The sequence below is a fragment of the Cheilinus undulatus genome, linkage group 7 (genome assembly GCF_018320785.1).
Source record: "Cheilinus undulatus linkage group 7, ASM1832078v1, whole genome shotgun sequence".
NCBI lineage: Eukaryota > Metazoa > Chordata > Actinopteri > Labriformes > Labridae > Cheilinus > Cheilinus undulatus.
This window is the reverse complement of record NC_054871.1, coordinates 51,449,158-51,521,246: the sequence shown is the minus strand read 5'-3', so window position 1 is coordinate 51,521,246 and position 72,089 is coordinate 51,449,158. Positions and strand designations below refer to the sequence as shown.

At 44.3% G+C, this 72,089-nt stretch overlaps 1 pseudogene; it reads left to right on the top strand.

The window, feature by feature from the left end:
• Positions 1–58,282: 58,282 nt before the first annotated feature.
• LOC121511731 lies at positions 58,283–61,228 on the top strand (annotated as a pseudogene).
• The last annotated feature ends 10,861 nt before the right edge of the window (positions 61,229–72,089 follow it).

Genomic DNA, 72,089 nt, shown 5'->3' with positions numbered 1-72,089 from the left:
AAGTAAGCACTGACTTTTTCTCGCTCTTGTTTATGGCCAAAGATTATTATTTCTGTTTTTTCTTTCTTTTACTGTAAGAAATTTTGACACGTCCACTTACTGATATGCTCAATGCAGCTTACCAGAGTATCGATGCGGCTGAGATCTTGTGGTGATACTGTAATATAAAGTTGTGTGTCATCTGCATATGAGTGATGAGATATGTTATAAAATTGTATGATCTGGGCCAGGGGAAGCATGTAAAAATTAAAAAGAAGAGGTCCGAGAATGGACCCTTGGGGAACCCCATACAAGATGTTATCTGGTTCAGAAGTGTGGTTGCCTATAGAAACAAAATATTCTCTGCCCTGGAAATAGGATTAAACCCATGACAGTGCTGTGCCAGACAGCCCTACCCACGTTTCATGTTAGCCATGATGTCAGTCGTGATGTCAGAAGTGATGCTCTTATCTAACCTTGACTTCTGAATTCTCTCTGTTTGATTTTTAGCTGCTGTGCATGCTCTGACATGATTCATATAGATAGATTTCAATCTTAACCTCAGAGCCTAATCAAAGATACAATGAATCAAAGATACAATGAATCATGGATGTTATGACGAACATCTGCAAACAGGACGTCTCCTCTTTTGTATCATTATCCTTCTGCTGCATTCATCTACCTGACACGCAAGATGGATTTGTTTCACACATCCATCTGCGAAAGCTTCAATAGGAAACGTTTGATAATGCAGAGGCTTTGAAAAAAACTGGATGAACGTTCTGTCTGTCACATCTCTACTGGCCAATCAGAGCAAAAAAACACGTGACGAAGACGTTATCGAGCTGCGCGTGCGCAACTACGGAGGAATAACGTCAACCATGACGACTATAGACATGTCAGTACACAACTTTTGTTGTTTTTGAAAAGAAAACAACTCACTGGTGTTCTTTGTTCTTCTTTAGACAAAGAAATGTCGCCAAGTTCTGATAAAACCAGCGCTTTAGCAGCATCCATGCTAATCTCTTCTGCCATAATTTCACCGGCCTCTTGTCGCTGCTTGTTTATGTCACGACCCTGCCGCGCCTGAAAGTACTGCCCCTCGTCTATGATTGGTCCTGTTACTTTCTAACCGGGCCCAAACAGTTCAGACGGGAGCTTTGCAAGATGGATTCACCAGGAAACAGGCGATTCCATCTGCTTTGCAAGGTTATGGATGCCACTGGTGCATGTTTTCCTCTGTTCTTTCATTTATAGTTTAACTATCTGTCTAAAATAAGGCTGTGATAAACTGTCCATTAAAGGGAATTTTTGCAATGAAAACTGAACAAGATATCTTGTCAATCTTAGTATGCCCCGCCTTAATTCCTCTCCTTTTTTCTTGACTCTTTGATTCTGAATGTGACCCAGTTTTACTAAAGCACACCACGCTATTTTGAAGAGACTCAGATCATCACCCTTTCTAGGGACATGAAAACTAAAGGAGTAAATCCAGAGAGAACTGGAGCAAGAGTTCAGACTTGCCTGTGTTTGGGCTGCAGGCCGTACAGTCGGTGGTCGTATTTTGGGTTCAGAGATCTCTCCGCTGCCCAGTTGGTGAGAGTCTTAGGAAGAAGCTTCATGAGGACGTTATTCACCCGGGTGATGGAGGTCATGTCGAGGGGTAGACCGTTACTGGACATCCTGCCGATGACCCAGGCGCCCTGCCGAGTACTCAGGAACGTCTGACAGAGGCGAGAACAGATGGGAGCTTCGCAAGATGGATTCACCAGGGAAAAACAAGGAAACGGGCAATTCATTCTGCTTTGCATTGTTAGCATTCATCAACTTTTTATCAAATTTTAAACCCCAGAAGTTGAATTTTCCCACTGAAATGTCTTTAATATGACAGCTCCTTTGCCACAGCTGCCCTAAATTAACAGCACTGGTAATTACCAAAATCATTTTTTATGTTTCTGCAATGGTTAATACACCAATATGCAGAAGCTCTTTAACCCAAATGATATCTTAATGCTAAAATAGAATTACTATTGTTATCCATGAATTTTCAAATTTACTGATTTCCAAAAAACTCATAAAATAGTAAGAGTCCGTATTAAAGCACTTTATGATGCTGGATGGTCTCTGAGACAAACAGGGAAAGACATAGAGTGTTCTCACAGTGTGGTCAAGTGCTTTGGAGTCAATTGCTGAGACTGGTACTTACAAAATGCGCCAAGGAAGAGGCAGGAGACCAAAGTTAACTGAAGCAGATTTCAGACACCTCAAGATTTGAAGTACTAGAGACAGAAGGAAGATCACTGCTGATCTTCAGGCAGAGATGAATGCTTCTAGATCAGAGTCTGAGAAAGTCTCCAGAATGACCAGACGACTGACAGAACAAGGCTTAAAGGGAAGAATAGCTGCTAAGAAGCCATTATTGAGGCCTGCAAACATCCAGAAACGCCTCAGATTTGCCAGGGAGCACAAACACTGGACTGTTGCTGACTGGAAGAAGGTACTCTGGACGGACGGGTCCAAGTTTGAACTCTCGGGTCAGCATCGTCGTGTTTATGTTTTATGGAGAACCTTTTAAAGCCAGATGCATTGCAGCCACAGTTAAACACGGTGGAGATTCCATTATGGTATGGGGGTCCATTTGTGGATACGGCGTGGGCAAATGAGTGAAAATCAACAGTATCATGAACAAGAACGTCTACCACAACATCTTAGTGCATCATGGAATCTCTTCTGGACTGAATCTGATTGGTTGTGGGTTCATATACCAACAAGACAATGACCCCAAGCAGACTTCAAAGCTGTGCAGAGACTATTTGACCAAGAAAAAGGAATCTGGAGTACTGGAACTGATGGACTGGCTGAGTCAAAGTCTGGATTTGAATCCTATTGAACACCTTTAGGATTTAGTAGACTCAAAGATTGATGGCACAAAAGTTTCATCTAAAGCAAGTCTGTGGGAACAGCTAGAAACTATTTGGAACTCAATAACAAAAGCGACTGTGGAAAAGTCCATAAAAACAATGGCAGCAAGAATGCAAGCTGTTATCAAGGCCAAAGGAGGCCATACAAAACATGAAGCTTTTTGGTCATTATGTGTGAAAAAGGACTATTTAGTTGTTTCAGTTAAGGGCTGGGCGATATGGCCTAAAACTGATATCCCCATATATTTTTGCTATATCCCGATACACGATGTATATTGCCATATTTTGAAATGGCCTCTCAGCAGCTGTATAACGTTTAATTCAGCCCCAAATGACACTAGTTTGGTGATTAAAATAGACTGTTCTATTGGATTTTTAATAAAATTGTTTGCAGAAAGTAAAAATCAATATAAAGTCAAATTTAGCAGTTTTACGTTGAAAAGGACTTCATTCAGTCTTTTACTAATGAATCAAAAATAAATCAATCATGAAAAACTCGGTCTTTTACAGTGTATGGAAAGTCCTGAAATGTTTTCTATGTTATGTTTACTATTGATGATTATTAAATGATTATTTTCCTCATTAAGGGAGAAGAAAACATTCACAAAACTCACCAATCCTGCATGCAGTAAAAGGCCAAACCCTGCAGTCTAGTCCACCATTCAGGCCAAAACCCTGCAGTCTAGTCCACCATTCAGGCTAAAATCCTGCAGTCTAGTCCACCATTCAGGCCAAACCCTGCAGTCTAGTCCACCATTCAGGCTAAAATCCTCCAGTCTAGTCCACCATTCAGGCTCAAACCCTGCAGTCTAGTCCACCATTCAGGCCAAAACCCTGCAGTCTAGTCCACCATTCAGACCAAACCCTGCAGTCTAGTCCACCGTTCAGGCCAAACCCTGCAGTCTAGTCCACCATTCAGGCCAAAACCCTGCAGTCTAGTCCACCATTCAGGCCAAAACCCTGCAGTCTAGTCCACCATTCAGGCCAAAACCCTGCAGTCTAGTCCACCATTCAGGCCAAAACCCTGCAGTCTAGTCCACCATTCAGGCTAAAATCCTGCAGTCTAGTCCACCATTCAGGCTAAAATCCTCCAGTCTAGTCCACCATTCTGGCTCACAGCTGTGATTATATTAGTCCTTTGTCTGTGCTGATGAACGCTGGACCAGTTTCTGACAAGTTCATAACATAAGAGCATCTTTAGGCCTCAATTCAATGAACTCTCCTGTGTGATCATGGGGGAAAAGCTTGTCTGGAGGCAGGAACATGTTAACTTCACATCAATTACTCGTTGTCGGTGCTTTGAACTGTAAGGCTGAGATAAGTCTCCGTTGTTGTGGAGAAGTGGATCACATTTTTCCGTTACTTGGCCGTCTTCTCTCTGACCTGTACGACTCTGGCAGGGAGTTTTCAGCAAAACTTTCGCGCCCAGGCAAATCTCATATTCTGGGTTAAGTCAGGGTTGCCAACTCTCACGCTTCTGGCGTGTGACACAAACTTTCACCTCCTGTCTCATGCTCACACGCCAATCAAACTATTCTCACGCTAGAATCAAATGCTTTGGCGCTCTCAAATTACTCTCTGATTGGTGGGCAATGTTTATCCCGGTGTTGACGGGAGGGCTGCTCAAGGTAACGGTGCTAAGCCTGTGAATAATTAACCAATCACAGCACAGTGGGTCGGGAGTTGACATCCAGCCACTTCAGAACAGCGGCAGATTGCAGCAGCAATTGTACCAAGGTAAACAATTAGTCAGCGTCTTATGTCATGGTTTAATAATACAACGGAACCCAGGGCTTAACAAACTATAAAATTTTTGTTAATAAATCAGTGATACTCAACCCGCGGCTCTCACGCCGCATGTGGCTCTTTAGTGACCAGTTGCAGCTCTTTTAAGGCTTCTTTTAAGAAAATCCTCCTGAAATCCTCTATAAATATGAAAAATATCAGCGGTAAAGACTCATTGCAATAGGTCATATCAATAAATCTAAGTCCACAGAAAGAAGACGGACGTCAACTTCCAAATTCAAATGAAAACTTGTCAGTCGTGATGTCAGACATCACGACTGACATCACGACTGTCAGTCGTGATGTCTGTGCATTATTAGTTTAAGCAGACTGTGTTTGTCTATTGTTGTGAATTAGAAGAAGATCAGAACATATTTGATGACCAGTTTATGCAAAAATCCAAGAAATCTCAAAGGGTTCACATACTTTTTCTAGCGACTGTATATTCAGTCGTGATGTCAGTGATGATGTCAATCGTGGTGTCAGTCGTGATGTCGGTCGAGATGTCAGAATAATGTCAGACGTCATGTCAATTGTAATGGCAGACGGTCGTGATTTCATTAGTGATGTCAGTCATGATGTCAAAAGGGATGTCCGATGTGATGTCAGTCATGATGTCGGTCGTGATGTCAGACGTGATGTTAGTCGTGATGTCAGATGTGATGGCATCTGGCATCAAGACTGACATCACGACTGTCATCATTTCTAACATCACGTCTGACATGACATCTGACAAGACATCTGGCATCAAGACTGACATCATGACTGATATTTCGTCTGACATCATGGCTGACATTACGTCCGTCTGACATCACATTTGGCATCACGTCTTACATCATGACTAATATCATGACTGACATCACGAATGACATCACAAATGACATCACAACTGTCTGACATCACTTCAGGCATCACGTCTGACACCACTTCTGACTTCACAACTGACATCGCGTCTGACATCATGCCCATCTGACATCACTTCTGACATCATGACTGACTTAATGTCTGACATCACACCTAGTGCCCCGCATGGGCCTATAATTTGGGCCCGAGTCCGGTCCTGGCCCGAGGGGGTGGAGCCCTAGCCCGGCCTGGCCCAACAGGTTTTCAGAATTTTCAGGCCCGAACCTGTATCAAGCCCGACTTTGTTTTGTTTCTTTTTGTTGCGCGCGTGATGCAGCAGCTCACAGCAACAGCTGACCTGTATATCTCAGCAATTGTAGGCCTATTAACAAATAAACACTTCTATTCTATTCCATAGTAGAACTATTCATCAATTCTGAACATGGCGACGTCCAATTCAACAACAGTGAGCTGCTTAACATGGCAAACTCTGTTCTTTAAACACCACAAGAAGAACAGTCTGTTTACTTGGCATCATGCAGAAAAAGAATAGCATCCACAGTTTCAGAGGCAAGTCTAGTCCTTCTTTCTTCCAGCTGCACGGAAAGCACACTCGCTGCTGCTACTGCTGGCTGGGACACGTAGAGCGGGAAGGGAGGGGGCAGAGCCGCTGCTGCGTTCAAGTGTTGCCATTTAAATTGGTTAAACACAAACACGACATGTTGCTCTAATTGGCAGGTTTAAAACAAAAGAGCCCGAGCCCTGCACGTGTCCGAGGTAATGATATGATCATTGGCCCGAAGCCCGGCCCTCGGCCTGTCGGGCTGTCGGGCCCCCTCAGCCCTAGGGCTCCAGTGCAAGGCTCTAATCACGGCAGACATCACGTCTGACATCACGACCGTCTGAAGTTACGACTGACATGATATCTGACATCACGTCTGACATCCCGATTGGCATCATGACTGACATAACATCTGACATCACGACTAAGACATCACGTCTGGCATCTTGACTGACAACACGACTGTCTGAAATCACTTCTGACATCACATTTGACCTCATGTCAGACATCACGACTGACATCACGTCTGCCATCACTTCTGACATCATGAGTGACATCTCGACCGTCCGACATCACGTCTGACATCACGTCTCACATCACGACTGACATCTCGACTGAAATCACGTCTGGTATCATGACTGCCTTCACGACTGACATCACGTCTGAAATCTTGACTGACATCACCTATGACCTCATGACCGTCTGATTCACGTCTGACATCACATCCAACATCCCTTCTGACATAAGGACTGAAATCATGACTAACATCACGTTTGACATCACGGCTGACATCCCTTCTGACATCACGACTGACATCACGACTGACATCACGTCTGACATCACATCTGACCTCATGACCGTCTGCCATCACGTCTGCCATCACGATTGACATAACATCTGGCATCACGATAGATATCACGACAGTCTGACATCACGTCTGCCATCACTTCTGACATCATGAGTGACATCTCGACCGTCCGACATCACGTCTGACATCACGTCTGACATCACGACTGACATCTCGACTGAAATCACGTCTGGCATCATGACTGCCTTCACGACTGACATCACGTCTGAAATCTTGACTGACATCACCTATGACCTCATGACCGTCTGACATCATGTCTGACATCACGACTGACAAAACGTCTTGCATCACGACAGACATCACATCTGACATCATGACCGTCTGACATCACGACTGACTTGACATCTGACATTACGTCTAGCATCACGAATGACACCAGGACGGCCTGACATCAAGTCTGACATCCCGTCTGACATCACGAGTGACATCATTACTGACATGATATCCGACATCATGTCTGACATCATTTCTGACATCTCGACCGACTGACATCATGACTGACATCACAAGTGACATCATTACTGACATGACATCTGACATCACGTCTGGCATCACGACTGACATCATGACTGACATGACATCTGACATCACGACTAAGATCACATCTGACATCTTGACTGACATAATGTCTGACAACACAACTGACATCACGTCTGACACAAAGACTGAAATCACGACTGACTTGAGATCTGACATCACGTCTGACATCACGACCGTCTGACATCACGTCTGGCATCACGTCTGACATCACGTCTGACATCACGACTTACATCCTGACTAAGATCACATATGACATCACAACTGACATCACGTCTGGCATCACAACTGACATCATCACTGACATCACGACTGACATCCCGACTGACATCAGGACTGACATCACGTCTGATATCTCAACCGACATCACGTCTGACATCATGACCGTCTGACATCACATCTGACATTTCGACCAACATCACGACCATCTGACATCACATCTGGCATCACTTCGGACATCACATCTGACATCACGAATGACTTCACGTCTGCCATCACTTCTGACATCAGGACTGACATCATGAGTGACATCTCGATCGTCTGACATCATGTCTGACATCCCGTCTGACATCACGACTGAAATCACGTTCGTCATCATGAGTGACATAATGAATGCCTTCACGACTGACATCACGTCTGACATCATGACCACCATCACGTCTGACATCACCACCGTATGACATCCCGACTGACATCATGACTGACATCACATCTGACATCACGTCTGATTCACGTCTGACATCACATCCAACATCCCTTCTGACATAAGGACTGAAATCATGACTAACATCACGTTTGACATCACGGCTGACATCCCTTCTGACATCACGACTGACATCACGACTGACATCACGTCTGACATCACATCTGACCTCATGACCGTCTGCCATCACGTCTGCCATCACGATTGACATAACATCTGGCATCACGATAGATATCACGACAGTCTGACATCACTTATGCCTTCCCATCTGACATCATGACTTACATCATTACTGACATGACATCTGACATCACGTCTGGCATCATGACTGACATCATGACTGGCTTCCCAACTGACATCACAACTGACATCATGACTGAAATCACATCTGGCATCACTACAAAGATCACATCTGACATCAGGTCTGATTCACGTCTGACATCACATCCAACATCCCTTCTGACATCAGGATTGACATCTCGACTGACATCACGACTGACATCTTGACCGACATCACGTTTGACTTCACGACGATCTGACATCACGTCTGACATCCGACTGACTTCACGTTTGATATCACAACTTACATTACATCTGACATCATGACCGACATCACAACTGACATCACGACTGACATCACGTCTGACATCATGACTGACATCACGAACATCTGACATCTTATCTGACATTAGACAAGAGACAACCACAGTTTGCTTAAACTAATACTGCACAAGAAATGATATGTTTTCATGTTTTTATTGAACAAAACATGTAAACATTCACAGTGCAGGGTGGAGAAAGTATGTGAACCCCTAGGCTAATGACTGGTTGACCCTCCATTGGCAGCAATAACCTCAACCAGACATTTCCTGTGGTTGCAGATCAGACCTGCACAACGGTCAGGAGGAATTTTGGACCATTCCTCTTTTCCTCTTTTTCTTTACTTTACTTCTGAACACTGAAGCATTACAGCAGCACTGCATGGCGTATTTTTTCTTGTTTTTCCTCATTCATTTCTGTTACATTCTCAGATATATTTACGTCACTTTTCGACACTGCTTTACGGCAGATAGAACTGTAGTTTCAAAAGATTAACAGATGCGTACTGCCACCTAGTGGTCAGTAGAAGTAACTGTCCAAATAGTTTGAATCACATTAACTTAAATGCTTTTACCTGAGAAAACCCATTTTAGCCTTTTAACTAAAAGTAAACAACATAAATCACTGTATCAATGAATTAAAGATATAATAAAAACTGTTTCAGTTCAGCAATATTATTCGGATGTCTGGTGTGCATCACTCTCTTGAGGTCATGCCACAGCATCTCAATTGAGTTGAGGTCAGGACTCTGACTGGGCCACTCCAGAAGGCGTATTTTCTTCTGTTGAAGCCATTCTGTTGTTGATTTACTTCTATGCTTTGGGTCGTTGTCCTGTTGCATCACCCATCCTCTGTTGAGCTTCAGATGGTGGACAGATGGTCTTAAGTTTTCCTGTAAAATTGGGAATGAATTTTTCTGTCAATGACAACAAATCCGTCCAGGCCCTGAGGCAGCAAAGCAGCCCCAAACCATGATGGCCCCTCCACCATATTTCACAGTTGGGATGAGGTTTTGATGTTGGTGTGCTGTGCCTTTTTTTCTCCACACATAGCGTTGTGTGTTCCTTCCAAACAACTCAATTTTGGTTTCATCTATGGACAGAATATTTTGCCAGTAGTGCTGTGGAACATCCAGGTGCTCTTTTGTAAACTTCAAATGTGCAGCAATGTGTTTTTTGGACAGCAGTGGCTTCCTCCGTGGTGTCCTCCCATGAACTCCATTCTTGTTTAATGTTTTACTTCTTGTAGATTTGTCAACACAAATGTTAGCATGTGCCAGAGACTTCTGTAAGTCTTTATCTGACACTCTAGGAGTTTCCTTCACCTCACTGAGCATTCTGCACTGTGCTCTTGCAGTCATCTTTACAGGACGACCACGCCTAGGGAGAGTAGCAACAGTGCTGTATGGGGAGAGATTTGTCTCAAAATTATGCACAAATATATATCCACGATTTACACGTGTTTTTCAGCTCCACAAATATATCCACAAGATCCACAGATATATCCACGATTTACTAAAATGTTTTTCAGATCCACAGATATATCCACAATTTACACATGTGTTTTTTAACTTTGTGTGTGCATTTATCATTCTCAAATCTTCAATTCTACTTGTGAATTGTCGAAAGTGCATTTTTGGATCAACTGGCGCGCGCATTTATTTTTGAGACAAACATCACGCAGTTTCGAAGAGATTCACACACACAAGTGGAGCATAGATATTCACGTGTGTGGTACAGCGCCACTGGGCGGCAGTGTTGCTGTCTCCGTAGAGAGCATAGACGGGTTTGGTGACCCGGAAGCGGTCCGCGTTGTGTTGGACGACTTCCGGCTAGCGAGCTCACAAACGAACAATGGCTCAAGCTAAGTCAAAGTGTCACTGCAGTGTGCCTTTCTGCACATCTAACAAACAGCGCCAGCATTATTTAAGTTTTCGCGGCTTCCCCAGTGATTTGGCTGAAAGAAGAAAGTGGATTCAGCTTATTCGCCATGACAGAGGTCCGGACTTCAATGTTCTTCACGGAGTACCTTCGTATGAAGCCGGAACTACATTGAGGAAGACGACACCGCGGCTAGCATCGGTGGTGAGAGAAAGCGGCTGAAAATCCGAGCTGTGCCTTCTTGTTTTCGGTGGAATAACTGGGGAGAGTCACAATGAACGTGAGTCTTTTGTAAGCCTGTTCCATTGTTCCATATTTGATAAGCAGCCAGTATTTCAGGGCTATTTATCTGCTATTTCCATGGTTGATTAATTAGTCACTGCTTTCTCAACAAACTGATTAATAGTTAATTGTTTTAAAACATTTATTATCATGGAAAATGTTAAGCACTGGATCTAAAAGTCTTAGAGGACATCATTAAATTTCTTATTTTACTCCTAGCTAAACGATATTTAGTTATAATTCACATTTAAGACACTGATATATCAGTTTTTCTTTCTCCAGCTAAAAACTACTCAAACTGATTAACCAACCATCACAGCTGCAAGGTTTTGATTTAAATAATCTTCTTGTTGTGTTCTTTTTTAATACAAACATACTGTCTGATGTATTTGTGCACGTTACAGCATGATGAAGGTCAAGGCTGTACCATCATCAATGGCCAGTACAAGCACGCTACAAAACAGGGCAAACAGGGCATCAACCACAGACACAGGTAACTGTGCAACATTGTGCAAAACCTTTTTACTATAACTGGTAACGTATTAAAGGAAGAATTTCTTAAAGCCATGGCTTCTTCCTGTAATTTCAGGGGATCTCTGCAGAGCCTGTTCAGGACTTGGTTGTGAAGAAACCAAAGCCATCTGCCAGGAGTGTGTGCAAGTCAACGCTTTACGAATCATACACAGGTTAGGGTCATTATTGTTGCACTGTCACACAATTTGCTACTGTTTTTGTATAACCAATTTGAAGTTTTAAGTAAAGTGATGAATGGCCATTATAACGCTTTTGTGCTGGAATTATCATTTCAGTTGATTAAAAAATCTAATAGACTTTGTATTTAATATTAAGAGTAACAAAACAATCAGAAAGGACATGCTTTTGAATAGCTTCAGAACTTTCTACTAGCTTTTGAAGAGAGAGGTGGGGACTAAGGACTGATTTGTCCACTTTCTAGTCCGCTCTATGCTCTCATGTTATGAACTTGTCAGAAACTGGTCCAGCGTTCATCAGCACAGACAACGGACTAATATAATCACAGCTGTGAGCCAGAATGGTGGACTAGACTGCAGGGTTTGGCCTGAATGGTGGACTAGACTGCAGGGTTTGGCCTGAATGGTGGACTAGACTGCAGGGTTTTAGCCTGAATGGTGGACTAGACTGCAGGGTTTGGCCTGAATGGTGGACTAGACTGCAGGGTTTTGGCCTGAATGGTGGACTAGACTGCAGGGTTTTGGCCTGAATGGTGGACTAGACTTCAGGGTTTGGCCTGAATGGTGGACTAGACTGCAGGGTTTGAGCCTGAATGGTGGACTAGACTGCAGGGTTTGACCTTTTACTGCATGCAGGATTGGTGAGTTTTGTGAATGTTTTCTTCTCCCTTAATGAGGAAAATAATCATTTAATAATCATCAATAGTAAACATAACATAGAAAACATTTCAGGACTTTCCATACACTGTAAAAGACCGAGTTTTTCATGATTGATTTATTTTTGATTTATTAGTAAAAGACTGAATGAAGTCCTTTTCAATGTAAAACTGCTAAATTTGACTTTATATTGATTTTTACTTTCTGCAAACAATTTTATTAAAAATCCAATAGAACAGTCTATTTTAATCACCAAACTAGTGTCATTTGGGGCTGAATTAAACGTTATACAGCTGCTGAGAGGCCATTTCAAAATATGGCAATATACATCGTGTATTGGGATATAGCAAAAATATATGGGGATATCAGTTTTAGGCCATATCGCCCAGCCCTAAACTGAAACAACTAAATAGTCCTTTTTCACACATAATGACTAAAAAGCTTCATGTTTTGTATGGCCTCCTTTGGCCTTGATAACAGCTTGCATTCTTGCTGCCATTGTTTTTATGGACTTTTCCACAGTCGCTTTTGTTATTGAGTTCCAAATAGTTTCTAGCTGTTCCCACAGACTTGCTTTAGATGAAACTTTTGTGCCATCAATCTTTGAATCTACTAAATCCCAAATGTGTTCAATAGGATTCAAATCCAGACTTTGACTTGGCCAGTCCATCAGTTCCAGTACTCCAGATTCCTTTTTCTTGGTCAAATAGTCTCTGCACAGCTTTGAAGTCTGCTTGGGGTCATTGTCTTGTTGGTATATGAACCCACAACCAATCAGATTCAGTCCAGAAGAGATTCCATGATGCACTAAGATGTTGTGGTAGACGTTCTTGTTCATGATACTGTTGATTTTCACTCATTTGCCCACGCCGTATCCACAAATGGACCCCCATACCATAATGGAATCTCCACCGTGTTTAACTGTGGCTGCAATGCATCTGGCTTTAAAAGGTTCTCCATAAAACATAAACACGACGATGCTGACCCGAGAGTTCAAACTTGGACCCGTCCGTCCAGAGTACCTTCTTCCAGTCAGCAACAGTCCAGTGTTTGTGCTCCCTGGCAAATCTGAGGCGTTTCTGGATGTTTGCAGGCCTCAATAATGGCTTCTTGGCAGCTATTCTTCCCTTTAAGCCTTGTTCTGTCAGTCGTCTGGTCATTCTGGAGACTTTCTCAGACTCTGATCTAGAAGCATTCATCTCTGCCTGAAGATCAGCAGTGATCTTCCTTCTGTCTCTAGTACTTCAAATCTTGAGGTGTCTGAAATCTGCTTCAGTTAACTTTGGTTTCCTGCCTCTTCCTTGGTGCATTTTGTAAGTACCAGTCTGGGCAATTGACTCCAAAGCACTTGACCACACTGTGAGAACACTCTATGTCTTTCCCTGTTTGTCTCAGAGACCATCCAGCATCATAAAGTGCTTTAATACGGACTCTTACTATTTTATCAGTTTTTGGAAATCAGTAAATTTGAAAATTCATGGATAACAATAGTAATTCTATTTTAGCATTAAGATATCATTTGGGTTAAAGAGCTTCTGCATATTGGTGTATTAACCATTGCAGAAACATAAAAAATGATTTTGGTAATTACCAGTGCTGTTAATTTAGGGCAGCTGTGGCAAAGGAGCTGTCATATTAAAGACATTTCAGTGGGAAAATTCAACTTCTGGGGTTTAAAATTTGATAAAAAGTTGATGAATGCTAACCTTGCAAAGCAGATGGAATTGCCCGTTTCCTTGTTTTTCCCTGGTGAATCCATCTTGCGAAGCTCCCATCTGTTCTCGCCTCTGTCAGACGTTCCTGAGTACTCGGCAGGGCGCCTGGGTCATCGGCAGGATATCCAGTAACGGTCTACCCCTCGACATGACCGCCATCACCGTCCTCATGAAGCTTCTTCCTAAGACTCTCACCAACTGGGCAGCGGAGAGATCTCTGAACCCAAAATACGACCACCGACTGTACGGCCTGCAGCCCAAACACAGGCAAGTCTGAACTCTTGCTCCAGTTCTCTCTGGATTTACTCCTTTAGTTTTCATGTCCCTAGAAAGGGTGATGATCTGAGTCTCTTCAAAATAGCGTGGTGTGCTTTAGTAAAACTGGGTCACATTCAGAATCAAAGAGTCAAGAAAAAAGGAGAGGAATTAAGGCGGGGCATACTAAGATTGACAAGATATCTTGTTCAGTTTTCACTGCAAAAATTCCCTTTAATGGACAGTTTATCACAGCCTTATTTTAGACAGATAGTTAAACTATAAATGAAAGAACAGAGGAAAACATACCGGTGAGCAGAAAGGTGACAAAGTGATTTCAATGCATGCAAACATGCACCAGTGGCATCCATAACCTTGCAAAGCAGATGGAATCGCCTGTTTCCTGGTGAATCCATCTTGCAAAGCTCCCGTCTGAACTGTTTGGGCCCGGTTAGAAAGTAACAGGACCAATCATAGACGAGGGGCAGTACTTTCAGGCGCGGCAGGGTCGTGACGTAAACAAGCAGCGACAAGAGGCCAGTGCAATTATGGCAGAAGAGATTAGCATGGATGCTGCTAAAGCGCCGGATTTATCGGAACTTGGTGACATTTCTTTGTCTAAAGAAGAACAAAGAACACCAGTGAGTTGTTTTCTTTTCAAAAAAAACAAAAGTCGTGTACTGACATGTCTATAGTCGTCAAGGTTCACGTTATTCCTCCGTAGTTGCGCACGCGCAGCTCGATAACGTCTTCGTCACGTGTTTTGTTGCTCTGATTGGCCCGTAGAGATGTGACAGACAGAACGTTCATCCAGGTTTTTTCAAAGCCTCTGCATTATCAAACGTTTCCGATTGAACCTTTCCCAGATGGATGTGTGAAACAAATCCATCTGGCGTGTCAGGTTAGATGAATGCATCAGAAGAATAAATGATACAGAAGAGGAGACGTCCTGTTTGCAGATGTTCGTTTTAACATCCATGATTCATTGTATCTTTGATTCATTGTATCTTTGATTAGGCTCAGAGGTTGTTAAGATTGAAATCTATCTATATGAATCATGTCAGAGCATGCACAGCAGCTAAAAATCAAACAGAGAGAATACAGAAGTCAAGGTTAGATAAGAGCATCACTTCTGACATCACGACTGACATCACGACTGATATTACATCTGTCATCTTGACTGACATCACGTCTGACATCCATCTGACATCACGACTGACATCATGGCTTATGTCATGTCTGACATCACTAACATCTGACATCACGTCTGACGTAACGACTGACATCACTTCTGACATCCCGACTGACATCTTGACTGACATCACATCTGACATCACAACCATCTGACATCACGTCTGACGTAACGACTGACATCACTTCTGACATCCCGACTGACATCTTGACCGACATCACATCTGACATCACAACCATCTGACATCACGGCTGACATAACTTCTTGCATCAAATCTGACGTTACTTCTGACATCACGACTGACATCACGTCTGACATCACATCGCACATCACATCTGACATCTCAACCGACATCACGTCTGACATCACAACCGTCTGACATCACGTCTGACATTACTTCTGACATCACATCTGACATCACGACTGAATTCACGTCTGACATCAAAACTGTCATCATGTCTGGCATCACGACTGATATCACGTCTTACATGACATCTGATGTCACGCCTGGCATCGAGACTGACATCATGACCGACATCACGTCTGACATCACGTCTGACATTTGGACCGTCATCACGTCGGACATTACAGCTGACATCTCAACCGACGTCACGTTTGACATCACGACCGTCTGACATCACATCTGACATCCCTTCTGACATAACGACTGAGATCACGTGTGACATAACTTCTGACATCTTGACTGACATCACGTCTGGCATCACGTCTGACATCTTGACTGACATCATGACTGGCTTCACGACTGACATCACGGCTTACATTACGACTGACATCACGTCTGACATCACGTCTGACATTACGACCATCTGACATCACGTCTGACATCACGTCTGACATCTCAAACGACATCACGTCTGACGTTCATCCAGTTTTTTCAAAGCCTCTGCATTTTCAAACGTTTCCTATTGAAGCTTTCCCAGATGGATGTGTGAAACAAATCCATCTGGCGTGTCAGGTTAGATGAGTGCAGCAGAAGGATTAATGATACAGAAGAGGAGACGTCCTGTTTGCAGATGTTTGTCATAACATCCATGATTCATTGTATGTTTGATTAGGCTCTGAGGTTGTTGAGATTGAAATCTATCTATATGAATCATGTCAGAGCATGCACAGCAGCTAAAAATCAAACAGTGAGAATGCAGAAGTCAAGGTTAGATAAGAACATCACTTCTGACATCACGACTAACATCACGACAGACATCATATCTGACATCACGTCTGACATCACGACTGAAAACTTGACCGACATCACGTTTGACATCACGACCGGTTGACATCACGTCTGGCATCACAACTGACTTCATGACTGGCGTCACGACTGACATCAGGACTGACATCATGACTGGCTTCACGACTGACATCAGGACTGACATCACGTTTGACATCACAACTGACATCATGACGGACATCATTTCTGACTTCATCTCTGACATCACGACTGACATCATGTTTGACATTACTTCTGACATTGAGACTGACATTACGTCTGACATCACGTCTGACATCAAGACTGACATCACATCTGACATCACGTCTGGCATTACGACTGACGTCATGACTGACATCTGACATCATGAGTGACATCACGACTGACATCATGACTGACTTCACGTCTGGCATCACGACTGACATCCCTTCTGACATCATGTCTGACATAACGACTGATATCACGTCTGACATCACGATTGAAATCACGTCTGACATCACGTCTGACATCTCAGCCGACATAACGTCTGACATCACGAAAGTCTGACGTCACATCTGACATCACGACCATCTGACATCCCTTCTGACATAACGACTGATATCACATCTGACATCACGACTGACATCATGACTGGTTTCACGGCTGACATCACGTCTGACATCACTTCTGACTTCATGACTGACATCACGACTGACATCATGTCTGACATCACGTCTGACAACTCAACCGACATCACGTCTGACATCACGACTGACATCATGACTGACATCACGTCTTACATCACGACTGACATCATGACTGACATCTCGGCCGACATCACGTCTGACATCTCGACCGACATCACGTCTGACATCACGACTAAGATCACATTTGACATCACGACCGACATCATGTCTGACATCACGACCGTCTGACATTGCGTCTGACATCATGACTGACTTCACGTCTGACATCACGGCTATCTGACATCATGACTTCATTTGGGTTAAAGAGCTTCTGCATATTGGTGTATTAACCATTGCAGAAACATAAAAAATGATTTTGGTAATTACCAGTGCTGTTAATTTAGGGCAGCTGTGGCAAAGGAGCTGTCATATTAAAGACATTTCAGTGGGAAAATTCAACTTCTGGGGTTTAAAATTTGATAAAAAGTTGATGAATGCTAACCTTGCAAAGCAGATGGAATTGCCCGTTTCCTTGTTTTTCCCTGGTGAATCCATCTTGCGAAGCTCCCATCTGTTCTCGCCTCTGTCAGACGTTCCTGAGTACTCGGCAGGGCGCCTGGGTCATCGGCAGGATGTCCAGTAACGGTCTACCCCTCGACATGACCTCCATCACCCGGGTGAATAACGTCCTCATGAAGCTTCTTCCTAAGACTCTCACCAACTGGGCAGCGGAGAGATCTCTGAACCCAAAATACGACCACCGACTGTACGGCCTGCAGCCCAAACACAGGCAAGTCTGAACTCTTGCTCCAGTTCTCTCTGGATTTACTCCTTTAGTTTTCATGTCCCTAGAAAGGGTGATGATCTGAGTCTCTTCAAAATAGCGTGGTGTGCTTTAGTAAAACTGGGTCACATTCAGAATCAAAGAGTCAAGAAAAAAGGAGAGGAATTAAGGCGGGGCAAACTAAGATTGACAAGATATCTTGTTCAGTTTTCACTGCAAAAATTCCCTTTAATGGACAGTTTATCACAGCCTTATTTTAGACAGATAGTTAAACTATAAATGAAAGAACAGAGGAAAACATACCGGTGAGCAGAAAGGTGACAAAGTGATTTCAATGCATGCAAACATGCACCAGTGGCATCCATAACCTTGCAAAGCAGATGGAATCGCCTGTTTCCTGGTGAATCCATCTTGCAAAGCTCTGAACTGTTTGGGCCCAGTTAGAAAGTAACAGGACCAATCATAGACGAGGGGCAGTACTTTCAGGCGCAGCAGGGTCGTGACGTAAACAAGCAGCGACAAGAGGCCGGTGAAATTATGGCAGAAGAGATTAGCATGGATGCTGCTAAAGCGCCGGTTTTATCAGAACTTGGCGACATTTCTTTGTCTAAAGAAGAACAAAGAACACCAGTGAGTTGTTTTATTTTCAAAAGCTACATAATTCTTGTTCTGATTTGTCTATAGTCGTCAAGGTTCACGTTATTCCTCCGTAGTTGCGCACGCGCAGCTCGATAACGTCTTCGTCATGTGTTTTTTTGCTCTGATTGGCCCGTAGAGATGTGACAGACAGAACGTTCATCCAGTTTTTTTCAAAGCCTCTGCATTATCAAACGTTTCCTATTGAAGCTTTTCCAGATAGATGTGTGAAACAAATCCATCTGGCGTGTCAGGTTAGATGAATGCAGCAGAAGGATAATGATACAAAAGAGGAGACGTCCTGTTTGCAGATGTTCCTCATAACATCCATGATTCATTGTATCTTTGGTTCATTGTATCTTCGATTAGGCTCTTAGGTTGTTAAGATTGAAATCTATCTATATGAATCATGTCAGAGCATGCACAGCAGCTAAAAATCAAACAGTGAGAATACAGAAGTCAAGGTTAGATAAGAGCATCACTTCTGACATCACGACTGACATCACGACCGACTTCACGACGAAGATCACATCTGACATCACGTCTGACATCACGACTGATATTACATCTGTCATCTTGACTGACATCACGTCTGACATCCATCTGACATCACGACTGACATCATGGCTTATGTCATGTCTGACATCACTAACATCTGACATCACGTCTGACGTAACGACTGACATCACTTCTGACATCCCGACTGACATCTTGACCGACATCACATCTGACATCACAACCATCTGACATCACGGCTGACATAACTTCTTGCATCAAATCTGACATCACGACTGACATCACGTCTGACATCACATCACATCTGACATCTCAACCGACATCACGTCTGACATCACAACCGTCTGACATCACGTCTGACATTACTTCTGACATCACATCTGACATCACGACTGAATTCACGTCTGACATCAAAACTGTCATCATGTCTGGCATCACGACTGATATCACGTCTTACATGACATCTGATGTCACGCCTGGCATCGAGACTGACATCATGACCGACATCACGTCTGACATCACGTCTGACATTTGGACCGTCATCACGTCGGACATTACAGCTGACATCTCAACCGACGTCACGTTTGACATCACGACCGTCTGACATCACATCTGACATCCCTTCTGACATAACGACTGAGATCACGTGTGACATAACTTCTGACATCTTGACTGACATCACGTCTGGCATCACGTCTGACATCTTGACTGACATCATGACTGGCTTCACGACTGACATCACGGCTTACATTACGACTGACATCACGTCTGACATCACGTCTGACATTACGACCATCTGACATCACGTCTGACATCACGTCTGACATCTCAAACGACATCACGTCTGACGTTCATCCAGTTTTTTCAAAGCCTCTGCATTTTCAAACGTTTCCTATTGAAGCTTTCCCAGATGGATGTGTGAAACAAATCCATCTGGCGTGTCAGGTTAGATGAGTGCAGCAGAAGGATTAATGATACAGAAGAGGAGACGTCCTGTTTGCAGATGTTTGTCATAACATCCATGATTCATTGTATGTTTGATTAGGCTCTGAGGTTGTTGAGATTGAAATCTATCTATATGAATCATGTCAGAGCATGCACAGCAGCTAAAAATCAAACAGTGAGAATGCAGAAGTCAAGGTTAGATAAGAACATCACTTCTGACATCACGACTAACATCACGACAGACATCATATCTGACATCACGTCTGACATCACGACTGAAAACTTGACCGACATCACGTTTGACATCACGACCGGTTGACATCACGTCTGGCATCACAACTGACTTCATGACTGGCGTCACGACTGACATCAGGACTGACATCATGACTGGCTTCACGACTGACATCAGGACTGACATCACGTTTGACATCACAACTGACATCATGACGGACATCATTTCTGACTTCATCACTGACATCACGACTGACATCATGTTTGACATTACTTCTGACATTGAGACTGACATTACGTCTGACATCACGTCTGACATCAAGACTGACGTCATGACTGACATCTGACATCATGAGTGACATCACGACTGACATCATGACTGACTTCACGTCTGGCATCACGACTGACATCCCTTCTGACATCATGTCTGACATAACGACTGATATCACGTCTGACATCACGATTGAAATCACGTCTGACATCACGTCTGACATCTCAGCCGACATAACGTCTGACATCACGAAAGTCTGACGTCACATCTGACATCACGACCATCTGACATCCCTTCTGACATAACGACTGATATCACATCTGACATCACGACTGACATCATGACTGGTTTCACGGCTGACATCACGTCTGACATCACTTCTGACTTCATGACTGACATCACGACTGACATCATGTCTGACATCACGTCTGACAACTCAACCGACATCACGTCTGACATCACGACTGACATCATGACTGACATCACGTCTTACATCACGACTGACATCATGACTGACATCTCGGCCGACATCACGTCTGACATCTCGGCCGACATCACGTCTGACATCTCGACCGACATCACGTCTGACATCACGACTAAGATCACATTTGACATCACGACCGACATCATGTCTGACATCACGACCGTCTGACATTGCGTCTGACATCATGACTGACTTCACGTCTGACATCACGGCTATCTGACATCATGACTTCATTTGGGTTAAAGAGCTTCTGCATATTGGTGTATTAACCATTGCAGAAACATAAAAAATGATTTTGGTAATTACCAGTGCTGTTAATTTAGGGCAGCTGTGGCAAAGGAGCTGTCATATTAAAGACATTTCAGTGGGAAAATTCATCTTCTGGGGTTTAAAATTTGATAAAAAGTTGATGAATGCTAACCTTGCAAAGCAGATGGAATTGCCCGTTTCCTTGTTTTTCCCTGGTGAATCCATCTTGCGAAGCTCCCATCTGTTCTCGCCTCTGTCAGACGTTCCTGAGTACTCGGCAGGGCGCCTGGGTCATCGGCAGGATGTCCAGTAACGGTCTACCCCTCGACATGACCTCCATCACCCGGGTGAATAACGTCCTCATGAAGCTTCTTCCTAAGACTCTCACCAACTGGGCAGCGGAGAGATCTCTGAACCCAAAATACGACCACCGACTGTACGGCCTGCAGCCCAAACACAGGCAAGTCTGAACTCTTGCTCCAGTTCTCTCTGGATTTACTCCTTTAGTTTTCATGTCCCTAGAAAGGGTGATGATCTGAGTCTCTTCAAAATAGCGTGGTGTGCTTTAGTAAAACTGGGTCACATTCAGAATCAAAGAGTCAAGAAAAAAGGAGAGGAATTAAGGCGGGGCAAACTAAGATTGACAAGATATCTTGTTCAGTTTTCACTGCAAAAATTCCCTTTAATGGACAGTTTATCACAGCCTTATTTTAGACAGATAGTTAAACTATAAATGAAAGAACAGAGGAAAACATACCGGTGAGCAGAAAGGTGACAAAGTGATTTCAATGCATGCAAACATGCACCAGTGGCATCCATAACCTTGCAAAGCAGATGGAATCGCCTGTTTCCTGGTGAATCCATCTTGCAAAGCTCCCGTCTGAACTGTTTGGGCCCAGTTAGAAAGTAACAGGACCAATCATAGACGAGGGGCAGTACTTTCAGGCGCAGCAGGGTCGTGACGTAAACAAGCAGCGACAAGAGGCCGGTGAAATTATGGCAGAAGAGATTAGCATGGATGCTGCTAAAGCGCCGGTTTTATCAGAACTTGGCGACATTTCTTTGTCTAAAGAAGAACAAAGAACACCAGTGAGTTGTTTTCTTTTCAAAAGCAACAAAAGTCGTGTACTGACATGTCTATAGTCGTCAAGGTTCACGTTATTCCTCCGTAGTTGCGCACGCGCAGCTCGATAACGTCTTCGTCATGTGTTTTTTTGCTCTGATTGGCCCGTAGAGATGTGACAGACAGAACGTTCATCCAGTTTTTTTCAAAGCCTCTGCATTATCAAACGTTTCCTATTGAAGCTTTTCCAGATAGATGTGTGAAACAAATCCATCTGGCGTGTCAGGTTAGATGAATGCAGCAGAAGGATAATGATACAAAAGAGGAGACGTCCTGTTTGCAGATGTTCCTCATAACATCCATGATTCATTGTATCTTTGGTTCATTGTATCTTCGATTAGGCTCTTAGGTTGTTAAGATTGAAATCTATCTATATGAATCATGTCAGAGCATGCACAGCAGCTAAAAATCAAACAGTGAGAATACAGAAGTCAAGGTTAGATAAGAGCATCACTTCTGACATCACGACTGACATCACGACCGACTTCACGACGAAGATCACATCTGACATCACGTCTGACATCACGACTGATATTACATCTGTCATCTTGACTGACATCACGTCTGACATCCATCTGACATCACGACTGACATCATGGCTTATGTCATGTCTGACATCACTAACATCTGACATCACGTCTGACGTAACGACTGACATCACTTCTGACATCCCGACTGACATCTTGACCGACATCACATCTGACATCACAACCATCTGACATCACGGCTGACATAACTTCTTGCATCAAATCTGACGTTACTTCTGACATCACGACTGACATCACGTCTGACATCACATCGCACATCACATCTGACATCTCAACCGACATCACGTCTGACATCACAACCGTCTGACATCACGTCTGACATTACTTCTGACATCACATCTGACATCACGACTGAATTCACGTCTGACATCAAAACTGTCATCATGTCTGGCATCACGACTGATATCACGTCTTACATGACATCTGATGTCACGCCTGGCATCGAGACTGACATCATGACCGACATCACGTCTGACATCACGTCTGACATTTGGACCGTCATCACGTCGGACATTACAGCTGACATCTCAACCGACGTCACGTTTGACATCACGACCGTCTGACATCACATCTGACATCCCTTCTGACATAACGACTGAGATCACGTGTGACATAACTTCTGACATCTTGACTGACATCACGTCTGGCATCACGTCTGACATCTTGACTGACATCATGACTGGCTTCACGACTGACATCACGGCTTACATTACGACTGACATCACGTCTGACATCACGTCTGACATTACGACCATCTGACATCACGTCTGACATCACGTCTGACATCTCAAACGACATCACGCCTGACGCTCATCCAGTTTTTTCAAAGCCTCTGCATTTTCAAACGTTTCCTATTGAAGCTTTCCCAGATGGATGTGTGAAACAAATCCATCTGGCGTGTCAGGTTAGATGAGTGCAGCAGAAGGATTAATGATACAGAAGAGGAGACGTCCTGTTTGCAGATGTTTGTCATAACATCCATGATTCATTGTATGTTTGATTAGGCTCTGAGGTTGTTGAGATTGAAATCTATCTATATGAATCATGTCAGAGCATGCACAGCAGCTAAAAATCAAACAGTGAGAATGCAGAAGTCAAGGTTAGATAAGAACATCACTTCTGACATCACGACTAACATCACGACAGACATCATATCTGACATCACGTCTGACATCACGACTGAAAACTTGACCGACATCACGTTTGACATCACGACCGGTTGACATCACGTCTGGCATCACAACTGACTTCATGACTGGCGTCACGACTGACATCAGGACTGACATCATGACTGGCTTCAATAATTAAATCAGGACTGACATCACGTTTGACATCACAACTGACATCATGACGGACATCATTTCTGACTTCATCACTGACATCACGACTGACATCATGTTTGACATTACTTCTGACATTGAGACTGACATTACGTCTGACATCACGTCTGACATCAAGACTGACATCACATCTGACATCACGTCTGGCATTACGACTGACGTCATGACTGACATCTGACATCATGAGTGACATCACGACTGACATCATGACTGACTTCACGTCTGGCATCACGACTGACATCCCTTCTGACATCATGTCTGACATAACGACTGATATCACGTCTGACATCACGTCTGACATCTCAGCCGACATAACGTCTGACATCACGAAAGTCTGACGTCACATCTGACATCACGACCATCTGACATCCCTTCTGACATAACGACTGATATCACATCTGACATCACGACTGACATCATGACTGGTTTCACGGCTGACATCACGTCTGACATCACTTCTGACTTCATGACTGACATCACGACTGACATCATGTCTGACATCACGTCTGACAACTCAACCGACATCACGTCTGACATCACGACTGACATCATGACTGACATCACGTCTTACATCACGACTGACATCATGACTGACATCTCGGCCGACATCACGTCTGACATCTCGACCGACATCACGTCTGACATCACGACTAAGATCACATTTGACATCACGACCGACATCATGTCTGACATCACGACCGTCTGACATTGCGTCTGACATCATGACTGACTTCACGTCTGACATCACGGCTATCTGACATCATGACTTCATTTGGGTTAAAGAGCTTCTGCATATTGGTGTATTAACCATTGCAGAAACATAAAAAATGATTTTGGTAATTACCAGTGCTGTTAATTTAGGGCAGCTGTGGCAAAGGAGCTGTCATATTAAAGACATTTCAGTGGGAAAATTCAACTTCTGGGGTTTAAAATTTGATAAACAGTTGATGAATGCTAACCTTGCAAAGCAGATGGAATTGCCCGTTTCCTTGTTTTTCCCTGGTGAATCCATCTTGCGAAGCTCCCATCTGTTCTCGCCTCTGTCAGACGTTCCTGAGTACTCGGCAGGGCGCCTGGGTCATCGGCAGGATGTCCAGTAACGGTCTACCCCTCGACATGACCTCCATCACCCGGGTGAATAACGTCCTCATGAAGCTTCTTCCTAAGACTCTCACCAACTGGGCAGCGGAGAGATCTCTGAACCCAAAATACGACCACCGACTGTACGGCCTGCAGCCCAAACACAGGCAAGTCTGAACTCTTGCTCCAGTTCTCTCTGGATTTACTCCTTTAGTTTTCATGTCCCTAGAAAGGGTGATGATCTGAGTCTCTTCAAAATAGCGTGGTGTGCTTTAGTAAAACTGGGTCACATTCAGAATCAAAGAGTCAAGAAAAAAGGAGAGGAATTAAGGCGGGGCAAACTAAGATTGACAAGATATCTTGTTCAGTTTTCACTGCAAAAATTCCCTTTAATGGACAGTTTATCACAGCCTTATTTTAGACAGATAGTTAAACTATAAATGAAAGAACAGAGGAAAACATACCGGTGAGCAGAAAGGTGACAAAGTGATTTCAATGCATGCAAACATGCACCAGTGGCATCCATAACCTTGCAAAGCAGATGGAATCGCCTGTTTCCTGGTGAATCCATCTTGCAAAGCTCCCGTCTGAACTGTTTGGGCCCAGTTAGAAAGTAACAGGACCAATCATAGACGAGGCAGTACTTTCAGGCGCGGCAGGGTCGTGACGTAAACAATCAGCGACAATAGGCCGGTGAAATTATGGCAGAAGAGATTAGCATGGATGCTGCTAAAGCGCCGGTTTTATCAGAACTTGGCGACATTTCTTTGTCTAAAGAAGAACAAAGAACACCAGTGAGTTGTTTTCTTTTCAAAAGCAACAAAAGTCGTGTACTGACATGTCTATAGTCGTCAAGGTTCACGTTATTCCTCCGTAGTTGCGCACGCGCGCCGATGCGTCTTCGTCATGTGTTTTTTTGCTCTGATTGGCCCGTAGAGATGTGACAGACAGAACGTTCATCCAGTTTTTTTCAAAGCCTCTGCATTATCAAACGTTTCCTATTGAAGCTTTTCCAGATAGATGTGTGAAACAAATCCATCTGGCGTGTCAGGTTAGATGAATGCAGCAGAAGGATAATGATACAAAAGAGGAGACGTCCTGTTTGCAGATGTTCCTCATAACATCCATGATTCATTGTATCTTTGGTTCATTGTATCTTCGATTAGGCTCTTAGGTTGTTAAGATTGAAATCTATCTATATGAATCATGTCAGAGCATGCACAGCAGCTAAAAATCAAACAGTGAGAATACAGAAGTCAAGGTTAGATAAGAGCATCACTTCTGACATCACGACTGACATCACGACCGACTTCACGACGAAGATCACATCTGACATCACGTCTGACATCACGACTGATATTACATCTGTCATCTTGACTGACATCACGTCTGACATCCATCTGACATCACGACTGACATCACGACTGACATCATGGCTTATGTCATGTCTGACATCACTAACATCTGACATCACGTCTGACGTAACGACTGACATCACTTCTGACATCCCGACTGACATCTTGACCGACATCACATCTGACATCACAACCATCTGACATCACGGCTGACATAACTTCTTGCATCAAATCTGACGTTACTTCTGACATCACGACTGACATCACGTCTGACATCACATCGCACATCACATCTGACATCTCAACCGACATCACGTCTGACATCACAACCGTCTGACATCACGTCTGACATTACTTCTGACATCACATCTGACATCACGACTGAATTCACGTCTGACATCAAAACTGTCATCATGTCTGGCATCACGACTGATATCACGTCTTACATGACATCTGATGTCACGCCTGGCATCGAGACTGACATCATGACCGACATCACGTCTGACATCACGTCTGACATTTGGACCGTCATCACGTCGGACATTACAGCTGACATCTCAACCGACGTCACGTTTGACATCACGACCGTCTGACATCACATCTGACATCCCTTCTGACATAACGACTGAGATCACGTGTGACATAACTTCTGACATCTTGACTGACATCACGTCTGGCATCACGTCTGACATCTTGACTGACATCATGACTGGCTTCACGACTGACATCACGGCTTACATTACGACTGACATCACGTCTGACATCACGTCTGACATTACGACCATCTGACATCACGTCTGACATCACGTCTGACATCTCAAACGACATCACGTCTGACGTTCATCCAGTTTTTTCAAAGCCTCTGCATTTTCAAACGTTTCCTATTGAAGCTTTCCCAGATGGATGTGTGAAACAAATCCATCTGGCGTGTCAGGTTAGATGAGTGCAGCAGAAGGATTAATGATACAGAAGAGGAGACGTCCTGTTTGCAGATGTTTGTCATAACATCCATGATTCATTGTATGTTTGATTAGGCTCTGAGGTTGTTGAGATTGAAATCTATCTATATGAATCATGTCAGAGCATGCACAGCAGCTAAAAATCAAACAGTGAGAATGCAGAAGTCAAGGTTAGATAAGAACATCACTTCTGACATCACGACTAACATCACGACAGACATCATATCTGACATCACGTCTGACATCACGACTGAAAACTTGACCGACATCACGTTTGACATCCCGACTGACATCACATCTGAAATCACGACTGACCTCACGTCTGGCATCAAGACTGACATCATGACTGGCTTCACGACTGACATCACGACTGACATCACGACTGACATCACGTCTGACATCATGACTGACATCATTTCTGACTTCATCACTGACATCACGACTGACATCATGTTTGACATTACTTCTGACATTGAGACTGACATTACGTCTGACATCACGTCTGACATCAAGACTGACATCACATCTGACATCACGTCTGGCATTACGACTGACGTCATGACTGACATCTGACATCATGAGTGACATCACGACTGACATCATGACTGACTTCACGTCTGGCATCACGACTGACATCCCTTCTGACATCATGTCTGACATAACGACTGATATCACGTCTGACATCACGATTGAAATCACGTCTGACATCACGTCTGACATCTCAGCCGACATAACGTCTGACATCACGAAAGTCTGACGTCACATCTGACATCACGACCATCTGACATCCCTTCTGACATAACGACTGATATCACATCTGACATCACGACTGACATCATGACTGGTTTCACGGCTGACATCACGTCTGACATCACTTCTGACTTCATGACTGACATCACGACTGACATCATGTCTGACATCACGTCTGACAACTCAACCGACATCACGTCTGACATCACGACTGACATCATGACTGACATCACGTCTTACATCACGACTGACATCACTTCTGACATCCCGACTGACATCTTGACCGACATCACATCTGACATCTCGGCCGACATCACGTCTGACATCACGACTAAGATCACATTTGACATCACGACCGACATCATGTCTGACATCACGACCGTCTGACATTGCGTCTGACATCATGACTGACTTCACGTCTGACATCACGGCTATCTGACATCATGACTTCATTTGGGTTAAAGAGCTTCTGCATATTGGTGTATTAACCATTGCAGAAACATAAAAAATGATTTTGGTAATTACCAGTGCTGTTAATTTAGGGCAGCTGTGGCAAAGGAGCTGTCATATTAAAGACATTTCAGTGGGAAAATTCAACTTCTGGGGTTTAAAATTTGATAAAAAGTTGATGAATGCTAACCTTGCAAAGCAGATGGAATTGCCCGTTTCCTTGTTTTTCCCTGGTGAATCCATCTTGCGAAGCTCCCATCTGTTCTCGCCTCTGTCAGACGTTCCTGAGTACTCGGCAGGGCGCCTGGGTCATCGGCAGGATGTCCAGTAACGGTCTACCCCTCGACATGACCTCCATCACCCGGGTGAATAACGTCCTCATGAAGCTTCTTCCTAAGACTCTCACCAACTGGGCAGCGGAGAGATCTCTGAACCCAAAATACGACCACCGACTGTACGGCCTGCAGCCCAAACACAGGCAAGTCTGAACTCTTGCTCCAGTTCTCTCTGGATTTACTCCTTTAGTTTTCATGTCCCTAGAAAGGGTGATGATCTGAGTCTCTTCAAAATAGCGTGGTGTGCTTTAGTAAAACTGGGTCACATTCAGAATCAAAGAGTCAAGAAAAAAGGAGAGGAATTAAGGCGGGGCAAACTAAGATTGACAAGATATCTTGTTCAGTTTTCACTGCAAAAATTCCCTTTAATGGACAGTTTATCACAGCCTTATTTTAGACAGATAGTTAAACTATAAATGAAAGAACAGAGGAAAACATACCGGTGAGCAGAAAGGTGACAAAGTGATTTCAATGCATGCAAACATGCACCAGTGGCATCCATAACCTTGCAAAGCAGATGGAATCGCCTGTTTCCTGGTGAATCCATCTTGCAAAGCTCCCGTCTGAACTGTTTGGGCCCAGTTAGAAAGTAACAGGACCAATCATAGACGAGGGGCAGTACTTTCAGGCGCAGCAGGGTCGTGACGTAAACAAGCAGCGACAAGAGGCCGGTGAAATTATGGCAGAAGAGATTAGCATGGATGCTGCTAAAGCGCCGGTTTTATCAGAACTTGGCGACATTTCTTTGTCTAAAGAAGAACAAAGAACACCAGTGAGTTGTTTTCTTTTCAAAAGCAACAAAAGTCGTGTACTGACATGTCTATAGTCGTCAAGGTTCACGTTATTCCTCCGTAGTTGCGCACGCGCAGCTCGATAACGTCTTCGTCATGTGTTTTTTTGCTCTGATTGGCCCGTAGAGATGTGACAGACAGAACGTTCATCCAGTTTTTTTCAAAGCCTCTGCATTATCAAACGTTTCCTATTGAAGCTTTTCCAGATAGATGTGTGAAACAAATCCATCTGGCGTGTCAGGTTAGATGAATGCAGCAGAAGGATAATGATACAAAAGAGGAGACGTCCTGTTTGCAGATGTTCCTCATAACATCCATGATTCATTGTATCTTTGGTTCATTGTATCTTCGATTAGGCTCTTAGGTTGTTAAGATTGAAATCTATCTATATGAATCATGTCAGAGCATGCACAGCAGCTAAAAATCAAACAGTGAGAATACAGAAGTCAAGGTTAGATAAGAGCATCACTTCTGACATCACGACTGACATCACGACCGACTTCACGAAGATCACATCTGACATCACGTCTGACATCACGACTGATATTACATCTGTCATCTTGACTGACATCACGTCTGACATCCATCTGACATCACGACTGACATCATGGCTTATGTCATGTCTGACATCACTAACATCTGACATCACGTCTGACGTAACGACTGACATCACTTCTGACATCCCGACTGACATCTTGACCGACATCACATCTGACATCACAACCATCTGACATCACGGCTGACATAACTTCTTGCATCAAATCTGACATCACGACTGACATCACGTCTGACATCACATCGCACATCACATCTGACATCTCAACCGACATCACGTCTGACATCACAACCGTCTGACATCACGTCTGACATTACTTCTGACATCACATCTGACATCACGACTGAATTCACGTCTGACATCAAAACTGTCATCATGTCTGGCATCACGACTGATATCACGTCTTACATGACATCTGATGTCACGCCTGGCATCGAGACTGACATCATGACCGACATCACGTCTGACATCACGTCTGACATTTGGACCGTCATCACGTCGGACATTACAGCTGACATCTCAACCGACGTCACGTTTGACATCACGACCGTCTGACATCACATCTGACATCCCTTCTGACATAACGACTGAGATCACGTGTGACATAACTTCTGACATCTTGACTGACATCACGTCTGGCATCACGTCTGACATCACGACTGAAAACTTGACCGACATCACGTTTGACATCACAACCGGTTGACATCACGTCTGGCATCACAACTGACTTCATGACTGGCGTCACGACTGACATCAGGACTGACATCATGACTGGCTTCACGACTGACATCACGACTGACATCATGACTGACATCAAGACTGACATCACTTCTGACATCATTTTCAAACGCTTCATCACTGACTTTCCCAGATGGATGTGTGAAACAAATCCATACTTCTGACAGGTTAGATGAGTGCAGCAGAAGGATTAATGATACAGACATCAAGACTGACATCACATCTGACATCACGTCTGGCATTACGACTGACGTCATGACTGACATCTGACATCATGAGTGACATCACGACTGACATCATGACTGACTTCACGTCTGGCATCACGACTGACATCCCTTCTGACATCATGTCTGACATAACGACTGATATCACGTCTGACATCACGATTGAAATCACGTCTGACATCACGTCTGACATCTCAGCCGACATAACGTCTGACATCACGAAAGTCTGACGTCACATCTGACATCACGACCATCTGACATCCCTTCTGACATAACGACTGATATCACATCTGACATCACGACTGACATCATGACTGGTTTCACGGCTGACATCACGTCTGACATCACTTCTGACTTCATGACTGACATCACGACTGACATCATGTCGGACATCACGTCTGACAACTCAACCGACATCACGTCTGACATCACGACTGACATCACGACTGACATCATGTCTGACATCACGTCTGACATCATGACTGACATCACGTCTTACATCACGACTGACATCATGACTGACATCTCGGCCGACATCACGTCTGACATCACGACTAAGATCACATTTGACATCACGACCGACATCATGTCTGACATCACGACCGTCTGACATCACGGCTATCTGACATCATGACTTCATTTGGGTTAAAGAGCTTCTGCATATTGGTGTATTAACCATTGCAGAAACATAAAAAATGATTTTGGTAATTACCAGTGCTGTTAATTTAGGGCAGCTGTGGCAAAGGAGCTGTCATATTAAAGACATTTCAGTGGGAAAATTCAACTTCTGGGGTTTAAAATTTGATAAAAAGTTGATGAATGCTAACCTTGCAAAGCAGATGGAATTGCCCGTTTCCTTGTTTTTCCCTGGTGAATCCATCTTGCGAAGCTCCCATCTGTTCTCGCCTCTGTCAGACGTTCCTGAGTACTCGGCAGGCGCCTGGAGTCATCGGCAGGATGTCCAGTAACGGTCTACCCCTCGACATGACCTCCATCACCGGGTGAATAACGTCCTCATGAAGCTTCTTCCTAAGACTCTCACCAACTGGGCAGCGGAGAGATCTCTGAACCCAAAATACGACCACCGACTGTACGGCCTGCAGCCCAAACACAGGCAAGTCTGAACTCTTGCTCCAGTTCTCTCTGGATTTACTCCTTTAGTTTTCATGTCCCTAGAAAGGGTGATGATCTGAGTCTCTTCAAAATAGCGTGGTGTGCTTTAGTAAAACTGGGTCACATTCAGAATCAAAGAGTCAAGAAAAAAGGAGAGGAATTAAAGGCGGGGCAAACTAAGATTGACAAGATATCTGTTCAGTTTTCACTGCAAAAATTCCTTTAATGGACAGTTTATCACAGCCTTATTTTAGACAGATAGTTAAACTATAAATGAAAGAACAGAGGAAAACATACCGGTGAGCAGAAAGGTGACAAAGTGATTTCAATGCATGCAAACATGCACCAGTGGCATCCATAACCTTGCAAAGCAGATGGAATCGCCTGTTTCCTGGTGAATCCATCTTGCAAAGCTCCCGTCTGAACTGTTTGGGCCCAGTTAGAAAGTAACAGGACCAATCATAGACGAGGGGCAGTACTTTCAGGCGCAGCAGGGTCGTGACGTAAACAAGCAGCGACAAGAGGCCGGTGAAATTATGGCAGAAGAGATTAGCATGGATGCTGCTAAAGCGCCGGTTTTATCAGAACTTGGCGACATTTCTTTGTCTAAAGAAGAACAAAGAACACCAGTGAGTTGTTTTCTTTTCAAAAGCAACAAAAGTCGTGTACTGACATGTCTATAGTCGTCAAGGTTCACGTTATTCCTCCGTAGTTGCGCACGCGCGCAGCTCGATAACGTCTTCGTCATGTGTTTTTTTGCTCTGATTGGCCCGTAGAGATGTGACAGACAGAACGTTCATCCAGTTTTTTTCAAAGCCTCTGCATTATCAAACGTTTCCTATTGAAGCTTTTCCAGATAGATGTGTGAAACAAATCCATCTGGCGTGTCAGGTTAGATGAATGCAGCAGAAGGATAATGATACAAAAGAGGAGACGTCCTGTTTGCAGATGTTCCTCATAACATCCATGATTCATTGTATCTTTGGTTCATTGTATCTTCGATTAGGCTCTTAGGTTGTTAAGATTGAAATCTATCTATATGAATCATGTCAGAGCATGCACAGCAGCTAAAAATCAAACAGTGAGAATACAGAAGTCAAGGTTAGATAAGAGCATCACTTCTGACATCACGACTGACATCACGACCGACTTCACGACGAAGATCACATCTGACATCACGCCTGACATCACGACTGATATTACATCTGTCATCTTGACTGACATCACGCCTGACATCCATCTGACATCACGACTGACATCATGGCTGACATCATGTCTGACATCACTTCTGACATCCCGACTGACATCTTGACCGACATCACGTCTGACATCACGACCCTCTGACATCATGTCTGACATAACTTCTGCATCAAATCTGACGTTACTTCTGACATCACGACTGACATCACGCCTGACATCACATCGCACATCACATCTGACATCTCAACCGACATCACGCCTGACATCACAACCGCCTGACATCACGCCTGACATTACTTCTGACATCACATCTGACATCACGACTGAATTCACGTCTGACATCAAAACTGTCATCATGTCTGGCATCACGACTGATATCACGCCTTACATGACATCTGATGTCACGCCTGGCATCGAGACTGACATCATGACCGACATCACGCCTGACATCACGCCTGACATTTGGACCGTCATCACGCCGGACATTACAGCTGACATCTCAACCGACGTCCACGCTTGACATCACGACCGCCTGACATCACGTCTGACATCCCTTCTGACATAACGACTGAGATCACGGTGACATAACTTCTGACATCTTGACTGACATCACGCCTGGCATCACGCCTGACATCTTGACTGACATCATGACTGGCTTCACGACTGACATCACGGCTACATTACATTACGACTGACATCACGCCTGACATCACGCCTGACATTACGACCATCTGACATCACGCCTGACATCACGCCTGACATCTCAAACGACATCACGCCTGACGCTCATCCAGTTTTTCAAAGCCTCTGCATTTTCAAACGCTTTCCTATTGAAGCTTTCCCAGATGGATGTGTGAAACAAATCCATCTGGCGTGTCAGGTTAGATGAGTGCAGCAGAAGGATTAATGATACAGAAGAGGAGACGTCCTGTTTGCAGATGTTTGTCATAACATCCATGATTCATTGTATGTTTGATTAGGCTCTGAGGTTGTTGAGATTGAAATCTATCTATATGAATCATGTCAGAGCATGCACAGCAGCTAAAAATCAAACAGTGAGAATGCAGAAGTCAAGGTTAGATAAGAACATCACTTCTGACATCACGACTAACATCACGACAGACATCATATCTGACATCACGTCTGACATCACGACTGAAAACTTGACCGACATCACGTTTGACATCACAACCGGTTGACATCACGTCTGGCATCACAACTGACTTCATGACTGGCGCCACGTCTGGCATCAAGACTGACATCATGACTTGCTTCACGACTGAAATCAGTACTGACAACAAGATTGACATCACAACTGACATCATGACGGACATCATTTCTGACTTCATCTCTGACATCACGACTGACATCATGTGTGACATTACTTCTGACATAGAGACTGACATAACGTCTGACATCACGAGTGACATCAAGACTGACATCACGTCTGACATCACGTCTGACATCAAGACTGACGTCATGACTGACATCTGACATCATGAGTGACATCACGACTGACATCATGACTGACTTCACGTCTGGCATCACGACTGACATCCCTTCTGACATCATGTCTGACATAACGACTGATATCACGTCTGACATCACGATTGAAATCACGTCTGACATCTCAGCCGACATAACGTCTGACATCACGAAAGTCTGACGTCACATCTGACATCACGACCATCTGACATCCCTTCTGACATAACGACTGATATCACATCTGACATCACGACTGACATCATGACTGGTTTCACGGCTGACATCACGTCTGACATCACTTCTGACTTCATGACTGACATCACGACTGACATCATGTCTGACATCACGTCTGACAACTCAACCGACATCACGTCTGACATCACGACTGACATCATGACTGACATCACGTCTTACATCACGACTGACATCATGACTGACATCTCGGCCGACATCACGTCTGACATCTCGACCGACATCACGTCTGACATCACGACTAAGATCACATTTGACATCACGACCGACATCATGTCTGACATCACGACCGTCTGACATTGCGTCTGACATCATGACTGACTTCACGTCTGACATCACGGCTATCTGACATCATGACTTCATTTGGGTTAAAGAGCTTCTGCATATTGGTGTATTAACCATTGCAGAAACATAAAAAATGATTTTGGTAATTACCAGTGCTGTTAATTTAGGGCAGCTGTGGCAAAGGAGCTGTCATATTAAAGACATTTCAGTGGGAAAATTCAACTTCTGGGGTTTAAAATTTGATAAAAAGTTGATGAATGCTAACCTTGCAAAGCAGATGGAATTGCCCGTTTCCTTGTTTTTCCCTGGTGAATCCATCTTGCGAAGCTCCCATCTGTTGTCGCCTCTGTCAGACGTTCCTGAGTACTCGGCAGGGCGCCTGGGTCATCGGCAGGATGTCCAGTAACGGTCTACCCCTCGACATGACCTCCATCACCCGGGTGAATAACGTCCTCATGAAGCTTCTTCCTAAGACTCTCACCAACTGGGCAGCGGAGAGATCTCTGAACCCAAAATACGACCACCGACTGTACGGCCTGCAGCCCAAACACAGGCAAGTCTGAACTCTTGCTCCAGTTCTCTCTGGATTTACTCCTTTAGTTTTCATGTCCCTAGAAAGGGTGATGATCTGAGTCTCTTCAAAATAGCGTGGTGTGCTTTAGTAAAACTGGGTCACATTCAGAATCAAAGAGTCAAGAAAAAAGGAGAGGAATTAAGGCGGGGCAAACTAAGATTGACAAGATATCTTGTTCAGTTTTCACTGCAAAAATTCCCTTTAATGGACAGTTTATCACAGCCTTATTTTAGACAGATAGTTAAACTATAAATGAAAGAACAGAGGAAAACATACCGGTGAGCAGAAAGGTGACAAAGTGATTTCAATGCATGCAAACATGCACCAGTGGCATCCATAACCTTGCAAAGCAGATGGAATCGCCTGTTTCCTGGTGAATCCATCTTGCAAAGCTCCGTCTGAACTGTTTGGGCCCAGTTAGAAAGTAACAGGACCAATCATAGACGAGGGCAGTACTTTCAGGCGCAGCAGGGTCGTGGCGTAAACAAGCAGCGACAAGAGGCGGTGAAATTATGGCAGAAGAGATTAGCATGGATGCTGCTAAAGCGCCCGGTTTTATCAGAACTTGGCGACATTTCTTTGTCTAAAGAAGAACAAAGAACACCAGTGAGTTGTTTTCTTTTCAAAAGCAACAAAAGTCGTGTACTGACATGTCTATAGTCGTCAAGGTTCACGTTATTCCTCCGTAGTTGCGCACGCGCGCAGCTCGATGCGTCTTCGTCATGTGTTTTTTTGCTCTGATTGGCCCGTAGAGATGTGACAGACAGAACGTTCATCCAGTTTTTTTCAAAGCCTCTGCATTATCAAACGTTTCCTATTGAAGCTTTTCCAGATAGATGTGTGAAACAAATCCATCTGGCGTGTCAGGTTAGATGAATGAAGCAGAAGGATAATGATACAAAGAGGAGGCGTCCTGTTTGCAGATGTTCCTCATAACATCCATGATTCATTGTATCTTTGGTTCATTGTATCTTCGATTAGGCTCTTAGGTTGTTAAGATTGAAATCTATCTATATGAATCATGTCAGAGCATGCACAGCAGCTAAAAATCAAACAGTGAGAATACAGAAGTCAAGGTTAGATAAGAGCATCACTTCTGACATCACGACTGACATCACGACCGACTTCACGACGAAGATCACATCTGACATCACGTCTGACATCACGACTGATATTACATCTGTCATCTTGACTGACATCACGTCTGACATCCATCTGACATCACGACTGACATCATGGCTTATGTCATGTCTGACATCACTAACATCTGACATCACGTCTGACGTAACGACTGACATCACTTCTGACATCCCGACTGACATCTTGACCGACATCACATCTGACATCACAACCATCTGACATCACGGCTGACATAACTTCTTGCATCAAATCTGACGTTACTTCTGACATCACGACTGACATCACGTCTGACATCACATCGCACATCACATCTGACATCTCAACCGACATCACGTCTGACATCACAACCGTCTGACATCACGTCTGACATTACTTCTGACATCACATCTGACATCACGACTGAATTCACGTCTGACATCAAAACTGTCATCATGTCTGGCATCACGACTGATATCACGTCTTACATGACATCTGATGTCACGCCTGGCATCGAGACTGACATCATGACCGACATCACGTCTGACATCACCTCTGACATTTGGACCGTCATCACGTCGGACATTACAGCTGACATCTCAACCGACGTCACGTTTGACATCACGACCGTCTGACATCACATCTGACATCCCTTCTGACATAACGACTGAGATCACGTGTGACATAACTTCTGACATCTTGACTGACATCACGTCTGGCATCACGTCTGGCATCACGTCTGACATCTTGACTGACATCATGACTGGCTTCACGACTGACATCACGGCTTACATTACGACTGACATCACGTCTGACATCACGTCTGACATTACGACCATCTGACATCACGTCTGACATCACGTCTGACATCTCAAACGACATCACGTCTGACGTTCATCCAGTTTTTTCAAAGCCTCTGCATTTTCAAACGTTTCCTATTGAAGCTTTCCCAGATGGATGTGTGAAACAAATCCATCTGGCGTGTCAGGTTAGATGAGTGCAGCAGAAGGATTAATGATACAGAAGAGGAGACGTCCTGTTTGCAGATGTTTGTCATAACATCCATGATTCATTGTATGTTTGATTAGGCTCAGAGGTTGTTGAGATTGAAATCTATCTATATGAATCATGTCAGAGCATGCACAGCAGCTAAAAATCAAACAGTGAGAATGCAGAAGTCAAGGTTAGATAAGAACATCACTTCTGACATCACGACTAACATCACGACAGACATCATATCTGACATCACGTCTGACATCACGACTGAAAACTTGACCGACATCACGTTTGACATCACGACCGGTTGACATCACGTCTGGCATCACAACTGACTTCATGACTGGCGTCACGACTGACATCAGGACTGACATCATGACTGGCTTCACGACTGACATCAGGACTGACATCACGTTTGACATCACAACTGACATCATGACGGACATCATTTCTGACTTCATCACTGACATCACGACTGACATCATGTTTGACATTACTTCTGACATTGAGACTGACATTACGTCTGACATCACGTCTGACATCAAGACTGACATCACATCTGACATCACGTCTGGCATTACGACTGACGTCATGACTGACATCTGACATCATGAGTGACATCACGACTGACATCATGACTGACTTCACGTCTGGCATCACGACTGACATCCCTTCTGACATCATGTCTGACATAACGACTGATATCACGTCTGACATCACGATTGAAATCACGTCTGACATCACGTCTGACATCTCAGCCGACATAACGTCTGACATCACGAAAGTCTGACGTCACATCTGACATCACGACCATCTGACATCCCTTCTGACATAACGACTGATATCACATCTGACATCACGACTGACATCATGACTGGTTTCACGGCTGACATCACGTCTGACATCACTTCTGACTTCATGACTGACATCACGACTGACATCATGTCTGACATCACGTCTGACAACTCAACCGACATCACGTCTGACATCACGACTGACATCATGACTGACATCACGTCTTACATCACGACTGACATCATGACTGACATCTCGGCCGACATCACGTCTGACATCTCGACCGACATCACGTCTGACATCACGACTAAGATCACATTTGACATCACGACCGACATCATGTCTGACATCACGACCGTCTGACATTACGTCTGACATCATGACTGACTTCACGTCTGACATCACGGCTATCTGACATCATGACTTCATTTGGGTTAAAGAGCTTCTGCATATTGGTGTATTAACCATTGCAGAAACATAAAAAATGATTTTGGTAATTACCAGTGCTGTTAATTTAGGGCAGCTGTGGCAAAGGAGCTGTCATATTAAAGACATTTCAGTGGGAAAATTCAACTTCTGGGGTTTAAAATTTGATAAAAAGTTGATGAATGCTAACCTTGCAAAGCAGATGGAATTGCCCGTTTCCTTGTTTTTCCCTGGTGAATCCATCTTGCGAAGCTCCCATCTGTTCTCGCCTCTGTCAGACGTTCCTGAGTACTCGGCAGGGCGCCTGGGTCATCGGCAGGATGTCCAGTAACGGTCTACCCCTCGACATGACCTCCATCACCCGGGTGAATAACGTCCTCATGAAGCTTCTTCCTAAGACTCTCACCAACTGGGCAGCGGAGAGATCTCTGAACCCAAAATACGACCACCGACTGTACGGCCTGCAGCCCAAACACAGGCAAGTCTGAACTCTTGCTCCAGTTCTCTCTGGATTTACTCCTTTAGTTTTCATGTCCCTAGAAAGGGTGATGATCTGAGTCTCTTCAAAATAGCGTGGTGTGCTTTAGTAAAACTGGGTCACATTCAGAATCAAAGAGTCAAGAAAAAAGGAGAGGAATTAAGGCGGGGCAAACTAAGATTGACAAGATATCTTGTTCAGTTTTCACTGCAAAAATTCCCTTTAATGGACAGTTTATCACAGCCTTATTTTAGACAGATAGTTAAACTATAAATGAAAGAACAGAGGAAAACATACCGGTGAGCAGAAAGGTGACAAAGTGATTTCAATGCATGCAAACATGCACCAGTGGCATCCATAACCTTGCAAAGCAGATGGAATCGCCTGTTTCCTGGTGAATCCATCTTGCAAAGCTCCCGTCTGAACTGTTTGGGCCCAGTTAGAAAGTAACAGGACCAATCATAGACGAGGGGCAGTACTTTCAAGGCGCGCAGGGTCGTGACGTAAACAAGCAGCGACAAGAGGCCGGTGAAATTATGGCAGAAGAGATTAGCATGGATGCTGCTAAAGCGCCGGTTTTATCAGAACTTGGCGACATTTCTTTGTCTAAAGAAGAACAAAGAACACCAGTGAGTTGTTTTCTTTTCAAAAGCAACAAAAGTCGTGTACTGACATGTCTATAGTCGTCAAGGTTCACGTTATTCCTCCGTAGTTGCGCACGCGCAGCTCGATGCGTCTTCGTCATGTGTTTTTGCTCTGATTGGCCCGTAGAGATGTGACAGACAGAGCGTTCATCCAGTTTTTTCAAAGCCTCTGCATTATCAAGCGTTTCCTATTGAAGCTTTTCCAGATAGATGTGAAACAAATCCATCTGGCGTGTCAGGTTAGATGAATGCAGCAGAAGGATAATGATACAAAAGAGGAGGCGTCCTGTTTGCAGATGTTCCTCATAACATCCATGATTCATTGTATCTTTGGTTCATTGTATCTTGATTAGGCTCTGAGGTTGTTAAGATTGAAATCTATCTATATGAATCATGTCAGAGCATGCACAGCAGCTAAAAATCAAACAGTGAGAATACAGAAGTCAAGGTTAGATAAGAGCATCACTTCTGACATCACGACTGACATCACGACCGACTTCACGACGAAGATCACATCTGACATCACGTCTGACATCACGACTGATATTACATCTGTCATCTTGACTGACATCACGTCTGACATCCATCTGACATCACGACTGACATCATGGCTTATGTCATGTCTGACATCACTAACATCTGACATCACGTCTGACGTAACGACTGACATCACTTCTGACATCCCGACTGACATCTTGACCGACATCACATCTGACATCACAACCATCTGACATCACGGCTGACATAACTTCTTGCATCAAATCTGACATCACGACTGACATCACGTCTGACATCACATCGCACATCACATCTGACATCTCAACCGACATCACGTCTGACATCACAACCGTCTGACATCACGTCTGACATTACTTCTGACATCACATCTGACATCACGACTGAATTCACGTCTGACATCAAAACTGTCATCATGTCTGGCATCACGACTGATATCACGTCTTACATGACATCTGATGTCACGCCTGGCATCGAGACTGACATCATGACCGACATCACGTCTGACATCACGTCTGACATTTGGACCGTCATCACGTCGGACATTACAGCTGACATCTCAACCGACGTCACGTTTGACATCACGACCGTCTGACATCACATCTGACATCCCTTCTGACATAACGACTGAGATCACGTGTGACATAACTTCTGACATCTTGACTGACATCACGTCTGGCATCACGTCTGACATCTTGACTGACATCATGACTGGCTTCACGACTGACATCACGGCTTACATTACGACTGACATCACGTCTGACATCACGTCTGACATTACGACCATCTGACATCACGTCTGACATCACGTCTGACATCTCAATCGACATCACGTCTGGCGTTCATCCAGTTTTTCAAAGCCTCTGCATTTTCAAACGTTTCCTATTGAAGCTTTCCCAGATGGATGTGTGAAACAAATCCATCTGGCGTGTCAGGTTAGATGAGTGCAGCAGAAGGATTAATGATACAGAAGAGGAGACGTCCTGTTTGCAGATGTTTGTCATAACATCCATGATTCATTGTATGTTTGATTAGGCTCTGAGGTTGTTGAGATTGAAATCTATCTATATGAATCATGTCAGAGCATGCACAGCAGCTAAAAATCAAACAGTGAGAATGCAGAAGTCAAGGTTAGATAAGAACATCACTTCTGACATCACGACTAACATCACGACAGACATCATATCTGACATCACGTCTGACATCACGACTGAAAACTTGACCGACATCACGTTTGACATCACGACCGGTTGACATCACGTCTGGCATCACAACTGACTTCATGACTGGCGTCACGACTGACATCAGGACTGACATCATGACTGGCTTCACGACTGACATCAGGACTGACATCACGTTTGACATCACAACTGACATCATGACGGACATCATTTCTGACTTCATCACTGACATCACGACTGACATCATGTTTGACATTACTTCTGACATTGAGACTGACATTACGTCTGACATCACGTCTGACATCAAGACTGACATCACATCTGACATCACGTCTGGCATTACGACTGACGTCATGACTGACATCTGACATCATGAGTGACATCACGACTGACATCATGACTGACTTCACGTCTGGCATCACGACTGACATCCCTTCTGACATCATGTCTGACATAACGACTGATATCACGTCTGACATCACGATTGAAATCACGTCTGACATCACGTCTGACATCTCAGCCGACATAACGTCTGACATCACGAAAGTCTGACGTCACATCTGACATCACGACCATCTGACATCCCTTCTGACATAACGACTGATATCACATCTGACATCACGACTGACATCATGACTGGTTTCACGGCTGACATCACGTCTGACATCACTTCTGACTTCATGACTGACATCACGACTGACATCATGTCTGACATCACGTCTGACAACTCAACCGACATCACGTCTGACATCACGACTGACATCATGACTGACATCACGTCTTACATCACGACTGACATCATGACTGACATCTCGGCCGACATCACGTCTGACATCTCGACCGACATCACGTCTGACATCACGACTAAGATCACATTTGACATCACGACCGACATCATGTCTGACATCACGACCGTCTGACATTGCGTCTGACATCATGACTGACTTCACGTCTGACATCACGGCTATCTGACATCATGACTTCATTTGGGTTAAAGAGCTTCTGCATATTGGTGTATTAACCATTGCAGAAACATAAAAAATGATTTTGGTAATTACCAGTGCTGTTAATTTAGGGCAGCTGTGGCAAAGGAGCTGTCATATTAAAGACATTTCAGTGGGAAAATTCAACTTCTGGGGTTTAAAATTTGATAAAAAGTTGATGAATGCTAACCTTGCAAAGCAGATGGAATTGCCCGTTTCCTTGTTTTTCCCTGGTGAATCCATCTTGCGAAGCTCCCATCTGTTCTCGCCTCTGTCAGACGTTCCTGAGTACTCGGCAGGGCGCCTGGGTCATCGGCAGGATGTCCAGTAACGGTCTACCCCTCGACATGACCTCCATCACCCGGGTGAATAACGTCCTCATGAAGCTTCTTCCTAAGACTCTCACCAACTGGGCAGCGGAGAGATCTCTGAACCCAAAATACGACCACCGACTGTACGGCCTGCAGCCCAAACACAGGCAAGTCTGAACTCTTGCTCCAGTTCTCTCTGGATTTACTCCTTTAGTTTTCATGTCCCTAGAAAGGGTGATGATCTGAGTCTCTTCAAAATAGCGTGGTGTGCTTTAGTAAAACTGGGTCACATTCAGAATCAAAGAGTCAAGAAAAAAGGAGAGGAATTAAGGCGGGGCAAACTAAGATTGACAAGATATCTTGTTCAGTTTTCACTGCAAAAATTCCCTTTAATGGACAGTTTATCACAGCCTTATTTTAGACAGATAGTTAAACTATAAATGAAAGAACAGAGGAAAACATACCGGTGAGCAGAAAGGTGACAAAGTGATTTCAATGCATGCAAACATGCACCAGTGGCATCCATAACCTTGCAAAGCAGATGGAATCGCCTGTTTCCTGGTGAATCCATCTTGCAAAGCTCCCGTCTGAACTGTTTGGGCCCAGTTAGAAAGTAACAGGACCAATCATAGACGAGGGGCAGTACTTTCAGGCGCGGCAGGGTCGTGACGTAAACAAGCAGCGACAAGAGGCCGGTGAAATTATGGCAGAAGAGATTAGCATGGATGCTGCTAAAGCGCCGGTTTTATCAGAACTTGGCGACATTTCTTTGTCTAAAGAAGAACAAAGAACACCAGTGAGTTGTTTTCTTTTCAAAAGCAACAAAAGTCGTGTACTGACATGTCTATAGTCGTCAAGGTTCACGTTATTCCTCCGTTTGCGCACGCACGCGCAGCTCGATAACGTCTTCGTCATGTGTTTTTTTGCTCTGATTGGCCCGTAGAGATGTGACAGACAGAACGTTCATCCAGTTTTTTTCAAAGCCTCTGCATTATCAAACGTTTCCTATTGAAGCTTTTCCAGATAGATGTGTGAAACAAATCCATCTGGCGTGTCAGGTTAGATGAATGCAGCAGAAGGATAATGATACAAAAGAGGAGCGTCCTGTTTGCAGATGTTCCTCATAACATCCATGATTCATTGTATCTTTGGTTCATTGTATCTTCGATTAGGCTCTTAGGTTGTTAAGATTGAAATCTATCTATATGAATCATGTCAGAGCATGCACAGCAGCTAAAAATCAAACAGTGAGAATACAGAAGTCAAGGTTAGATAAGAGCATCACTTCTGACATCACGACTGACATCACGACCGACTTCACGACGATCACATCTGACATCACGTCTGACATCACGACTGATATTACATCTGTCATCTTGACTGACATCACGTCTGACATCCATCTGACATCACGACTGACATCATGGCTTATGTCATGTCTGACATCACTAACATCTGACATCACGTCTGACGTAACGACTGACATCACTTCTGACATCCCGACTGACATCTTGACCGACATCACATCTGACATCACAACCATCTGACATCACGGCTGACATAACTTCTTGCATCAAATCTGACGTTACTTCTGACATCACGACTGACATCACGTCTGACATCACATCGCACATCACATCTGACATCTCAACCGACATCACGTCTGACATCACAACCGTCTGACATCACGTCTGACATTACTTCTGACATCACATCTGACATCACGACTGAATTCACGTCTGACATCAAAACTGTCATCATGTCTGGCATCACGACTGATATCACGTCTTACATGACATCTGATGTCACGCCTGGCATCGAGACTGACATCATGACCGACATCACGTCTGACATCACGTCTGACATTTGGACCGTCATCACGTCGGACATTACAGCTGACATCTCAACCGACGTCACGTTTGACATCACGACCGTCTGACATCACATCTGACATCCCTTCTGACATAACGACTGAGATCACGTGTGACATAACTTCTGACATCTTGACTGACATCACGTCTGGCATCACGTCTGACATCTTGACTGACATCATGACTGGCTTCACGACTGACATCACGGCTTACATTACGACTGACATCACGTCTGACATCACGTCTGACATTACGACCATCTGACATCACGTCTGACATCACGTCTGACATCTCAAACGACATCACGTCTGACGTTCATCCAGTTTTTTCAAAGCCTCTGCATTTTCAAACGTTTCCTATTGAAGCTTTCCCAGATGGATGTGTGAAACAAATCCATCTGGCGTGTCAGGTTAGATGAGTGCAGCAGAAGGATTAATGATACAGAAGAGGAGACGTCCTGTTTGCAGATGTTTGTCATAACATCCATGATTCATTGTATGTTTGATTAGGCTCTGAGGTTGTTGAGATTGAAATCTATCTATATGAATCATGTCAGAGCATGCACAGCAGCTAAAAATCAAACAGTGAGAATGCAGAAGTCAAGGTTAGATAAGAACATCACTTCTGACATCACGACTAACATCACGACAGACATCATATCTGACATCACGACTGAAAACTTGACCGACATCACGTCTGACATCACGACCAAGATCACATTTGACATCACGACCGACATCATGTCTGACATCACGACCGTCTGACATTGCGTCTGACATCATGACTGACTTCACGTCTGACATCACGGCTATCTGACATCATGCCTTCATTTGGGTTAAAGAGCTTCTGCATATTGGTGTATTAACCATTGCAGAAACATAAAAAATGATTTTGGTAATTACCAGTGCTGTTAATTTAGGGCAGCTGTGGCAAAGGAGCTGTCATATTAAAGACATTTCAGTGGGAAAATTCAACTTCTGGGGTTTAAAATTTGATAAAAAGTTGATGAATGCTAACCTTGCAAAGCAGATGGAATTGCCCGTTTCCTTGTTTTTCCCTGGTGAATCCATCTTCAGCTCCCATCTGTTCTCGCTCTGTCAGACGTTCCTGAGTACTCGGCAGGGCGCCTGGGTCACATCGGCAGGATGTCCAGTAACGGTCTACTGACATGACCTCCATCACCCGGGTGACATAACGTCCTCATGAAGCTTCTTCCTAAGACTCTCACCAACTGGGCAGCGGAGAGATCTCTGAACCCAAAATACGACCACCGACTGTACGCCTGCAGCCCAAACACAGGCAAGTCTGAACTCTTGCTCCAGTTCTCTCTGGATTTACTCCTTTAGTTTTCATGTCCCTAGAAAGGGTGATGATCTGAGTCTCTTCAAAATAGTGTGGTGTGCTTTAGTAAAACTGGGTCACATTCAGAATCAAAGAGTCAAGAAAAAGGAGAGGAATTACGTCAAACTAAGATTGACAAGATATCTTGTTCAGTTTTCACTGCAAAATTCCCTTTAATGGACAGTTTATCACAGCCTTATTTTAGACAGATAGTTAAACTATAAATGAAAGAACAGAGGAAAACATACCGTGAGCAGAAAGGTGACAAAGTGATTTCAATGCATGCAAACATGCACCAGTGGCATCCATAACCTTGCAAAGCAGATGGAATCGCCTGTTTCCTGGTGAATCCATCTTGCAAAGCTCTGAACTGTTTGGGCCCAGTTAGAAAGTAACAGGACCAATCATAGACGAGTACTTTCACGTAAACAAGCAGCGACAAGAGGCCGGTGAAATTATGGCAGAAGAGATTAGCATGGATGCTGCTAAAGCGCCGGTTTTATCAGAACTTACATTTCTTTGTCTAAAGAAGAACAAAGAACACCAGTGAGTTGTTTTCTTTTCAAAAGCAACAAAAGTCCTGACATGTCTATAGTCGTCAAGGTTCACGTTATTCCTCCGGATAACGATGTGAGAGATGTGACAGACAGAACGTTCATCCAGTTTTTTTCAAAGCCTCTGCATTATCAAACGTTTCCTATTGAAGCTTTTCCAGATAGATGTGTGAAACAAATCCATCTGGCGTGTCAGGTTAGATGAATGCAGCAGAAGGATAATGATACAAAAGAGGAGACGTCCTGTTTGCAGATGTTCCTCATAACATCCATGATTCATTGTATCTTTGGTTCATTGTATCTTCGATTAGGCTCTTAGGTTGTTAAGATTGAAATCTATCTATATGAATCATGTCAGAGCATGCACAGCAGCTAAAAATCAAACAGTGAGAATACAGAAGTCAAGGTTAGATAAGAGCATCACTTCTGACATCACGACTGACATCACGACCGACTTCACGACGAAGATCACATCTGACATCACGTCTGACATCACGACTGATATTACATCTGTCATCTTGACTGACATCACGTCTGACATCCATCTGACATCACGACTGACATCATGGCTTATGTCATGTCTGACATCACTAACATCTGACATCACGTCTGACGTAACGACTGACATCACTTCTGACATCCCGACTGACATCTTGACCGACATCACATCTGACATCACAACCATCTGACATCACGGCTGACATAACTTCTTGCATCAAATCTGACGTTACTTCTGACATCACGACTGACATCACGTCTGACATCACATCGCACATCACATCTGACATCTCAACCGACATCACGTCTGACATCACAACCGTCTGACATCACGTCTGACATTACTTCTGACATCACATCTGACATCACGACTGAATTCACGTCTGACATCAAAACTGTCATCATGTCTGGCATCACGACTGATATCACGTCTTACATGACATCTGATGTCACGCCTGGCATCGAGACTGACATCATGACCGACATCACGTCTGACATCACGTCTGACATTTGGACCGTCATCACGTCGGACATTACAGCTGACATCTCAACCGACGTCACGACTGACATCACGACTGACATCACGACTGACATCACGTCTGACATCATGACTGACATCAAGACTGACATCACTTCTGACATTTTGACAGACATCATGACCGTCTGACATCTCATCTGACATCAAGACTGACATCATGACTGGCTTCACGACTGACATCACGACTGACATCACGTCTGACATCACGACTGACTCCATAACTGACATCACGTCTGACATCACATCTGACGTCATGACTGACATCACGTCTGACATCGCGTCTGGCGTTCATCCAGTTTTTCCTCTGCATTTTCAAACGTTTCCTATTGAAGCTTTCCCAGATGGATGTGTGAAACAAATCCATCTGGCGTGTCAGGTTAGATGAGTGCAGCAGAAGGATTAATGATACAGAAGAGGAGACGTCCTGTTTGCAGATGTTTGTCATAACATCCATGATTCATTGTATGTTTGATTAGGCTCTGAGGTTGTTGAGATTGAAATCTATCTATATGAATCATGTCAGAGCATGCACAGCAGCTAAAAATCAAACAGTGAGAATGCAGAAGTCAAGGTTAGATAAGAACATCACTTCTGACATCACGACTAACATCACGACAGACATCATATCTGACATCACGTCTGACATCACGACTGAAAACTTGACCGACATCACGTTTGACATCACGACCGGTTGACATCACGTCTGGCATCACAACTGACTTCATGACTGGCGTCACGACTGACATCAGGACTGACATCATGACTGGCTTCACGACTGACATCAGGACTGACATCACGTTTGACATCACAACTGACATCATGACGGACATCATTTCTGACTTCATCACTGACATCACGACTGACATCATGTTTGACATTACTTCTGACATTGAGACTGACATTACGTCTGACATCACGTCTGACATCAAGACTGACATCACATCTGACATCACGTCTGGCATTACGACTGACGTCATGACTGACATCTGACATCATGAGTGACATCACGACTGACATCATGACTGACTTGACGTCTGGCATCACGACTGACATCCCTTCTGACATCATGTCTGACATAACGACTGATATCACGTCTGACATCACGATTGAAATCACGTCTGACATCACGTCTGACATCTCAGCCGACATAACGTCTGACATCACGAAAGTCTGACGTCACATCTGACATCACGACCATCTGACATCCCTTCTGACATAACGACTGATATCACATCTGACATCACGACTGACATCATGACTGGTTTCACGGCTGACATCACGTCTGACATCACTTCTGACTTCAACACTGACATCACGACTGACATCATGTCTGACATCTCTTCTGAAAGCACGACTGATATCTTGACCATCTGACATCATGTCTAACATTACTTCTGACATCACGTCTGCATTTTGACCGACATTACGTGGGACATCACGACCGTCTTACATCACGTCTGACATTTCGACCGACATCACGTCGGACAACACATCTGACATCTCAACCGACATCATGTCTGACATCTCGACTGACTTCACGACTGACATTACATCTGACATCTTGACTGACATCACGTCTGACATCACGACTGACATTTAGTCTGATATCACGACTGCCATCATGTCTGACATCACATCTGACATCTGGACTGACATCACTTCTGACATCACATCTGACATTACGACTGAAATCATGACCGTCGTCATGTCTGACATCACGACTGACATCACTGATGACATCACTACTGACAACACGTGTGACATCACGACTGTCTGACATCAAGTCTGACATCTTGACCGACATCACGTCTGACAACATGACTGAAATCATGACTGACATCATGTCTGACATCATGTCTGACATCACATCTGACATTGTGTCTGAAATCACATCTGACATGTCGACTGACATCATGTCTGACATCACTTCTGACTTCATGACTGACATCACGACTGACATCATGTCTGACATCACGTCTGACAACTCAACCGACATCACGACTGACATCATGACTGACATCTCGGCCGACATCACGTCTGACATCTTGAACGACATCACGTCTGACATCACGACTAAGATCACATTTGACATCACGACCGACATCATGTCTGACATCACGACCGTCTGACATTGCGTCTGACATCATGACTGACTTCACGTCTGACATCACGGCTATCTGACATCATGACTTCATTTGGGTTAAAGAGCTTCTGCATATTGGTGTATTAACCATTGCAGAAACATAAAAAATGATTTTGGTAATTACCAGTGCTGTTAATTTAGGGCAGCTGTGGCAAAGGAGCTGTCATATTAAAGACATTTCAGTGGGAAAATTCAACTTCTGGGGTTTAAAATTTGATAAAAAGTTGATGAATGCTACCCATGCTAACATCACGTCTGACATTACGACTATCTGACATCACGTCTGACATAACTTCTGACATCACGTCCGACGTTACTTCTGACATCACGTCTGACATCACGTCTGACATCTCAAACGACATCACGTCTGACGTTCATCCAGTTTTTTCAAAGCCTCTGCATTTTCAAACGTTTCCTATTGAAGCTTTCCCAGATGGATGTGTGAAACAAATCCATCTGGCGTGTCAGGTTAGATGAGTGCAGCAGAAGGATTAATGATACAGAAGAGGAGACGTCCTGTTTGCAGATGTTTGTCATAACATCCATGATTCATTGTATGTTTGATTAGGCTCTGAGGTTGTTGAGATTGAAATCTATCTATATGAATCATGTCAGAGCATGCACAGCAGCTAAAAATCAAACAGTGAGAATGCAGAAGTCAAGGTTAGATAAGAGCATCACTTCTGACATCACGACTAACATCACGACAGACATCATATCTGACATCACGTCTGACATCACGACTGAAAACTTGACCGACATCACGTTTGACATCACGACCGGTTGACATCACGTCTGGCATCACAACTGACTTCATGACTGGCGTCACGACTGACATCAGGACTGACATCATGACTGGCTTCACGACTGACATCAGGACTGACATCACGTTTGACATCACAACTGACATCATGACGGACGTCATTTCTGACTTCATCACTGACATCACGACTGACATCATGTTTGACATTACTTCTGACATTGAGACTGACATTACGTCTGACATCACGTCTGAAATCCCATCTGACATCACGTCTGACATCAAGACTGACATCACATCTGACATCACATCCAACATCCCTTCTGACATCACGACTGACATTGACACTGACATCTTGTCTGACATCACTAATGACATCACTAATGACATCACGACCGTCAGACATCACGACTGATATCATGACTGGCTTCATGACTGACTTCAAGACTGACATCACGTCTGACATCATGACTAAGATCACATCTGACATCACTTCTGACATCATGACCAAAATCATGACTGACATCACGACCGTCTGACATCACGTCTGACATCATGACTGACATCATGACTGGCTTAACGACTGACATCATGTTTGACATAATGTCTGACATCACTTCTGACATCACGACTGACATCACATCTGACATAACGAATGACTTCACGTCTGACATCAAAACTGACATCACATCTGGCATCAAGACTGACATCATGACTGACATCATGTCTGACAACACGACTGACATCATGACTGACATCACGTCTGATTCACATCTAACATCACATCCAACATCCCTTCTGACATCAGGACTGACATTGACACTGACATCTTGTCTGACATCACTAATGACATCACTAATGACATCACGACCGTCAAACATCACGACTGACATCACATCTGACATCACGTCTGACATCATGACTAAGATCACATCTGACATCACTTCTGACATCATGACCAAAATCATGACTGACATCACGACCGTCTGACATCATGACTGACATCATGTTTTACATCATGGCTGACGTCATATGACTGACATCATGTCTGATTCGCGCCTGACATCACATTCAACATCCCTTCTGACATCATGACTAACGTCACGTTTGACATTCCGACTGACATTATATCTGACATCACATCTGACATCATGACTGACATCACGTCTGACATCATGACTGAATATACAGTTGCTAGAAAAAGTATGTGAGCCCTTTGAGATTTCTTGGATTTTTGCATAAACTGGTCTTCAAATGTGTTCTGATCTTCATCTAATTCACAACAATAGACAAACACAGTCTGCTTAAACTAATCCTGCACAAAAAATGATATGTTTTCATGTTTTTATTGAACAAAACATGTAAACATTCACAGTGCAGGGTGGAAAAAGTAGGTGAACCCCTAGGCTAATGACTGGTTGAACCTCCGTTGGCAGCAATAACCTCAACCAAACATTTCCTGTGGTTGCAGATCAGACCTGCACAACGGTCAGGAGGAATTTTGGACCATTCCTCTCTACAAAACTGTTTCAGTTCAGCAATATTATTCGGATGTCTAGTGTGCATCGCTCTCTCTTTAGGTCATGCCACAGCATCTCAATTGAGTTGAGGTCAGGACTCTGACTGGGCCACTCCAGAAGGCGTATTTTCTTCTGTTGAAGCCATTCTGTTGTTGATTTACTTCTATGCTTTGGGTCGTTGTCCTGTTGCATCACCCATCCTCTGTTGAGCTTCAGTTGGCGGACAGATGGTCTTAAGTTTTCCTGTAAAATGTCTTGATAAACTTGGGAATGAATTTTTCAATCAATGACAGCAAGCCGTCCAGGCCCTGAGGCAGCAAAGCAGCCCCAAACCATGATGGCCCCTCCACTATATTTCACAGTTGGGATGAGGTTTTCATGTTGGTGTGCTGTGCCTTTTTTTCTCCACACATAGCGTTGTGTGTTCCTTCCAAACAACTCAATTTTGGTTTCATCTATGGACAGAATATTTTGCCAGTAGTGCTGTGGAACATCCAGGTGCTCTTTTGTAAACTTCAAATGTGCAGCAATGTGTTTTGGACAGCAGTGGCTTCCTCCATGGTGTCCTCCCATGAGCCATTCTTGTTTAATTTTTTACTTCTTGTAGATTTGTCAACACAAATGTTAGCATGTGCCAGAGACTTCTGTAAGTCTTTATCTGACACTCGAGGAGTCTTCTTCACCTCATTGAGCATTCTGCGCTGTGCTCTTGCAGTCATCTTTACAGGACGACCACGCCTAGGGAGAGTAGCAACAGTGCTGAACCTTCTCCATTTGTAGACAGTCTGTCTTACCGTGGACACATGAACATCAAGGCTTTTAGAGATACTTTTGTAACCCTTTCCAGCTTCATGCAAGTCAACAATTCTTGATGGTAGGTCTTCTGAGAGCTTTTTGTGCAAGGCATGGTTCACATATGGCAATGCTTCTTGAGAACAGCAAATTGAAAACTGGTGTGTGTTTTTCATAGGGCAGGACATCTTTAACCAACACATCCAATCTCATCACATTGATTGGACTCCAGGTTGGCTGACTCCTGGCTCCAAATAGCTCTTGGAGAAATCATTAGCCTAGGGGTTCACATACTTTTTCCACCCTGCACTGTGAATGTTTACATGTTTTGTTCACTAAAAACAGGAAAACATATCATTTTTTGTGCAGTATTAGTTTAAGCAGACTGTGTTTGTCTATTGTTGTGAATGAGATGAAGATCAGAACACATTTGATGACCAATTTCTGCAGAAACCCAAGAAAACTCAAAGGGTTCACATACTTTTTCTAGCGACTGTAAGTTTGATACCTTCTGACATCACGACTGACATCAGGGCTGACATCACGACTGACATCATGTCTGACATCACATCTAACATCACTAATGACATCAGGACCGTCTGACATCACGACTGACATTATTCTGACATCACCACCTACATCACGACTGTCATCATGTCTGACATCATGACTGACATCACTGATGACATCACGACTAAGATCACATCTGACATCACGATTGACATCACGTCTGACATCACATCCAACATCACTTTTGACATCACGACTGACATTGACACTGACATCTTGTCTGACATCACTAATGACATCACTAATGACATCACGACCGTCAGACATCACGACTGATATCATGACTGGCTTCATGACTGACTTCAAGACTGACATCACGTCTGACATCATGACTAAGATCACATCTGACATCACTTCTGACATCATGACCAAAATCATGACTGACATCACGACCGTCTGACATCACGTCTGACATCATGACTGACATCATGACTGGCTTAACGACTGACATCATGTTTGACATCATGTCTGACATCACTTCTGACATCACGACTGACATCACATCTGACATAACGAATGACTTCACGTCTGACATCAAAACTGACATCACATCTGGCATCAAGACTGACATCATGACTGACATCATGTCTGACAACACGACTGACATCATGACTGACATCACGTCTGATTCACATCTGACATCACATCCAATATCCCTTCTGACATCACGACTGACATTGACACTGACATCTTGTCTGACATCTTGTCTGACATCACTAATGACATCACGACCATCAAACATCACAACTGACATCACATCTGACATCACGTCTGACATCATGACTAAGATCACATCTGACATCACTTCTGACATCATGACCAAAATCATGACTGACATCACGACCGTCTGACATCACGTCTGAAATCATGTTTGACATCATGGCTGACGTCATATGACTGACATCATGTCTGATTCGCGCCTGACATCACATTCAACATCCCTTCTGACATCATGACTAACGTCACGTTTGACATTCCGACTGACATTATGTCTGACATCACATCTGACATCATGACTGACATCATGACTGTCTGACCTCACAACTGACATCATGTCAGACATCATGACTGACATCATGTCTGACATCATGACTGAATATACAGTTGCTAGAAAAAGTATGTGAGCCCTTTGAGATTTCTTGGATTTTTGCATAAACTGGTCATCAAATGTGTTCTGATCTTCATCTAATTCACAACAATAGACAAACACAGTCTGCTTAAACTAATCCTGCACAAAAAATGATATGTTTTCATGTTTTTATTGAACAAAACATGTAAACATTCACAGTGCAGGGTGGAAAAAGTAGGTGAACCCCTAGGCTAATGACTGGTTGAACCTCCGTTGGCAGCAATAACCTCAACCAAACATTTCCTGTGGTTGCAGATCAGACCTGCACAACGGTCAGGAGGAATTTTGGACCATTCCTCTCTACAAAACTGTTTCAGTTCAGCAATATTATTCGGATGTCTAGTGTGCATCGCTCTCTCTTTAGGTCATGCCACAGCATCTCAATTGAGTTGAGGTCAGGACTCTGACTGGGCCACTCCAGAAGGCGTATTTTCTTCTGTTGAAGCCATTCTGTTGTTGATTTACTTCTATGCTTTGGTTCGTGGTCCTGTTGCATCACCCATCCTCTGTTGAGCTTCAGTTGGCGGACAGATGGTCTTAAGTTTTCCTGTAAAATGTCTTGATAAACTTGGGAATGAATTTTTCAATCAATGACAGCAAGCCGTCCAGGCCCTGAGGCAGCAAAGCAGCCCCAAACCATGATGGCCCCTCCACTATATTTCACAGTTGGGATGAGGTTTTCATGTTGGTGTGCTGTGCCTTTTTTTCTCCACACATAGCGTTGTGTGTTCCTTCCAAACAACTCAATTTTGGTTTCATCTATGGACAGAATATTTTGCCAGTAGTGCTGTGGAACATCCAGGTGCTCTTTTGTAAACTTCAAATGTGCAGCAATGTGTTTTGGACAGCAGTGGCTTCCTCCATGGTGTCCTCCCATGAACCATTCTTGTTTAATTTTTTACTTCTTGTAGATTTGTCAACACAAATGTTAGCATGTACCAGAGACTTCTGTAAGTCTTTATCTGACACTCTAGGAGTCTTCTTCAATCATTGAGCATTCTGCGCTGTGCTCTTGCAGTCATCTTTACAGGACGACCACGCCTAGGGAGAGTAGCAACAGTGCTGAACCTTCTCCATTTGTAGACAGTCTGTCTTACCGTGGACACATGAACATCAAGGCTTTTAGAGATACTTTTGTAACCCTTTCCAGCTTCATGCAAGTCAACAATTCTTGATGGTAGGTCTTCTGAGAGCTTTTTGTGCAAGGCATGGTTCACATATGGCAATGCTTCTTGAGAACAGCAAATTGAAAACTGGTGTGTGTTTTTCATAGGGCAGGACATCTTTAACCAACACATCCAATCTCATCACATTGATTGGACTCCAGGTTGGCTGACTCCTGGCTCCAAATAGCTCTTGGAGAAATCATTAGCCTAGGGGTTCACATACTTTTTCCACCCTGCACTGTGAATGTTTACATGTTTTGTTCAATAGAAACAGGAAAACATATCATTTCTTGTGCAGTATTAGTTTAAGCAGTCTGTGTTTGTCTATTGTTGTGAATGAGATGAAGATCAGAACACATTTGATGACCAATTTATGCAGAAATCGAAGAAAACTCAAAGGGGTCACATACTTTTTCTATCGACTGTAAGTTTGATACCTTCTGACATCACGGCTGACATCACGACTGACATCATGTCTGACATCACATCTAACATCACTAATGACATCAGGACCGTCTGACATCACGACTGACATTATTCTGACATCACCACCTACATCACGACTGTCATCATGTCTGACATCATGACTGACATCACTGATGACATCACGACTAAGATCACATCTGACATCACGATTGACATCACGTCTGATATCACGTCTGACATCACATCCAACATCACTTTTGACATCACTTCTGACTTCATGACTGACATCACGACTGACATCATGTCTGACATTGTGTCTGACATTATGTGACATCAGGACTGACATCATGTCTGACATCACATCTGACATCACATCTAACATCACTAATGACATCAGGACCGTCTGAAATCAAGACTGACATCACAAATGGCATCACTAATGACATCATGACCATCTGACATCACGACTGACATTATTCTGACATCACGACCTACATCACGACTGTCATCATGTCTGACATCATGACTGACATCACTGATGACATCACAACTGATATCATGACTGACATCACGACTGACATCATGACTGTCTTCACAACCCCAGTCGGACGGACCCAACAGTAATAGACACAGTCAACGGACAAACGACTACGAGCATGCAGTGCACATTTGGTAAAGTCTGCAAGAACATCTGCGGCTTGAAGATCCACCAAGCGAAGATGAAGTGTTCAGTGGGAACAGAAGCAACACAACGCACAGGCAGTCGACCTGGTGAGATGCAGGAGGGGCCAGGCCCGGAGTCACCCCACAGTGCCCGGAACCTCCAGGTGTTGTCGACTAATCCCCCGAGCATGAAGTCGGACCGGAGGCGGATTAAATGGCCTGCAGCTCCCATGACGTCACTGTGGAAGCAGGTTGATGACGATATTGACCAAATTCTGGAGGCAACAGCGAGGTGAGGGGCCGGCCAGAAACTTCAAGCCATGACAACGATCATTACCACTATGGCAGCTGAACGGTTTGGCGAGGAGAAGATGAAAAACTCCAGAACATCTTACTCAAAGAACCAGAGAGCTGTGAAGATCAACAACATCAGGAAGGAGATAAAAGTCCTGAAGTCCCAGCACAAGGTGGCAGGAGAAGAGGAATGCATTGGCCTGGCCCAGTTGATTTGTATCCTACGAAAGAAGATCAGAGTTCTCCGCCGGGCATAGTGGCATCGGAGGCGGCGACGCGAGAGGGCATGTAAATGAGTTGCCTTTATTGCCAACCCTTTCAAGTTCACTAAAGACCTGCTGGGGCAGAAGCGCAGCTGGAAACTTACCTCCTCGCAGGAGGACATAGACCAACTTCTGTCATAGACGTATAGCGACCCCAAAAGAGAGCAGGAGATGGGAGAGTGCAACATCCTCATAGATATCCCTGAACCAGAAGTGCAGTTTGACATGACAGAGCTGCAGCTGAAGGAGGTCAGAGAGGTTTTCCACAAAGCGAGGGCTTGCTCAGCTCCAGGACCAAGTGGCACTTCATACAAAGTGTACAAGAACTGTCCCAAACTCCTGGTGCGTCTGTGGAAAATCCTGCAAGTCTTCTGGAGGAAAGAGAAAATCCCAGATCAGTGGCAAGTGGCTGAAGGGGTGTGGATTCCAAAGGAGGAAAACTCCACCCAGCTAGATCAGTTCTGCATCATCTCCCTGCTGTTTGTTGAGGCAAAGATTTTCTTCAGTGCCATTTCCAAGAGGCTGTGCACCTACCTGACAAAGAACACCTACATCGATACATCAGTCCAGAAGGGCGGCATTTCAGGAATGCTGGGCTGTGTGGAGCATACTGGTGTGGTGACACAGCTAATTCGGGAGGCCAGAGAGAACAAAGGCAACCTGTCAGTGTTATGGCTTGACCTGGCAAACGCATTTGGCTCCATTCCACATAAGCTAGTCCAGCTCACTCTGTTAAAACATCATGTCCCCAGCAGGTGCAGAGACCTCATTGCTTATTACTACAACAACTTCAGGGTGAGGGTCTCTTCAGGAGCAACTACATCTAGTTGGCACAAGGTGGAGATTGGCATCATCACAGGGTGTACTATCTCTGTGACTCTGTTCTCCTTAGCCATGAATATGCTTACCAAGTCTGCTGAGCCAGAGTGCAGAGGGCCCCGGACAAATTCCGGGCAACGTCAGCCACCTATCAGGGCATTCACGGATGACCTTACAGTCACGACAGAATCAGTCCCAGGCTGCCGGTGGATTCTGAAGGGACTTGAAAAGCTGGTGGAGTGGGCCCGGATGTGTTTCAAACCTGCCAAATCAAGATCTATGGTGCTGAGGAAAGGAAAGGAAAGGTGGAGGACAAGTTCCGGTTTTACATCGTAGACACAGCCATCCCAATGATCACAGAGAAGCCAGTCAAAAGCTTGGGAAAGGTTTTTGACAGCTCTCTGAGAGACACAACATCAATACAGTCAACCTGCACTGAGTTGGATGGCTGGCTGAAATCCGTAGACAAGTCTGGCCTACCTGGAAAGTTCAAAGCCTGGATCTACCAACATTGCATTTCGAGACCTTAGAGAGGAAGGTCAGCAACCACCTTCGGAGATGGCTTGGACTACCAAAGAGCTTGAGCAGCATCGCTCTCTGTGAGCGCAACAACAAGCTGCAGCTACCCTTCAAATCCTTGGAGGAGGAATTCAAGGTGGCAAGAGCAAGAGAAGTCTTGCAGTATAGGGACTCAAGTGATCCGAAGGTAGCCAAAGCGGGAATCCAAGTGAGGACTGGTAAAAAGTGGAGGGCAGAGGAGGCTGTCCAAGAGGCAGAGGCAAGGCTGCGTCACAGGAGCCTTGTGGGAGTGGTCACACGAGGCTGTGCAGGGCTAGGATCCTTTCCAATTCCCCAATTTAGCTCCACAGGGAAGGAGAGGCGGCGTCTTGTACAAGAGAAGGTCAGAGCGGCAGTGGAGGAGACAAGATCCTGCAAGGCCATGGGGATGAAACAACAGGGAGCATGGACAAGATGGGAGTATGCGGCTGAGAGGAAGGTGACCTGGAATGAGATCTGGAAAGCCGAGCCTCGCCGCATCAAATTCCTCATCCAGGCAGTTTATGATGTGCTTCCAAGCCCATCTAACCTCCACACATGGGGCATAGCAGAGTCACCAGCATGCCCTCTGTGTTCCAAGCGAGGAACCCTTGAGCACATCCTCACCAGCTGCACTACAGCACTTGAAGATGGACGATACCGCTGGAGGCATGACCAAGTCCTTAAGACCATCGCTGAAGCCATCAGCACAGGACTTGAGTGGGCAAAGCAGTACAGTCCCTCCAAGAAAACCATTGCCTTTGTCAGAGCTGGGGAGCAGGCAACCCCTGCAGCCAGAAGAACACCTGCAGGCATCCTGACCTCTGCAAGAGACTGGCAGCTATTGGTAGACCTCAAGCGTCAGCTGAAGTTCCCCTGGCACATCACTGTCACCACCCTACGTCCAGACATCGTCCTTGTGTCTGAGAACACCAAGCAGGCCGTGCTGCTGGAGCTGACGGTCCCATGGGAAGACCGCTTGGAAGAAGCCTTTGAGAGGAAGCTCTCCAAGGACATGGGACTGGTCAGCGACTGCCAACAGGCTGGATGGAGAGCGAGGTGCTTCCCAGTGGAGGTGGGTTGCAGAGGTTTCGCGGCCCGTTCTTTGGCCAGAGCCTTCAGCAATTGGGCATCAAGGGAGAGGGGAAGAGGAGAGCCATCTGCGGTACAACTGAAGCGGCAGAGAGGGCCTCAAGATGGCTGTGGCTCAAGAGAGGAGATCCTTGGAGTCGTGGTAGCTAGCTAGCTATCTGGACGCAAGCTGAGGTCTGATCAGCCCCGGCTGGGTCACCTGGATGAGGGTGTATGATGTTGAGAGACCGAAACACCCAATGATTCCAGGAACATCAATGATGATGTGTCCAGAGGCTTCAGCAGATGTATTTTTCACACATCACGTCTGACATCTCGACCGACATCACATCTGACATCATGACTGACATCACGACTGACATCACATCTGACATCACATCCAACATCCCGACTGACATCAGGACTGAAATCACGTTTGCCAACACCACTAACATCACTTCTGACTTCAAGACTGACATTGTGACTGAATTCATGTCTGACATCACGACTGACATCACGTCTGACATCACGTCTGAAATCTATACCGACATCACCTCTGACATCACGACCATCTGACATCACGTCTGAGTTCACTTCTGACATTTTGACCGACATCACGTCTGTCTGACATCACGTCTGACATCAAAATGAGATCACGCCTGGCATCATGACTGACATCATGACTGGTTTCACGACTGACTTCACAACTGACATCATGTCTGACATTACGACAGACTTCACGTGTGACATCACAACAGACATCACGTCTGGCATCTAGACAGACATTATATCTGACATCATGACTGAAACCACGTCTGATATCACGACTGACATCACGACCGTCTTACATAACATCTGACATCCTTTCTGACATCAGGACTGACAACACGTTTGCCAACACGATTGACATCACATCTGACATCAAGTCTGACATTTTGACTGACATCACGTCTGTCTGACATCACGTTTGACATCATGTGTTACATCACGACTGATATGATGACTGACATCCCGAATGACATCACAAATGACATCACAACTGTCTGACTTCACAACTGACATCACGTCTGACATCGAGACCGTCTGACATCACTTCTGACATCATGACTGACTTCACGTCTGACATCTCGACTAGTGCCCTGCATGGGCCTATTATCTGGGTCTGAGTCCGGCCCTGGCCCGAGGGGATGGAGCCCTAGCCCGGCCCGGCCGGACAGGTTTCCAGAATTTTCAGGCCCGATCCCGTATCAAGCCCGACTTTGTTTTTTTTGTTTGTTTGTTTTTATTCACCCGCGATGCAGCAGCGCACAGCAACAGCTGACCCGCATATCGCTGCAATTGTAGGCCTATTAACAAATAAACACTTCTATTCTATTCCATAGTAGAACTATTCATCAATTCTGAACATGGCGACGTCCAATTCAACAACAGTGAGCTGCTTAACATAGCAAACTCTGTTCTTTAAACACCACAAGATGAACAGTCTGTTTACTTGGCATCATGCAGAAAAAGAATAGCATCCACATTTTCAGAGGCAAGTCTAGTCCTTCTTTCTTCCAGCTGTGCTGAAAGCACACTCGCTGCTGCCACTGCTGGCTGGGACACGTAGAGCGGGAAGGGAGGGGGCAGAGCGGCTGCTGCGTTCAAGTGTTGCCATTTAAATTGGTTAAACACAAACACGACACGTTGCTCTAATTGGCAGGTTTAAAACAAAAGAGCCCGAGCCTGGCACGTGTCCGAGGTAATGATATGATCATTGGCCTGAAGCCCGGCCCTCGGGCTGTCGTGCTGTCGGGGCCCCTCGGGCCTAGGGCTCCAGTGCAAGGCTCTAATCATGACAGACATCACGTCTGGCATCATGACAGACATCACGTCTGACATCACGACTGACATGACATCAGGGTTGCCAACTCTCACGCTTCTGGCGTGTGACACACACTTTCACCTCCTGTCTCACGCTCACACGCCAGTCAAACTATTCTCACGCCAGAATCAAATGCTTTGGTGCCCTCAGATTACTCTCTGATTGGTGTGCAATGTTTATCCCGGTGTTGATTGGACGGCTGCTCAAGGTAACGGCCCTAGGCCTGTGAATAACTAGCCAATCACAGCACAGTGGGTCGGGAGTTGACGTCCAGCCACTTCAGAACAGCGGCAGATCGCAGCAGCAATTGTACAAAGGTAAACAATTAGTCAGCGTCTTATGTCATGGTTTAATTATACAACGGAACCCAGGGCTTAACAAACTATATAATTTTTGTTTTGAATAAATCAGTGATACTCAACCCGCAGCTCTCGCGCCGCATGTGGCTCTTTAGTGACCTGTTGCAGCTCTTTTAAGGCTTCCTTTAAGAAAATCCTCCTGAAATCCTCTATAAATATGAAAACTATCAGCAGTAAAGACTCATTGCAATAAGTCATATCAATAAATCTAAGTCCACAGAAAGAAGACAGACTTTAACTTCCAAATTCAAATGAAAACTTGTGTTTTATTACCGCCGGGTCTCTTCCGTAAGTTAATAGAGGTGTGGTGTCCTGTCTCGTGTTCAAGCTGAAGCTTCTAATGTCCTCGTTTTAACACATTTCTTCAGTCACTTCCTGCTGAAGCTCTCCCATGCTCGTATTTGATGATGACTTTTGCGATGCGCATCATCACCAACGAGCCAAACACGCTCGGATCACATCTTAAAATAATGTAAAACTGAGTAAAACTTTTCCAAACGTGGATGGTTTATTTGATCTTAAACGTACTAATGATGAATACTGTCAAAAGGGCAGAAACAGAAAAATGAAAGCACCAAACTGGCAGGACAGAAGGATCTGTGAGGGGGGCTGCAGGTGTGAGGCAGGGCTGGTTTTAGCCATTTGGAGGCCCAGGGCAAAGACCACTATGGGGACCCTCCCCCTTTAGCTAAAAGTGATAATAATGAGAGGAAAAAAAATAGAAAACATAACTTTAAGTTAACAGAGCCACAGAACTACAGTAAATGTCACAATATGGAATATAAATACCCAAACAGACTCCCATGGTTCATCAGCTCTTTGAAAAGCTCCTTATAGCTCTAAGTCGGCACATTCTGATATTTTAAAAGACTTTAGTCCAGGTGGAGCTTATATAAATTCAAACATGCTTATTATCAGTGGAATGTCTTTTCTTCTGTACAGACATTTTTCTGTATTTCATCCCACTGAACAACACAATAATCCACCAATTCACTGTTTTATTTCAACTATGGATAGATTGATCATCTAATGCCCGGTTTTGGATTTGGGCTCTTGCAATAGTATTTTTAAGACAATGTGGCTCCTGGGTAGATGAAGGTTGAGTACTGCTGGAATAAATGCTCTGTAAGGTACAAAGGATATTAGCTGAACAGGCTAACAGTTAACCACTAGCTAGCTTACGTTAATGTGACCAAACGTCCTCTTTTGCTCCAGTAGTAGTAAGTTTTTCTGTGCAATTGATAATGTAGCCACAATGTATGTTTTGAAGAAAGACTTACCAACTGTGTTACTGCAGATGAGCATACTGAAATACTTTAAGAAGGTGAGAGAGAGGGAAAGAGACGAGGGACTGGCGCTAGCAGACGGAGGCAGCAGGAATGGGACATCATCAGAAGAGAGGGAAGATAAAGATGATAAAACTCAGGTACAGTCTTCAGAAATGAGACCATCACAGGTGAACTAAGCTCACAACACCATCTAAGATTTCATTAGTGGCTGACCTAACAAGTTCTTTTTCCCCAATTAAATTTATGGCATTGTGAGCATGGCCTCTGCGGTCCATATCTATTTTATTCAAGGTTTGCTGGCAAATAACGAAGAACAGTAAATTGTTGTTTATCACACTCATATCCTTCAATAATTGTTGCTATTATATGTGTATAGTGTGTGTGTGTGTGGGGGTGTGTGTGTGTGTGTGTGTGTGTGAGAGAGTGTGTGTGTTAGGGCCTATGTAAGACACATACTTTTTAAACCCTAATGGTGAAATGAGTCCAAATACGTCGCCATCATTGAGTGCGGTCATGTATAATGAACAAAATCTCACTCCAGCCAGGAACCCAAAGTTAGCAACCCTGATGACATCTGACATCATGTCTGATTAACATTTGACATCACATCCAAATTCCCTTCTGACATCAGGACAGACATCACGTCTGACATCACGACTGTCATCACGTCTGGCATCACTTCTGACATCATGTCTGACATCACGTCTGGTATGACGTCTGACATCAAGACTGACATCTTGTATGACATCACGTCTGACATCATGACCGTCTGACATCACATCTGACATCACGTCTGACATCACGTCTGACATCACAACCGTCTAACATCACGACTGTCATCACGTCTGACGTCCCGTCTGACATCACGACTGACATCACGACCGACATCACGTCTGACATCACTTCTGACATTACTTCTGACATACCGACTGACATCTTGTCCGACATCATGTCTGACATCACGACCATCTGATATCACGTCTGACATAACGACTGACATCACGTCTGACATCACGACTGACATCATGACTGGCTTCACGACTGACATCACGTCTGACTTGACATCTGACATCACGTCTGGCATCATGAATGACATCACGACTGCCTGACATCACGTCTGACATCACTTCTGAAATCTCGACTGACATCACGTCTGACTTCCTGACTGACATTTTGTATGACATCACGTCTGACATCATGACCGTCTGACATCAAGACTGACATCACTTCTGACATCAAGACTGACATCACTCCTGACATCACATCTGACATCACGTCTGACATAACAACCGTCTGGCAATTCGTCTGACATCATGACTGACTTCACGTGTGACATCATGACAGATATTACGTCTGACACCACGACCGTCTAACATCACGACAGTCATCACGACTGACATGACATCTGACATCACATCTGACATCCCGTCTGACATCACGACTGACATCACGACCGACATCACGTCTGACATCACTTCTGACATTACTTCTCACATACCGACTGACATCTTGTCCGACATCATGTCTGACATCACGACCATCTGATATCACGTCTGACATAACGACTGACATCACTTCTGACATCAAGACTGACATCACTCCTGACATCACGTCTGACATCACGTCGGACATCACATCTGACATCACGTCTGACATAACAACCGTCTGGCAATGCGTCTGACATCATGACTGACTTCACGTGTGACATCATGACAGATATTACGTCTGACACCACGTCCGTCTAACATCACGACAGTCATCACGACTGACATGACATCTGACATCACATCTGACATCACGACCGACATCACGTCTGACATCACGTCTGACATTACTTCTGACATACCGACTGACATCTTGTCCGACATCACGTCTGGCATCACGACCATCTGATATCACGTCTGACATAACGACTGACATCACGTCTGACATCACGACTGACATCACGTCTGACATCTCTCCTGACTTCATCACTGACATCATGACTGACATCACGACTGACATCACGACCGACATCACGACTGACATCACGTCTGACATCTCTCCTGACTTCATCACTGACATCACGACTGACATCACGTCTGACATCTCTCCTGACTTCATCACTGACATCACGACTGACATCACGTCTGACATCTCTCCTGACTTCATCACTGACATCATGACTGACATCACATCTGACATCATGAATGAATTCACTTCTGACATCACAACTGACACCATGTCTGGCATCATGACTGACTTCACGTGTGACATCATGACAGATATTACGTCTGACACCACGACCGTCTAACATCACGACAGTCATCACGACTGACATGACATCTGACATCACATCTGACATCCCGTCTGACATCACGACTGACATCACGACCGACATCACGTCTGACATCACGTCTGACATTACTTCTGACATACCGACTGAGATCTTGTCCGACATCACGTCTGACATCACGACCATCTGATATCACGTCTGACATAACGACTGACATCACGTCTGACATCACGACTGACATCACGTCTGACATCTCTCCTGACTTCATCACTGACATCATGACTGACATCACGACTGACATCACGACTGACATCACGTCTGACATCACGTCTGACATTACTTCTCACATACCGACTGACATCTTGTCCGACATCACGTCTGGCATCACGACCATCTGATATCACGTCTGACATAACGACTGACATCACGTCTGACATCACGACTGACATCACGTCTGACATCTCTCCTGACTTCATCACTGACATCATGACTGACATCACGACTGACATCACGACCGACATCACGTCTGACATCACGTCTGACATTACTTCTGACATACCGACTGACATCTTGTCCGACATCACGTCTGACATCACGACTGACATCACGTCTGACATCTCTCCTGACTTCATCACTGACATCACGACTGACATCACGTCTGACATCTCTCCTGACTTCATCACTGACATCACGACTGACATCACGTCTGACATCTCTCCTGACTTCATCACTGACATTATGACTGACATCACATCTGACATCATGAATGAATTCACTTCTGACATCACGACTGACATCAGGACTAACATCATGTCTGACATCATGACTGATTTCACATCTGACATCACTTCTGGCATCGAGACTGACATCATGACTGACATGACGTCTGACATAAAGACTGACATCAGGACCGTCTGACATGACAACTGACATCACGACTAATATGATGACTGACATCACGAATGACATCACACTTGACATCACGACTGTCTGACATCACTTCTGGCATCAAGTCTGACATCAGGTCTGACATCCCGACTGACATCAGGACCGTCTGACATCACTTCTAACATCCCGACTGACATATTTTCTGACATCACATCTGACATCACTACCATCTGACATCACGTCTTACATCTCAACTGACATCACGTCTGACGTCATGTCTGACATCACGACAGACATCGCGTCTGGCATCTAAACCGACAACACGTCTGACATCACAACCATCCGATACCACGTCTGACATAACGACTGACATCATGTCTGACATCATGACTGACATCACGTTGGACATCACATCTGACTTCACTTCTGACATCACGATAGACATCGCGTCTGGCATCACGACTGACATCACGACTGACATCACTTCTGACAGACCGACTGACATCTTGTCCGACATCACGTCTGACATAACGACTGACCTCACGTCTGACATCACGACTGACATCACGTCTGACATCACGTCTGACATCACGACTGACGTCACGACTGACATCACGACTGACATCACTTCTGACAGACCGACTGACATCTTGTCCGACATCACGTCTGACATAACGACTGACCTCACTTCTGACATCTCAACTGACATCACGTCTGACATCACGACTGTCTGACATCACGTCTGACATCACGACTGACATCTCCTCTGACATCACGTCGGACATCACATCTGACATCATTAATGAATTCACGTCTGACGTCACAACTGACACCACATCTGGCATCACGACTGACATCATGTCTGACATCATGACTGACATAACGTCTGACATCACGACTGAATTCTCGTCTGACATGACATCTCACATCACGTCTGGGATTGAGATTGACATCATGACTGACATCACTTCTGACATCATGGCTGACATCACGACTGGCCAACATCACATCTGACATCACATATGACATCACAACTGACATCCCGTCTGACATCATGACTGACATCATGAATGACATCACAATTGACATCACGACTGTCTGACATCACCACTGACATCACGACTGTCTGACATCACTTCTGGCATCAAGTCTGACATCATGTCTGACATCTCGTGTCACCATTGACACCAAGGCAGACATCTTGACCGACATCACGTCTGACATCACGACCGTCTGATATAATGACTGACTTCACGTCTGATATCACGACTGATACCTTTATGTGCTTCATGACTGACATCTTGATCGACATCATGTCTGACATCATGACCGCCTGACATCACGTGTGACATAATGACTGACTTCCCTCTATTTTACAAAATTATAGACCCATCTCAAATCTGCCATTCTTAGGCAAGATCATTGAAAAGGTTGTTTATCAACAACTAGAGACCTTTCTTATACACAACAACCTCTGCGATGTCCTTCAGTCTGGATTTCGATTGCATCATAGCACAGAGACTGCCCTTACAACGGTACTCAATGATATCCACCAAAACTGTGATGCTTCACAAATTACAATCTTGGTTCTATTGGACCTTACAGCAGCATTTGATACAGTAGACCATAAAATACTGCTGAACAGACTTGAAAAGTGGGTAGGGCTGTCTGGCACAGCACTGTCATGGGTTGAATCCTATCTCCAGGGCAGAGGATATTTTGTTTCTATCGGCAACCACACTTCTGAACCAGATAAAATCTTGTATGGGGTTCCCCAAGGGTCCATTCTCGGACCTCTTCTTTTTAATATTTACATGCTTCCCCTGGCCCAGATCATACAATTTTATAACATATCTCATCACTCATATGCAGATGACACACAACTTTATATTACAGTATCACCGCAAGATCTCAGCTGCATCGATGCTCTGGTAAGCTGCATTGAGCATATCAGTAAGTGGACGTGTCAAAATTTCTTACAATTAAACAAAGAAAAAACAGAAATAATAATCTTTGGCCATAAACAAGAGCGAGAAAAATTCAGTGCTTACTTAGAGTCGCTGTCACTAAAACCAACACCTCAGGCCAAAAACCTGGGTGTAATTCTGGACTCTGATCTGAATTTTAACAGCCATATCAAAACAGTCACAAAATCAGCTTACTATCACCTCAAAAATATGGCAAGAATGAAAGATTTCCTGACTAAACAAGACACCGAAAGGCTTATGCATACCTTTATTTTTAGTAGGCTTGATTATTGCAACAGTGTCCTCGCAGGCATGAGCAACAAATCTATGAGACAGTTACAGCTAGCCCAAAATGCTGCTGCGAGAGTATTAACCAACACCAAAACAATTGAGCACATAACACCAGTTCTTAAATCTCTACATTGGCTTCCCGTACCACAAAGGATGGATTTTAAAATTTTACTACTTGTTTTTAAATCTTTAAACGGCCTTGGGCCGATATACCTCCTAGACCTTCTTGTACCTTATGAAGCGCCCAGAGCTCTCAGATCGTCTGGGACAGGTCTCCTGACTGTACCCAGGACAAGAACCAAAGAGGCTGAGGCAGCTTTTAGTTACTACGTGCCCCGCCTCTGGAACCAACTGCCCAAGCCCCTGAGATGCGCCAAATAAACGCATTCAAATCAGGGCTCAAAACATTTCTGTTTACAATGGCATTTGAATGAAAAATCAAGTATTTTAATGAAGCAATCTGTCAGATCTGCATTGTTCAGGTGTTATCATTATTTTAACCCCTTGGGCTTTAATTTTCTATTTCCTTTCTTTCCTAATTAAATGAAATTATATTATCATAACGTTAAAAACCATTTTAACCATTATTTCCTGCACATATGTAAATACGTGTTTATTTTAGCCCTTGTGCACCTGTAAAGCACTTTGAGTTGCCTTGTGTCAGAAAGGGGCTATATAAATAAACATGCCTTGCCTTGCCTTCTGACATCAGGACTGACATCATGACTGACATCACAACTGACATCAAATCTGACATCACGACCGTCTGACATCACGTCTGACATCACATCTGACATCTCGACTGACATCACGTCTGGCATCTTGAGGGACATCATGACTGGCTTCACGACTGCCATCACAACAAAAATCACGACTGACATCACACCTGACATCACATCTGACATCACGACTGACATCATGACTGACATCACTTTTGACTTCATGACTATCATCACTTCTGACATCACATCTGACATCATATCTGACAACACGTGTGACATCTCAACTGACATCACATCGGGCATCACAACGGACATCATGACTGGCTTCACGTCTGACATCACGACAGACATCATGTCTGACATCACGACCGTCTGACTTCACGACTAAGATCACATCTGAGATCACGTCTGACATCTTGACTGACATCACGTATGACATCATGTCTGACATCACGACTGACATCACATCTGACAAGACGTCTGACATCTCGACAGACATCACATCTGACATCACGACTGACATGACTGACATCAAATCTAACAACACAACTGATATCACATCTGACATCATGACTGACATCACATTTGACATCATGACTGACATCACATCTGACATCACGACCGTCTGACATCACGACTTACATCACAACTGACGTCACATCTGACATCATTTCTGACATCACGAACGTCTGACATCAAGTCATCAAGTCTGACATGTGACATCACTAAAGACATCATGTCTGTTTCACGTTTGACATCACATCCAACATCACTTCTGACAGCACGACAGACATCACATCTGACATCATGACTGACATCACATCTGACATCATGACTGACATCACATCTGACATCGTGACTGACATCACATCTGACATCATGACTGACATCACATCTGACATCATGACTGACATCGCATCTGACATCACAACTTACATCACGACCATCTGACATCACGACTGACATCACGACTGACGTCACATCTGGCATCATGACTGACATCACATCTGACATCATGACTGACATCACATCTGACATCATGACTGACATCACATTTGACATCATGACTGACATCACATCTGACATCATGACTGACATCGCATCTGACATCTTGTCTGACATCACAACTTACATCACGACCATCTGACATCACGACTGACATCACGACTGACGTCACATCTGGCATCTTGACGGGCATCATGACAGGCTTCACTACTGATATCACATCTGCCATCACAACTAACATCCCAGGCTCTAATGTCGTGGCTCAGCGGAAGGTGGAGCAGGGTAGCGGAGCGTGTTTTTTGGACAGCAGTGGCTTCCTCCGTGGTGTCCTCCCATGAACTCCATTCTTGTTTAATGTTTTACTTCTTGTAG